The sequence below is a fragment of the Panthera onca genome, chromosome C1, assembly GCF_046562875.1.
Source record: "Panthera onca isolate mPanOnc1 chromosome C1, mPanOnc1 haplotype 2, whole genome shotgun sequence".
Lineage (NCBI taxonomy): Eukaryota > Metazoa > Chordata > Mammalia > Carnivora > Felidae > Panthera > Panthera onca.
In genome coordinates, this window is record NC_138346.1 from 103749894 (window position 1) to 103820598 (window position 70705).

The 70705-nt window shown below is 53.0% G+C and overlaps 2 long non-coding RNA genes across 2 annotated transcripts; both read left to right on the forward strand.

The window, feature by feature from the left end:
* Nucleotides 1–577: 577 nt before the first annotated feature.
* Nucleotides 578–6954, forward strand: LOC144617177 (uncharacterized). The gene is made up of 2 exons (XR_013557344.1): nucleotides 578–1155; nucleotides 6684–6954. It is a non-coding gene; the product is annotated as an uncharacterized LOC144617177 (long non-coding RNA).
* A 23096-nt stretch (nucleotides 6955–30050) lies between these two features.
* LOC132673619 (uncharacterized) lies at nucleotides 30051–32660 on the forward strand. Its single transcript, XR_009608132.3, has 3 exons — nucleotides 30051–30608; nucleotides 30695–30801; nucleotides 31789–32660. It is a non-coding gene; the product is annotated as an uncharacterized LOC132673619 (long non-coding RNA).
* Nucleotides 32661–70705: the final 38045 nt, after the last annotated feature.

The following is a 70705-nucleotide window of genomic DNA, read 5'->3' on the forward strand; positions in this document are numbered from 1 at the left end:
CTTAGTCCTTTTCTGCCTACTGCTTTTTCCCATTCTCTGCCCTTATCTTCCCAGTGGGCCTGGCCTGAGGGCCCCACCTCTCCCTGGCGATGCCCTTGGAACCCCACAGCGCAGGCCCAGAGAGCAAGCCTCCCACACCGCTCAGCAAGTCCAGCACCTGTGACCCTGAGCCCTCCTGCGCTGCTTTAAGGTTCCTCTTCCTTCCCCCGTGTCCCTCTCTTCCTTCTTCCGGCCACCAGGCTGTTAGCCTCTCATAGGACAAATGGGTCACACGGGGCCAGCCAGAGCCAGAGGCTGCTTCCCTACCTGCCTCAAATGTCTCCACCCCCTATCCGCTGTGATTCGTGAGCTCCCGCTATGTCAGATTCATCCTTGGCGGACCTTCAGACGTGCCCTGAGTGCTCAGTGACCCAGTGGAGCCAAGGCTGGGGGTGCGGGGATGGGGAGGGCGCCGGGGTGAGGAGATCCCCTGTGCAGATGGCGCCACGCCTACCAGCCCTCTGTTCTCCCCTATTTCCCAGATGGGCACACTGAGGGTCCACTCAGCAGAGGCTCCGGGGTGTCCTATGTTTGTTTTCTCTCTCCGCCCTCTCAGTTTGGTTCAGGGTGGGGCACACGGTGGGTCCCCTGCGGCCCGGTCCAGTGTGGAGGCAGCACTGAGGAGGGCCCATTATGTGTCAGAGCTTTTGTGCCTGTTCCAGCTACTGGGTGTGGCACCACTGCCACCCGGTGCAAAGGCCAAGGGTCCCCACTCAGTGCAGACAAGGGTCTGGGAAGGGGACTCGGCAGCTTTTGCTCTGTGACTGGGCCCCTGCCCCACCTGGAACCCAGGCCTGCCCAGCACATGACTAGCATGCCCCCTGCAGACCCTGGGGATTCTTGCTGGGGACCCCACAAGGAGCCTGGCAGATAATCCCTATACAGCAGCCTTGACCTCCTTCAGGGTCAGGGGTGGTGGGCATAGGCTGCCAGCAAGCCATGAAGACTGCTACGGGGAAAGAAAGCATGCCTGTGTGGGCAAAGAAGCAGAAAGCCAAGGCCCCTCCTTGCGGGCAGAGGCTCCAGGAGGAACCCAGCCCCTATTCAGCTTTCAACGGGATGTTTGACCAATTGATGTTACCCGTGGGCCTCGCACAAGGAGCTGAGCCTGTGTAGGTGAGGCATGGGCATGAGCTTGGGGTGTGTGGTTGGCTGTCTCTGAGGCTGTGTGGGCGAGCGTGTATGCGTGTGGTTGAGCGTGAGACCATGTGGGGTTTGAGACTGCGACTGTGGAGTGTGGGAGCATGGTTGGTTGTGTGTATTTCGTGCCATTTTCATGTTTTCCTCGTCATGAGGCAATGCACCGGGCTGGTTATATGCTTTGTGATTGGGGTAGCTCTGTTTGTAAATGTGGCCTGTTGCTGGCACCCCCCCTTACAGCTGGAGACTAGATCACCCCCATGTTGGGCAGGTGCTGGGCGGGTTGGGCCAGAGGGCAGAGGCATGATTTCTGTGGCTCCTGTGGTTGCCCACGGTGTGGTGTCACAGCCCCTTCTGCCCTGCCCTGGCCACTCAATGCCTGGGGTGGGGGTGGGGGGTCACCACTTTAAAAGTAGAATGGTACAATCTGGCCAGTCGTTTTCTGGGTGTCTGTTCTTATGTGCTGGGGAATCAGCACATAAGATCATCTCAGTTTGACAAAGACCTCGTGACAATCCGGGGTCAGAGTGGGAACAGGTATTATCCCCATTTTCCGGATGAGAAAATTAAGGCTGGGAAAGCCATTCACTGATGGCTCAGCTCATAAGTGGCAGAGCTGGGATTTGCCCCCCAGGAGCTGTTTCCAAAGTAACCTATAGCCACTGGGCTGTCTAGGAGGAGGGGTAAGGGAAGACAGAGCTGTTCTGGGGCCTACCTGGAAGACAGGAGAGGCTGGGGCTCAGGGTTTTCTCTGCTCCCGCTCCTGCCTGAAAGTCCTGCCCAAGCCTGGCATATTAATGGCATCTGTGCGTTGAGATGTTCTCTCTGCCCATGGGGACTGCCATCCATGGTCCATCCCCACTCCCTCCGTGGCTAGGTGGGTGAGATGGCTGCTGGGCCCAATTCTTGGAAAACAGATTATGAACAAAGCAGAGTTGGGGGGGTGTGGCCAGAAGCCGGCGGCCTTGCCTCTGGGTCCCGCAGTGGTGGAGAAGGCGGTTTGGACAATCTTCCATGAGCACAGTACCTCGGCCCCTGTGGATGGATGTGTATGTGCATGCATGTGTGTGTGTATGTGTGTGTATGTGTGTGTGTGTGAATCTGATAGACATCCCCACGGCCCAGGGAGCTCTGAGCCTCAAGGAAAGAGCCCTGGTTTTTAGGCTACTTGGGAGCCCTCATTTACCCACTAGGAGTCCCACCCTCAGCCTCAGGGGACATTCTGAAGGCAGTCTGGTTCTGTGTTGGGGCTTTGGGGCATCTTCTGGCTTCCCACAGGAACACAGTGAGGGAGGTAAGTCACTGCTGGTCACCCCCTCCACAGATGAGGTCACGGGGCCACTTCCCAGCTCCCTGGGTAGGTAAGCACCCCACACTGGCTCTGGGACAGCTTCCTAACTTCCCTGCTATGGGCCAGGCCCTGAGGACCCCCTGTGGCTCCTTCCAGGCCACCTCCCTTCCCTTCCTGAGAGCAGGTTCAGTGACTCTTCTTAGCTCTAATAGCATGAGTGGCCTTGGCAGATCCCGGCCCTGGAGCTGCTCCCTGTCCTTCAGGTGCATTGATCCCTGGGGGCTGTGACACATCAGATCCATCACAGGTAAGGCGTACCTTTCTTTGGGGGATGGCCAGCAGTGGGAACCAGGAAGGGGCTGGCCCAGAGGGCCGAAGGCTGTGTCCTTCACCTATTTGGTGGTGGCAGCCACAGGCCAGCACTGCAGTTGGGGACCACAGATCTTGTTTTTGAAACGTACCCGTGGCGTTCTCCTACCCTTCCTGGGTAACGTTTTAAGGAAAACTTGGTGGTGGACCCTGTCACTCTTCTGTATAGAATTCTTCCAGGACCCCACGGCCCTAGGAAGAAGTCTGGTGGCTAGTGGGCTCCCCAGGGCCCCGAGCCTGACGCTTACCACCTCCCCTCCCACCCTGGAGCCTGCAGTCCCCACCTTGCATTCCCCACCCAGGTTTCCTTCCTGTCTGCAGCTCCCCACCTTCACCTCTGTGCCTCCAAATGCCCTTTCTTGCCCCCTTTCTCCTCCTACTTGGGTAACTGTGCTTTACCCTTTGGGGCTCTGGAGTAGGAGTGCTGACTCCCAAGGCTTAGGAAGCTCCTCTCGCAGTCTTACCTGTATCGTCACTGATTTGAGGCAGCAAGCCTGGACTCTAGGGGAGCTGGGGTCTGCCTTGTTCACCACTCCACCGTCCTGAGGCTGGGAAGGATTAATGCTCAACACACAATTGTTAAATGAAGGAACACACGCTCAGGGCGAGGGCTGACGCTGCTCACCCATTTCCCTGATGAAGCAACTGAGGCTAAGGGGACCAGCAGGACCCGGGGAGAGGCTCATGCGGCTAAGACCAAAAGCTAATGCTTCTTCTAGCCGGACTGGCACTCCTGACCACGCCTTGGTTATTTTTCTCCCTTTTAAGAGCGCCCCGTGCCCCCGAGCGCACGGGTGACTCATGTGATAGCATTTCAAAAGCCTGCAATTTGCCCTGAGTGTTCAGGCCACATGAACTTCTGCTGTTGCTGTGGGCAAAGGCAATGTCCACCTGCCCGGGTGGCAACCAAGTGCCCAGGCTCCAGTAAAGTGTCCATGTTGGCTTCCTGGTTCCTCCCTGGGGCTCGTGGGACCCCGAAGAAGGCCCATCCCTCCCTGCCCTTGGACTTCCACTCCCGGGAAAGTGTGGTTTGCCACCCGAGGGTGTCTTATAAAAGCTCAGCTTTAATTAATCAATCACTGAGAGACGAATTGGTTAATGCGGGCCCCGCTCTCCCGTGGGTGACTGGCACGTGAATGAGTGTCAATTATTTCAGCATTAATAATTAATGCTCTCGGGGCGCCCGCGTGGCTCAGTCGGTTAAGCGTCCGACTTCGGCTCAGGTCATGATCTCGCAGTCCGTGAGTTCGAGCCCCACGTCGGGCTCTGTGCTGACAGCTCGGAGCCTGGAGCCTGTTTCAGATTCTGTGTCTCCCTCTCTCTGACCCTCCCCCGTTCATGCTCTGTCTCTCCCTGTCTCAAAAAATAAATAAAACGTTAAAAAAAATTAAAAAAAAATAATTAATGCTCCAAGCATGTTGAGAAGGCGTGGAAAGTGCACAGTCAGCTCCACGGGCCAGCCCATCACCCGCTGGGGTTCACCGTCTCCCCGCGGGGGTCTGAGCAAGGCCCTAGGGCAGAGTGTCCCCTTGGCTATTTCAGCGTGAGAAAAGTGCCTGGATGAGGGGTCAGGGGACTGGACTGTGGAGGCAGACCGTAAGCCTCACCAGGGCAGGGGCCCCGTCCGCTCGTGTACTGCTGAATCCGCAATGCCAGGACCACCACCCAGCACATAACAGGTGCTCAGTAAATCCCTGCTGGCTGACTGCCCTATCTGGGCACTGCCACTCAGTCATGCGATCTCAGGCAAGCTGTCTGCCCTCTCTAGCCTGCATTTTCCTCATTTGAAATTGGATTAGACGAGATGGTTCATTCATTCATTCATTCATTCATTCATTTCCTGTAATTCCTTGGTTATTCATAAGTGCCTCTTATATGCCAGCACTAATGCTTATTCTTGAGGACAGTTACCTACAGCACCCACAGGCGCCTGCCCTGGCCAGCAGCCGTTCCCTTGGGAGAGGCAAGGCCCCAGGGTTCTGGGATGGCATTCAGAGGGGCAGGTTATCCTCAACCAACTTCACATGAACTTCACGTGAACTTTAGCTCCCAAGCAGAGAGCAGGCATGCCCCTGACACCCACTTGTGGGATTATTCTATGGCCTTTGGTGGCTGGGGACACCATGGCTAAAGCCTGTCCTAAAGACAGGACAGAATATTGGCTTCACACAGTATTTTGCCTCTTTTGAGTACCAGGCTGAGATGGGGTCTTACCTAGTGCCCATCTAGAGTGGGCAGGGAGGGATGGCTGGTTGCGCCAGTCAAAACATGTGCTGGTTTGCTGTGGGAAAGTCTGGTGGTCTCCCCATGAGAGGGGGGGGAAAAAAGCTCTTGTTCTGTCTTCCGTGAGTCATGGGAAGGCAGGCCCCAAGATTTAGTGTTTTGGGAGATGGGGGGTGGGGCAGGTTGCTAAAAGCAGAAGATGTGTCAGAAGCTGATTAGATCATAGAACTGCAGAGAAGCCCATCCAACCTCTCCTTCTGCAGAGGGACAACTGAGGTGTAAAGAGGGTACAGACTTGCCTGAGGCCCCCAAGCTAATGGAGCTCCGCTTAGCACCCCAGACCCTTTCCCAGGGCTTGCTATGTGTGTGTGCACAGGGTGCAGGGTCTCTCCTAAGCAGATGTGATCCTCACCTGGCCTGTGATGTACAGGAATGTGCACATGGTTCCCAAAGGCAAGCGGTGAGGCTATGGGAGCACAAAGAGAGGCATTCCAGAGGAGGCAGGTCTTGGCCGCGTCACCTCCAGGCACCTTCCTGCAGGGTCCTCCCTGGACCCAGGGCTCTCAGCTCCTGTGGTTTCCCAAGAGGGCACATAGGCCAGGGGCTAAAAGCTTCATAGACTGTGGTGAGGCTTTCCACACTCCAGCCCCACCCAGTCCTAGCTGTGTGCCCTAGGGCTAGTTACTTAACCTCTCTGTGTCTCAGTTCCCCTCATCATACAAGGAGGCTAATAATAGTGTCTACCACATAGGCTTATTGTGTGGAATAATGAGATAATAATAATAATAATAATAGCTACCACTGACTGAGTGCTCATAATGTGCCTAGAACTCTTCTAAACCCTTGATATATTTTCTCCCGACTAATCCGCCATAGCTCTAGGGAGTATCATTATTTCTATTACACAGGTGGAGAAGCTGGAGTGTAGGGGGCCTAAGTGACTTGCCCAGGGTGGCATAGTCTGATCGGGAAGATCCGAAATGAAATCTCAGGTCCCAGGACACGGGGCTCTGGCCTATGGGGTCTGCACCCTGCCGGCCTTGTCTAGTTGGCTCATTCTGGGGAATGGGGCAAACTTCCCCTCTTCCCCTGCCTGCCTTAGGGCTTCGAGAGCCCAGGCCGGATGACCGTGACCCTCCTTCCAGGCCGAAGCTGAGATCGGTTCTGAGGTTGTTTTAGGAAATAGCAAGCAAGCACTCCCACACCATTTCCCCAGTAGTTTGTGGTATCTTATTCCCTATCTTTGGTCGCAAGGCTTCTTGAACTTCAGCAGATGCCTTCCGATTGCTGCGGCCATCAACAGGGGCGTGGAGCCAGGCATGGATTGGGACGCAATGCTAACAGATCCCGAGGGCCAACGCCTGCACAACTCACTATTGAAGCCGTGCATCAGGGAACCAGGTTCCCCGGGGCTGCCTGACCCTTGAGGAGAACTGGAGGAAGGTCCTGCCCTGTGGGTGGAACAGGGCCGCATGCCCTCACAATGCCACCTTAATTCCAGAACAGGGGTTGGTAGATTGCAGCCAGCCAGCCAAATCCATAAGCTCTGAATGGTTTTTACACTTTAATTTAATGTAATTTATTTTTTAAAAAGTTTTTTGTATGTTTATTTATTTTTGAGGGAGAAACGGAGCATGAGCAGGGGAGGTGCAGAGAGAAGGAGCCACAGAATCCAAAGCTGTCAGCACAGAGCCCGACGCGGGGCTCGAACTCCCGGACAGCGAGATCATGACCTGAGCTGAAAGTTGGATGCTTAACCGAGTGAGCCACCCAGGAACCCCTGGTGTTTACATTTTTAAATGGCTGAAAAGAAGTCAAAAGAAGAATAATGCATGACATGAAAATGGGAGATCCAAATTTAGTGCCTGTAAATAAAGTTTTATTGGAAGACAGCTACCTCGTTCATTTATATATTAGTTATGACAGAGACCCATATGGCCTGCAAAGCCTAAAATACTGAGCCTGACCCTTTACAGGAAAAGTTAGCCGACCACTGATAGAGACGCTTCTTTGGCTGGGCAGATGTCCGGAGGCCACTGTAGTGTCCCCTTCTCTCCTTCTTCTGGGAGCCCCTCCTGAGAGGCCACCACACCTCCAGGACCTTCCTAGTATTGATGCGGGCAGAAAAGGACACATGACTGTGGTCAAGACAGTCATAGTCAGCTGGATGCTGAAATTCACAGTGAGCGTGTCTGTCCTCAACATTTAGAATGAAGGGCGCTGGAGGGCTGAGGACTGTACTCTGATTTTTCAGAGCCCTCCTAATGACACGCACCACAACATGGGTGAGCCTGGAGGACGTTATGCGACGCGAAATGAGCCAGTCTCAGAAAGACAAATATCGTAGAACTCAACGACGAGGAGGTACCTAGAATAGTCAGATTCCTAGAGTCGAAGTCATGGAGGCAGAAAGAAGGGTGGGTGCCGGGGGCTGGGGGCTGAGGAATGGGGAGTTAGCGTTTTAATGGGTAGAGTTTCAGTGGGAAGATGAAAAAGCTCTGGGGACTGATGGTGGGGACGGTTGCACAGCAATGCGAATGCACTTAATGCCACTGAGCTGTACATTTACAAATGGTTAAGGTGGTAAATTTTATGTTACATGTATTTTACAATTACATTTTTTTTAAATTAAAAAAAAAAACCCAACAAATCCCTGTGGGCAGCCTCGTTTATGGCCTCCTTGGCAACAGACATCAGTGTATCCTGCCCACTGACCTCACCCCCTTTCCAGGGGCCGGATGCGCAAGGGCCCACATTGTCTCGGCCTTCTGCACCTATGGAGTTCTCTCCGTGAGTGAGTGGGTGGATACGACCTGCGCCTTCAGATGTCAGATCTCACCTGGAGCAGAATCCAGAAGCAGATGTCACAACCAGCCCAAGAAACCCTGGAAATGGTGCCAAGGGTGGCCCCTGAGGGTGTGGGTTGCCCAAGGATCCTCTCCAGAGAAGGCCGATGTTCCCACTGCGGATGCCACGTCTGCCTAAAGTGGGGCCGTCTCAAAGAATAGCCTGGCCCAGGCCAGCTGGTTGGGTACAGTCTTTAGGACTCAGAGCCTCACCTGCACCCCGTCTAGAATAGCCACTACCTTCCCCTTATGGGTCCGGAGGGAGATGAGAATCTGCAGTCTCTGAGCACGTTGTCTCTGCCCGGCACCGGAGGGGGACTTTCGCGTGTCACTTTATTCAACGATTACTCAATGAGACGTAGGCACCAGAGTTCCTGCCTGCCCGTCAGTTGCCTCAAGACCCCAGGCTTGAGGGGATCCGGAAAGGCTTGGAGCCTGGACGCTTGCCAAGTGGGGCTCTGAGACCCAGGGGCTGAGGAGGGGTTTGACCGGCACCAGGACCTGCCAGAAACGCTTGGCATCCGCCTCTAAATGCTTTCGTAAAGCTGCTCTGCCTCAGGTCTTACGTGAAGGCCTTTAGCAACTGGTACGCAGAACCCAAAGGAGGGGGCTGTGCCTAGGCCAGAGCAGATAGCTGGAAGATCAGTGGACACACACAGGGGAATCTGGGTGAGCTGGGAATAAGGAGGGGACCTGGGGCCTGCACGGCGGCTGTTTACCGAGGACTTTCTGGGTGCTGGTCTTGGTCAGGAATGGACGCATGAAACATCTTCCATCACGTCTTCACACGTCTTGGGTCTGGGACCCAAGAAGCTCCTGTAGGAGCCCATAGGAAAGCACCTAACCTTGCCCAGAGCCCTGGGGTTATCAGGGAAGTCTTCCTGGAGGAAGCGGTCCCTGAGCCAGGTCTTGTTGGCCAGGGAAGAGGGTTAAAAGGAAAGGGAAGTAAACGTAGGAGGCCACCTGGGTGGTTCAGTTGTTAAGCCTCTGACTCTTGGTTTTGGCTCAGGTCATGATCTCATGGTTTGTGGGTTCAAGCCCCGCATTGGGCTCCGTGCTGACGGTGTAGAGCCTGCTTGGGATTCTGTCTCCCTCTCTCTCTGCCCCTCCCCTGCTTGCGTACTCTCTCTCTCTCTCAAAATAAATAAATGAAAATTAAATAAAAAAAAAAAAAAAAAGAAAGAAAGAAAGTAGTTGTAGGAAGGGAAAAGGCTCCGGAGTGGGTGGCTTTGGCCTTTAGCACCACCCCCACCCCCTCCCCCAGGCTTCCCTCAGCCCTAGCTGGGCCCTTGGAAGGCCAACCTGCCCAGGGGAGGTGCCCATGACACCCTTGCCTCTCACACCCCCTTCACGACCTCCCCTCCTCCCACAGTCCCTCCTCAGGGCTTCGCCTCAGGCAATGTCCCAAAACATGCGTCAGGCCCTTCGGCAGAATAAATCGATGCAAGGTGCTTCTTGAAAGGAATCATCACATTTTCTTGTTTAAAAAAGAGTGTCATTTCCTGGTGGTTTCGCTATCATTGTCGTAAAGCATGTTCACTGGGACCACTAGGAAAACATGTAAAAGTAAAAGGAAACATAAAAAAAAAACACCGCAATCTCAATAATCACACACGTACACACTATGCTGTATATGTCTGTATGCTGGTCTAAGCCGGCTTTTCTTTTTTAAAAAAAATATTTATTGATCTTTGAGAGAGAGAGAGAGAGAGAGAGAGGGAGCGCTCGTGTGCACGCACAAACGGGGGAGGGGCAGAGAGAGAGGGAATGAATCCCAGGCAGGCTCTAAGTTGCTCCCAGGTGAAAGGCATACTTTGAGCATCGAGGCCTCTTTGAGGTGTTCCTACGAGGCCACCACCAGCCAGGGACGGGCTCCGGGGAGGGACTTTAGCTAATCGGGACTTCTCCTCTGTCCTGGGCACTTTGGGAAGCCCAGGCCCTATGGGGGGGGGGGGGTCCCCTGTGGGTCCCAGGTAGGTTTGCAGTCATGGTCTCTACCTTGCACCTTTGCAGTGGCTCTTCCAGAGGTGCCCGGAGGTCTGTGACACTCAGTCACCCTTGGGGGTCCCCAAAGCTCTCATGTGGCCAGCCAACACTGGGCTGGGTCACTCCTCTTCAGCCCCTTGGGCCCACAGAGGTCCCTCATTTCCCCCTCAGTGGAGTGGGCAGTTGGGGGACTGAGATCAGGGGCACAGGTGGAGCCGTCTCCGTTCTGACTTTCCCTGTTGTTTCACCCCTCCAGTGTCCTCGGGCCCATCTGTGAAGCCCTCTCTTCATTTTACAGCTTCTTACGAGCATCCACAAGTGTTGGAGCTGCGGCAGGGGCCGCAACAGGTGGACGTGGTGCCCGTCCTCCCAGAGCCCGCTGTCCAGTGAGGGTGACAGATGTGCGTGCATAAATAGTGACAAATACATGTAAATGATAACAAACGCCCCTCATAGGCTGGCACCGGGGAGGCCTGCTTCCCATAAGGTGAACACACTTCAGAGGAGACAGTTCAGCTGAGTGCCCGGGAAGGAGCTGATCAGGGAAGCGGTGTGTCGGGGGGTGGGTGGGAGGAGCAGTCCAGACGGGGAGACAGCATGTGCAAAGGCCCTGAAGCAGCAAAGGGTTTGGCATGTTGGAGAAACAGAAAGAAGCCTAGAAGAGACAAAGTGAGGTGAGCAGGAAGAAGTTACCAGCGGAAGTCAGGGGCAGGGGCCTGGCCATGCTGGCCAGTGTGCAGGGGAGCGCCAGGGTGGGGGGTGGGCTGGGGGTCTTTGGCAAGGGCGTGGGGTGGCCCGACTTAGGTTTTCAAAAGGTCGTCCCAGCTGCTGTGTGGAGAATGGACCTTCACAGGGCAAGGAAATGAAGGGAGCCCAGCCGGGAGGCTCCCATGGGAGCTGGGACCAGGTGGTGGTGAGAAAGTCTGCAGAAAAGGCAGTGCTCAGGAGGGACTCTGAAGGCAGGACAGGCAGGGCTCGGTGATGGGCAGGGAGGGACCAGGATCACGAAGTGCGGGGTGTCGGTGTGGAGAGGGCAGGAGGGCAGGTACGAGGCTGTGGTTGCTGCCCTCCAGGACGCCAGGTGGGACCTGCCCTCGCGGTCCTGACTTCGCCCTCTGCCGAAGCCGCCCCGCAGCCTTGCCGCAGAATAAGCTGAGGTGTTCTATCTTTGCGGTGGTGGTCCTCTGTCCTGCGGGCTGGGAGATGGGGGACAGTCCCCCATCTCTCACCAAGTGGACTCAGCAGGCTACATTTCCGTTCCAACCTCCCACAACCTTGTTTCTTGTGAAGGAGGAGAGAACCTTCGCTCGGCCAGAATTCCAGGGCAGCGGTGGGGCTGAGAGATGGGGTTGGTGTGTGCGTGCGTGTGTCTGCGTGCGTGCGTGCATGCACACGTGTGGATGGTGGCTTTGGGGGCTCTGCGTGGGAGGGGGCAGCCATATACTGGGACTGTTGGAAGGAGGGGCAGGAGGCGGGTGGAAGGTTTGGCAGGGCTTTTGAGATTCTTTCCCAGATGAGCCCCCCCCCCCCCCCCCTCCTGCCCAGGCCTCAGGACAGTTTCCATACTCGTAGAATGATGAGTGGTTCCTGTGCCCAGGCCATGGTCAAGGGGCCGAAGTCTACCCTCCAGTAGCTTGGGGCTCAGTGGGAATGCAGTGACAGGGAGTCACACGTCATTGGGGGCGGGGGGCGGAAACAGGGGAGGTCATCTGGATGTAAACTGGTTAGGAAACAGACAGTTCCAGCCTTGTTTCCCCACATGTCCCAGGGCCCGAGGGGTGTGTGTGCTCCAAGCCATTCTCCCAGAGGGGCTCACTTCTGTCTCTAGCCAGCGCTGCCGACCTGCTTGATTCACTTCGTGTAGCACATGCCAGGCAGCCCGGCTGCCAAGCAAGGCCCCAGGTAGGTGCTGACAGGTGAGGGAAGGAGATGGGCTGTGGAGACAAGACCCACCCAAGCCAGCCCCTAGCACTGGGGAGGTCTGGCAAAGGCCCCATGCCTGGGATCACATCACAGCAGCTTGGCAGGTAGGTAGTGGCCTAATCTATTACCTCCTCTCTGACTACTGGTGGAAGGAGGCCCAGAGATACCCTGTGACTTCCCCAAGGTCACACAGTGACTGGAAGACCAGCAAGAGGCAAGAGTAAACCCGGTAGGCAAATTCAAGGACACTCCGTGAACCAGGGGTGCCCAGAATCTCTCTTCCCTCCCTCCCGTCCTCCCTTTCTCTCATCTCCCTTTCTTGTCACTCAAGAAAAAAATTATTTGAATATCACTACAAGGCTGGCTGTGCCCTCAGAAATTCCTAATCTGTGAGTGTCTCCTCCTGGGGGTGCGGGGCCCTCTGCCCTCCGAAGGGCTTGTGGGTAAACTTGCGATGAGCTATTTCTAAGGTAGGAAAAAGAAAACTAGATCACAGAGCCCTGGGGAAGGGCTGTGCTTGGCACAGAAAAGAAGTGATCCTGTCAGCAGGCAGGTAGGCCGGGGGCTCCTCTCCGCAGCTGGGATTGGGGGGGGCCAGCCCTGGGGGTATTTCAGGGGCCCCAGGGGGCAGGCCTGCCAGGAGCAGGCCCTGTCCTCTGAACCCAATTCCTGAGTGTGTGAGCTCAGGCAGGTCCTACAGAGGGCCCGAGGCGCCTACGGACTAGAGGCCACGCACACCAACTGCAATGTTCTGTCTGTCTGTCTGTCTGTCTGTCTGTTGGGCTGAATATCTGCCTTACTCATCTGGGCCCTGAGTCACTTCGTTTAAAATGCTGTTCCTGGAACAGAGCTGGGCATCAGTGGGTGGGCCTGAGTCATTTCTGCCATCAGGAGCCCGCTCCATGAGCCCAGGGAGCACGGAGGGCCTGAACTGGCCAGCCTCATGGGCACGCGAAGCCCCGGGGGTGGGGGAGGGGGGATTCAGGGCTTCGGTGCAGCCACGGTGCTTAGTGCACAATAATGGCCCCGTAAGTGTTACAGCTATTACCATTGCTGTGGTGATTGTCGCTGTCATTCTAATCAGGAGAGAGGGACATGGGTTCAGCACCCAGCAGCTCAGACGACAGCTCCTGAACAGAGCGAGGGGGCCAAGAGCACGCCTCACATCAAGGGCACCTGGATGCGAGAGGTGCAAGGAGAAGGTGAGGTCACCTGGGGTGACTGAAGGAGAAGGGTGGGGGGAGGGGCGCAGGAAGGAATGCTCGCGTAAGAGTCAGGTCCATTGGCAGGAGCCAGGACGGAGAGTGTACAAGTGAGGAGGGTTTGTGCCCACGACCCCCAACCCCGGTGCCAGGCCTTTATGAGTCCATAGCTGCTTTTTTTTTTTTTTTTTTTAATTGTAGGAGTATTACTGGGATAGAATTCACATATCATACAATTCACCTCTTTAAGGTATGCGATTCAGTGGTTTTCAGTACAGTCACGGAGTTGGGCAATCATTAACACCACCGATTTTAGAACATTTTCGTCACCCCCCCAAGCCCCACCCCACACCCATTAGCAGTCACTCCCCTTTTTCCTCTGCCCCCACCCCGAGCCCTAGGCAATCACTCACCTCCTCTCTGCCTCTGTAGGTCTACCTATTACGGACAGTTCACATAAATGAAATCATGCAGTACAGAAGAAGCCTTTTGTGTGCGGCTTCTTTGGCTCAGCATAATGTTTTCAAGGCTCACCCACGTCATAGCACACATCAGTATCTCAGTCCTTTTTATGGCCGAGTAACATTCCATTGCATGGATAGACCACGTTCTGCTTATCCGTTCATCAGTTGATAGACATTTGGGCTGTTTCCACTTCTTGGCTCTTGTGGAGAAGGCTGCTGCGAGCATGTGTGTGTGTGTGTGTGTGTGTGTGTGTGTGTGTTTATGTGGACACAGATTTTCAGTTCTCGAGTATATGCTAATGCATGGACTGCTGGCTCATGTGGTGACCCTATGTTTAACCTTTTGAAGAACTTCCTAAGTGTTTTCCAAAGTGGCTGCACCATTTCACACTCCTACCGGCAATGTATGAGGGTTCCGAGTTCTCTGCATTCTTGCCACTACTTGTTATTATTATAGTTATCTCAATGGGTATGAAGAGCTATCTCGCTGTGGCTTTGGTTTGCATTCCCCTGATGGCTAGGGACGATGAGCATCTTTTCATCGCTTTACGTATCTTCCTTGGAGAAATGTCTGTTCAGATCTTTTGCCCATTTTTAGATTGGATCATCTGTCTTTTTATTATCGAGGTGTAAGTGTTCTTTATATATTGTGATACAGTTTCTTTATAAGATATGTGATTGGCAAATAAATATTTTCTCCCATGCTGTGTTCCCCTCCCCCCCGCCGCCCACGCCACTTTCTTGATGGTGTTTAAAAAAAATTTTTTTTAATGTTTATTTATTTTTGAGAGAGAGAGAGAGAGAGCAGGGGAGGGGAAGAGAGAGAGGGAGACACAGAATCTGAAGCAGGCTCCAGGTTCTGAGCTGTCAGCGCAGAGTCCGATGCGGGGCTCCAACCCATGAACCGTGAGATCATGAACCTGGAAGGAACTACCCAGGGCCCCTCTCCTCAGCGTATCATCTGGTGTGATGTAAATATCCTGAAGGCTTCCATGGTTTCCCAAACTTGGGTCATCCTTGGTTAAGAAAAGTCAGTAAGCTTCTTGGTTGCAGGACTTCTCAGGACCACTATTGTTATGCTCCCGGGAGTTTTCAAGAGAGGGCTAACATACTACGTTTCCCCCCAGTCAACTCGACTAGGAGATTGTGTTTTCCTTACGGCATCTCCTCGGTCTGGTGATACCCGTATCTCACCTCGGGAAATGCTGCCCTCATGGCAGGACCCTGGGCTCAACTCATGTCCCAGGAGGGGAGAAACCACCAGAAGGCAGGGATCAGGTGGGCTGTCAGGAGAAGAGCCCATGGCTGGGGAAAGAGCAAGGACTCAAAAAGATTTCTAACCAGGTGTCAAGACAGGGAGAGGTCAAAGTTGGATTCTTGGGGAAGAAAAGCAAGGGGTGGAGTGGTGCCATTTGTGTGAGTTTGCGGCATACGTGTGTGTTCAACGTGTTCGATGTGCTTCCTGTGGACACATATCCATGTATATGACGGAACAAAAGGCATCAGAATGGCTCCTGTGGTTCTACCTGGGGAAGGCAAGCAGAAGGTCCTCAAGTAGGCTTTACTTCTAAGGGGATTTTCATCACATCTTGCTTAGGTTTTTGTTGTGTTGGTTTTCTTTTTTCTTTTCTTTTCTTTTCTTTTCTTTTCTTTTCTTTTCTTTTTTCTTTTCTTTTCTTTTTTCTCCTTCCTTCTTTCCTTCCTTCCTTTCCTTCCTTTCCTTCTTTCCTTCCTTCCTTTCCTTCCTTCCTTCCTTCCTTCCTTCCTTCCTTTCCTTCCTTCCTTCCTTCCTTCCTTTCCTTCCCTTCCTTCCTTCCCTTCCTTCCTTCCTTCCTTCCTTCCTTCTTTCCTTCCTTCTTTCCTTCCTTCCTTCCTTCCTTCCTTTCCTTCCTTCCCTCCCTCCCTTCCTTCCTTCCTTCCTTCCTTCCTTTCTATTTTTACAAGAATAAGGTTTACCTGAATTTACTTGCAACAAAATTAATTACAGTGCCAAAAGGAACAATTTTTTTTTTAAAGAAAAAGGAACGATTTCCAGAGTGTGGCAAACGGAACTACTACAATGAACTTAGAACATGCGAACGTTTCCCGGGCCCCAGCCCCTGCTAAGCCTGTGTGAGGGCGGGCCCCAGAGTGAGAGGAACCCCCGGCCTGGATGCTCATGGAAACAGAGTCCGCATGGCAACGGAGACTTTTCCTTTTCCCTAAAGAAAAAAACTGGCTACCCAGAGGGTGGGGGAGGGCACGGCCAAGGTGGGTTGGGTAGGGGCGGGACGCTAAGGATGGACTTAGGGCTATGGCTGTACCTCAGGCAGAAGCTTTCTTTTTGGCTGCCGAGCTCTTCCTCTGCCTAAGACACCTGCCCCTCCAGCTGTTGAGGAGCTTTGGGGGAGCGAGCCCAGAATTTGGACAGTGTGAGTTTCCGGGATAATGTGTCCCCGGTGCAACTTTCGGGAGGCATCTCCTTCCAAAGGGGACGTCCCTAGATTGCTTCCTCCCTGACTCGGCCGCCCGAAGGAGAGGTGCTCCCCTGACTACCCCAGCCCCTTGGGGAGCTGGTAAGGTGGGGCTGCCCGGAGCTGGAGAAGATGGTAGGCAGGCCGCCCTCCTGTGCCCCACCCGCCAACCAGATAGCCCCTTATCGCTGTTGTGTCTTGCTGGCTGGGGGCTGTTCAGGGCAGGCTGGAGCTCTCCTTTGCCCCAGCTCTTGGCATCGGCTCCCCTGCCCTCTTGCCATCCTGCCAGACCCCGAGGGGCTGGAGGACCAGCTCTTGAATCTGTCTGAACAGGCAGAGCCCCAGGAGCTGCCAAAGAGCCTGGCTGACTGGCTACGGACCCGCACCCCAGACCGACTTCGTTGCCTCCTTCTGGGCCGAAACACTGCATGTCCCCTAAGCATCTGCTTTCTCATTTGAAATGTGGGCCCTTGAGCTCTTCCTGGCAGTGCCTGGGTTGTATGGAATGGCGGGATGGAATGAGAAGCAGCTGGCCCTGGCCTTCCGCCCAGGGACCCCAAAGCCCGGCTCCTCTTGTTCCCGCGTGGCTCTGGACAGCCTCTGGGCTGGTTCTCGCCCCTGCCCTACCGACACAGTGCACCCCAGATCCTTCCTGAGGCCCACAGGGAAGGGCTGGAACAGCTCGGCGTGACCACAGACCAGGCACCCAGGGGTCCCACTTACCTTTCTGTGTCTAGTCCCGACTGGGTGATGTCTCAGGCAGGACTCCCCCCCACTCCAGGCTGACCCCACCTCGGTTGGCTTCAGTTTGCCATATCTGGGAAATTGGGACTTTGGAGCAGGTGGGTTTTGGAGCCTTTCCTGTAAGGTCCTTGCCTGTGCAATGACCCTCCCCCCACCCCAGCCCACCCTCCAGCCAGCCACAGCTCCCTCCACACCCTACCCTGCACTCCCCCTTGGCACGACAAGTTGGTCTGAGCTGCAGTCTCCCACCAGGGGTGATAGGCCAGAATCACTCAGCCCAGGGACTTTCTTAAAGGTGCACATTTAAGGCAGGAGGGCTCCGGCTGGTGGGGGTGCCAGAGCCGTGGCTGAGCCCTGGGCGCTGGGGGCAGATGTGAGTTTGGAGCCGGGCTCCATTGCTGACTGGCTTCAGCACTAATGGTGGAAGTGAGGCACTGTGACACAGTGAGGACCACAGAGGAGAAGCTCTCGTGAGGGGTGAGGGGTGAGGGGTGAGGGACTTTCTGGGGCCCCTCCTCCCAGTCGCACCACATAGGTGACTTAGCCCAGAAGGTCAGGCCATGATACGGGGCTCAGGCGGTCTTAGTGGCCCCAGTGGGCCCTGTCCCGGCGACCTTGGCATTCCTTCTTTCTCTGGCCTCTAATCTCCCCTCTGCCTGCTGTGGCCGCCCCTGTCCCTCTGATCTATCACCAGGCTGGGGGCTCCCTCCCTTTCTCCTGTCTCCTCCAGGGCCTGTGGCCTCTGCCTTTCTCCCTCCCTGCCGTCCACTGACTTCAACAGAAACCAGCACAAAGAAATGGCGTCTTGGAAAGACTCTTATAGGTAGATGCACCTTTCAGCCCAGAAGGAGGACAGGGTGTGGCCTTCAGGCTGGGTGCCTCTGGGGCCCCCTCCGGCATCTTGGTTTTCACCATGGCCCCCCTTGTAAGCCCTCCCTGGGTGCCCGGTAGCACTGGGCTCAGAGGGCTTCCTGTGATCCACATGGCGACCTGAGCAGGGAGGAAGTGTTATTTTTACTTTACAGGGAAGGAAGTTGAGGCACAGCTGGTTAAGTCACTCGCCCCAAGCCACAGCTGGTTAGGGCCAGAGTTTAAACCCAAGTCCACTGGCCCCAGAGCCCGAGCTTTGAACCACAATGCTGATGTAGCCTCCTTGAGCCTCAGTTCGTTTGTCTGTGAAATGGGGGCATAGGATGTCCCTCAAAAGGGGATTTGATGCTGTCCTACCTGGGCAGGGTCTGACGTTGTACCTGGTGTGCATGTTTCTTCTCTTTCCTGTTCTCTTCTCCCTGGGATTGAATTCCCCAGTGTCACCTGTACATGGCACGACAAAGTCTGGCCCTACCCCTGCTTGGAGCAGAGGTGTGAGAGGGAGGGCAGGTCCCAGAGGGTGTATCACCCACCCCTGGTTCCCGCACGAGGGCCCACACCCTCGGCAGCGGGCCCCCTAGGGTGTGGGGTGCCAGACCCTCCCCTCTCTTGTCCCGTGTGGCCTCATCCCTACCCAGCCCTGTCCCCAGGAGTGGGGGGCCCTTGCAGGAGCCCAGAAGTTGGGCTTCTGTTCTAGCTACTCCTGAGGCTGCACGGTGGGCGGGGAGGGGGTGCTGCCCATGCCCTGGGAGCCCCTTGCTGTGCCTTAGCACCCCGTCGGGGCATTCCTCGTGTCCCCTCTGCCTCCGGTGACCCCTTACCCCCATGTGATGTCCTCACCACACCTCATGCTGGGCAAACAGGAGCCGTTGCACAGCGGTCTCCCCGTCTGTCTCCTCAGACCCCAACTCACACACTTCCATCTCTTCATCTCCTGCTGCAAGTGGGGGAAGGGTCCCTCGTCTCCGAGGCCACACTTCCTCTTGGACCCTGAGCCCCAGCCGTCCTGACTTCTTGAGGACTTTGGGCTATAGGGCCCCTCTCTGCTGGCCCACCATCCTGGGACAAGATCTAGCAACCTCCAGCCGCATCTCCTCCTCCTCACTCCATCCAGCCTAAGCTGCTCCAAACGGACCCGCGCCCTCTCCAGCCCAAGGCTGCCGGGCCCGGTGGCCGCTTCTTCGTCCCCATCTTGCTTCATCAGACTCCTTTGCGGCCCACTCGTCACCCTTCCCGCCCTCTGGCAGGGCGTGGTCCTCGGCCCTGTCCTCTCTGTGGGGACACCCTGAGGTGAGGCGAGCCCTCCAGGCCCGGTGGGTGCACCCTAGTCCCTCCCCAGCTGCCAACCTGACATCTCCACCTGGGGGCCTCCCAGGCTCCCCAAGCTCATCAGGGCCAACCCGAGTTTTTGGTTGTCCCTTGTTCCCCATCTTCTCAATAAATATCAACTGCCCCCCCACCCCATCCCTCAGCCACTTCTGTCAGAAAGCTGGGTCTCATCTTGACTCCCTTTGCCACCTGCCCCACACCCAGTCCACCAGCCAGGACCATTAATTCTACTTCTGGAACCATCTTGTCTGTGCTTGTCTGCTTCTCCCTGTCCCCAGGCCGGTGCCTTACCATATAGGCCCCGGTCACTTCCCCGCCACACCTCCTAGCGGGACTCCCTCGTTCCCTGGCCCTCCACACTGTGAACAGACGGAACTTATAAACTGAAGAGTGAGGCCCTAAGGTGCAGCCTCCAGAGGCTCCCAGCCAGGCCGCCACCATCGGGCCCGCCTGTGCCCCCCGCTCCACGTCTAGTCCTCCCCCCCACCCCGCCCCAGTCCCACCGCTGTTCTGACGCTCCTGCGGCTGCTACACTCACACACTTCCTTTCGGCCCCACCACGTGTCCTGTGGTCTCCAGCCTCAGCACCTCTGTGCTCTCGCCTGGCTTAGTGGGTCTGGCCTCACTCCATTTACAGGCAGAACAGCGGAGGCTTTGTGGCAAGATTCCTAAGTCTGGGAGAACCTCAGTCTAGCCAGAAGCCCATTCCTTTGTCCTTTTTGGGGACCCCAGACGGTGGGGATCATCCTGCCAGGACGTGCTATAGGGCGCTGTTCTGGGCATTGCCCGCCGTGCAGTGGACACATCGGAACCTGACAGGCCTGAGTCTGCCTGCCACCCTGCTGTATCCTTGCTGGGGACTCTGGCCTCTTACCCAAGCTCTCTGAGCCTTAGCTTCCTTGTCCGTAAAATGGGCTAATAAGTACTTACATGCAGAGCCGTGAGGATTAAGCAAGTCAGTATTTGTACAAGTGCCTGACTCATGGTGGGCTGGTGACAAATGATCGTTTTCATTATGATAATGGGGCCCTTGGTCTGGGAGGGCGTCTGGACGTGGGTGGTGGTTGGGGATCAGGTATGTCAGGCCAGCAAATGTGCCCGCTGAGTGTACAGCCCAGGGCTTCTGTGGGAGAAGCAGAAAATGCCCCCCGGCTCCCAGCAGCCAGCACTCCAAGAGGGGTCCAGGAGAAAACATGGCGGACTCCCGCGTGCCAGTCTGACCAACGGCTACGCTGGCGTGTGACTCTCTGGGCGGTGGGGACCAGAGAGGGATGGTTGATCAGGACTGGGGGTGGTGGGGGTGGTTTCCAGAGTCACTCCCAGGGTGCTGAGAGGCCTGACACGATGCGTGGGGTGTGGGTAACTGGAGGGACAGGAGAAGGGCTCCCCGTGGGCCAAGGCCAGGGGGTGGGTGTGATTTGGTACAAGCGGGGGCAGAGTCAGGAAATTGGGCTAGCATGAGCCAAGGCTCCACATTGGGAAGAAGGTAGACGTGCAGCTGGGAGGTGATGCTGGCCTTCAATAACCAGCCGAGGAGAAGGAGAGGGAAGAGCAGGAAAGATATTGGCCCTTCAACACGTGGGGTGTCATGTGTCCCTTACCACCACTTACATGTGACAGAAACGAGACTCAGGTTAAGTGACTTGCCCACGGTCACACAGCTGTCGACTCCAGATTTAATCTGGAAAGCAACAGAAAATCACCGCAGGCAGGTTTGCAGCCTGGGGCAGGACAGAGAGAAAGCAGCCTCGGGTGGGCAGAGGTAAGTAGCTTGTGCTGCAGAAGGTCAGGGAGGAGGGTGGGTTGGAGAGTCTATGTGGGCTGGTGGGGGAGGGATGGTGGGAGAGGGTGTCAGTCGGGGAGAGCACGGGCCTCTGCACCCCCCAAGGGGGCAGGTGACTCAGACTTCGAAACTTCTAGCCCTTCTGGCTCTATTTCTGTGACCTGGGCCTACTCCCCTACTCTGAGTCTCTCCCACTCAAGAGTCTCTGGGCTCTTGGGCTCTGGGCTCAAGAGTCTCTTGGCCCTTGCGGCCCAAGACTGCCTTCTGGTCCAGACCCAGAGAACAAGGCCCAGGGCTCCACACCGGCCACTGAGCCTCCCGTTTCTTAGTCTGGCTGGTGTATACGTGCACCCCAGGCTGGGAGCGTGGCTGTGGGCCCTACCGCAGGCTGCTTGTAGGCAGATTCACTTCAAGATGTTCCAGAAGGTGTGCACGCTTTGGGAAGCCACCCCCCCACCCCGCAAAGTTCACCGCCAACCCCAGGACCCACTGAGCCTATCCAGGGATGGCTTCATCTCTAGAGACTGTGCTGGGCTGTGCCTAATCCAGACACAACGCTAATCCAAAAAGTAAGTTAGCAGCAAGATCGGGGGGCGGGGCTGGGGTGTTGTGTACCCCCGGAGGAAGGTCAGCAATTCAGAGCAACGGCCAGAGTCCTGGGTGGGCAGGGAGGGTGGGGGCGCATGGGTCTGAGGGGGCTAGAGCAAGAAGCTGGCTGGGGGGCAGGCACCCTCGAGTCCCTGGTGCCGTCAACCCATCAGCGGGTCTATCCACCTTCCAGTAGGTGTTGTGCCCGACCACAGGGTCTCCCAGAGAAGCTGCTGGGGATGCACGTGGGCATGGAGACATCCGTGCCTGGAAAACCAGATCCCTGAGGAGTTGTCCACGGGAAAGCACCCGTTTCGTGGGGCGTTCGTTTTTGCTACAGTCGCTCACGGGAGGAAACAGTTCACTCATTCATTCCAGAGACCTTCACTGAACGCCTCCTGTATGCTGATGCTCGCCTGGCACTGGGGTTTCAGAAATAAAAAGGTGGAAGGAAAGAAACCCACGTTCATTGTTGTTCCCTCTCTGTGTCACAGGTGAAAGATGTGCTTTTGCCGGTTGGGGCAAAACCTGCGTGCCAGCCATGGTCCTCTGGCGTCTCCGTGCTAACTTTCTAGCCCGTGACCTCCGCCTTGTTACCTCACCTCTGCACAGCCTCCTTGCCTGGTTGCACTGAGGAATAAGTGACGTCCTTCACATACGGTGCCCAGCCCAATGCCTGGCACGTGGAAGGCTGTTCAGGAAAGACGAGATGAGGGAGCAGGTTCAGAGAGGTTAAGCCACTTGCCCAGGGACACGGATTGTGTTTGAACCCAGGCCTGAGGAAGGCCAGAGTCCCAAGAAACCTGAGCCTCTCGGCTGCCCCGGTCCCCTGGCCTGACCGTTTGGCCACACTGGCTGGCTAGGCTTCTGGAGAGCCATGCCCTACAGGATCCCTGGGTTGGCCCATCTGAAGACCTTGCAGGGTTCCCAGAGTGTACTGATCCCCAGCCGGGCGTAGGTCCCTTCTGGCAGGGTGCTCGGCGCCTCCCCCAAGTCCTCCGAGCAGAGCGAACAATCTCTCCCACCAGCCTCTTGCACAGTGGTTGCGCCATGGCTGGCAGCTGGGTTTAACGGTAATGTTTGTTTTGAACTTGATGATGTTTGTTGGAGGAAAATGCTTCGAAGGGAGGGGCAGGTGAGGCAGGGAGTCGGGCAGAGGGGGCTGCCCCCCCAGCCCCCCAGGCTGCTGAAACTCCCTCTGGGGGGTTCTCTCTACCTGGCGAGCTCCCCACTCCCCCAACCGTGTGCAGACCCTTGGCCAGAGCCACGGAGAATGGGTGCCAGGGGCACCTGGCAGGTGAGCGGACCCAGGAGGCAGGGACGATGATTGGTGTCTTTGCCAAGGTCAGCTGACTTGCTGGGCCATCTTACGGGCGAATCCCTTAACCTCTCCTCCGCAGCCTGAGAGCCAAAATACGTGTCAAGTGCTTGTCAAACTTCTCATGAGCAACCGTTCCTTTCGGCCTGGGACTGCTTCACTTAGCACTGAGAGTCCTGCGCCTTGAGAAACACCTCGGGCTCGGACAAACCAGGACAACTGCTCACCCTGTAAGCCTTTTCCCATTTCACAGGTGTGGAAAAGTAAGATTGGCAAAACTTCAATTATATTTTATTTTTAAAAAAAATTTTTTATGAATACAATTTATTGTCAAATTGGCTTCCATACAACACCCAGTGCTCGTCCCAGCAGGTGCCCTCCTCAGTGCCCATCTCCCACTTTCCCCTCTCCCCCTGCCTCCCATCAACCCTTCTCTGTATTTAAGAGTCTCTTACGGATTGCTTCCCTCCCTCTCTGTTTGTATCTATTTTTCCCCCTTCCCTTCTCCCATGGCTTTCTGTCAAGTTTCTCAAACTTCAGTTTTAGATGGTGAAGAATCCTGCTGTCATTGGTGTAAGACGAGTGCTTTGAAAAGCCCAGAGGTCCACGCCAGAGGCCAGGGCAGGCACTGTGTCGGCCCCATGCAGATCTTTCCATCCCCTGAGGCTACCTGAGGTAGAAACAGGGACCCAGGAATGAGTTGGCCCCTAATGGGCTATGGGCTATGGGGCTGTGCCCAAGTGCTTTGGGGCTGGCCGGATCAAGAAGTCTTTGAGAACGAGAGACATCTCCCCTGGGCTCCTGGGCCCCACCGGGAAAGGGGCCCGCGGGGGGAGGCAGGAGCTCCGAGTCCCTACCTGCAGAGGGCCTGCCCCCTGAGCTGGCTGTCCCGGGCAGCTCTGTGGCACCATCCGGGTCAGCAATCGTTCACGAAATAATGCTGAGGGAGCGCTCACCTTGTGCGGTGCTGGGGGCGGGGGTGGGGGGGGGGTGGTGGTGGTGCCAAGCTCTGGGGGCTTGGCGAGGAACGAGAGACACAGCCCCTGTCTTCACGGTGCTGGCGCTCCCAGTAGGAGAGAGGCATGAGCTCCCAACCAGAAGCAGACCGATTTCATTGCGGCTGTGGTCAGTGCCATGAAGGACAAAAGGGGCTCAGGCGGGTGGCCTCAGACCTAGTCTGGGAGGGCCCTGCGAAATGTGAGCTGCTATTCTGAGGATGACGGGGGAGCAGCTGGAAAAGCGCTGTGGGATTGTGACCAGGCTGGCCCCTTTAGGGCTGTGTGACCTTGGGCAAGTGGCTTGGTGTCTCTGAGCCTTGGTGCTTCCTCTGTGCCATGGAGATGGTCCGTATCTATTCCCCATTGGTGGGAGGCTTCAGTGGGTGCTGGGGGTGGTGGGGGTGGGGGGCAGCTGCCAGAGGCCAGTACTTCATTTGAGAAACTGCTGCATTTGATTGGCTGTGCCTGGGGAGGGGAGAGGGAAGAGCACTGACTGTGACCTGCCACCCAAGGTTCTGGCCTGAGAGCAAATACCATCCAAAAGAGCCGCCTGGAAACTGGGGATAGGGGACAATCACAGTCCGGAGAGATAAGGCTAGTAAACGCTCAACAATTAGGGCACAATTATGGACTTAATTGTGCCCTCCTGCTTCTGGGCCTCTAGGGATCCACCCCAAGCTGTCTCCCTGAGCCCAGCAGTCAGATTTTTCACCCCGTCAGTGGGGCTTTCTGTGGATTTTTTTTTTTTACATTTATTTATTTTTGAGAGACAGAGTGAGACAAAGCACGAGCAGGGGAGGGGCAGAGAGAGAAGGAGACACAGAATCCGAAGCAGGCTCCAGGCTCTGAGCTGTCAGCATGGAGCCTGACACGGGGCTCAAACTCATGAAGCGTGAGATCATGACCTGAGCCGAAGTCAGACGCTCAACGGACTGAGCCACCCAGGTGCCCCTCTGTGGATTTTTACAACGTCAAGATCTACGCTGTGTCCCCATAGAGGACCCGGACCAGCAGCCTCAGCCTCACCTGGAATTTCTACAAATGCAGATCCTTGGGCCCCCATCCCCCACACCTGCTGTGTCGGAGACTGGGGGCTGGGTAGCGCTCCAGGTGATGCTGATGTTCTAAAGTTCGAGAACCACCAAGCTGTAAGGTTTTAGACATTCCAAGCTCTGTTCCATCCCTTTTACCAGCGATAGAGCTAGTGACGGCTGGAACTGATGGGTATTGGGCATTTTCTGGGTCCCACCCTGGGCACCTGCCATGCATTGTCCCAGGACAGCCTGTGAGGCAGTCGTGGTCATGACCCTGTGTCACAGAGAGGCAAACTAGAATGTGGCCAGGTCACACTGCTAGGGGTTATCACCCAGGCACCCGGCTCTAGTCGCACAGCATGAACTGCCAGACCACCCCGAGGCTCAGCAGTTGGTGACAACATGGTCAGAGTCCCACAGCTCGGGAGCTAGCTGGGGCCTGGATGTCCAGTTCTACCAATCGTTCATCTAGCATTTCGACCATGGGCAAATAACTTCACTGGCCTCGGTTTTCCCACCTAGAGAAACGGGATGATAGCACCCACCACAGGGATGATTTTGAGGACTCCACGAGGTAATGAAGGGAACAGCGGGTAATCAGGAGACATGGGACATGTGCCGGGGGCTCCCTTTTTTCTTGGGACTTGTAAAGAGATGTAATTGATCTGTGCCTCATTTTACCCATGAACACCAAGGGAAGGAAGTCCTCTGGACCAAGGTCAAGTTGGGTGAAACGAGTGCTCTCAAAGGCCATCTCTAGAAAGGGCACTGGGCTCCCAGGGCCCCTTGGGCAAGCCTCCAGGCTCCTGCTCACCTCCTGTGGCTCCCCAAGGCTGGAGATGCCTGCCAGCGAGTTCATCTGGGACTCCTCAGCTCTGGCATAAAGATGGCAAGATGGCCAGTTGAGTCTACCCACCTCTGGGAGACACAACAGAGGGGCCCAGGAGGGCAGGGCTAAGGTGAAGGGTGAGGAGCTGCACACTGACCTCGTCATGGCTACTGACCGATAAGGCCCGATAAGGGTAAGCGAACTATCTCTTCCCTCCTGCGCTCACTGCTGAGTGCCCGGGTCCGGACGGAGCCTGGCCTTGGTGCGGGGCTGGCGGGAGGGGCTCTCCTCTGCTAGGAACGTGCTCCACCCCTCTCCCTTGCCCCGAGGTCCTGGGGTGCGGCAGAGGGCCCGGCTGTCCTTCCCCAGTGTGTGACTTTGGATGGACCACATCACCTCCCTGTTTTTTTTCCACATGCCAATAGGGTTGGGCATTGAGGACTGTGGCTGTGCAGGATGCCTGGCATGTAGCAGACACCCATCACGGAAGCATTTGGTAAGGCCGAGCACCTACTGTGGCCGAGCACCTGTTGTGCGGATGGACACATCGGACTGACAAGGCTCTCACCCACAGAGGCCCCTACCCCCACGGGGGAATCTGGCCATCCCCACAACCTGCCACACCAGGACCCTCGTTTGAGGTGGCCATGCCCTTGTGGGCCTTACAGGCCTCCTTGATGTCCCAGAGGGTGCCACCATGTCCTGATGTCTGTCCATTCTGGGGGCCCCATCTAGGAGGGCCTTGGGCCTGGTTCCCTGGGAGGGGGGTGGAATCTGGATGGGGGAGTCTGGCCGGCCTTGCAGGTCTCTGCACTGGGCCTATGTCTCTCATCAGGCAGTCCTGGGGTGTTCCTCCCTCCCCACCCCCTGCCCCGTGACTATACCCCTTTCCCTCAGTCCCATCCTGGCCACAGAGTCAAAGCCTCATCCTCCCCTAGGCCTCAGCCAACTCTTCTGCAGAGGCCTGGGGGCCCCAAGTCCTGGCCACAGAAGGAGCATGGAGTTTGGGCTCAACCAGACTCACCTTCTCATCTAAGGGCAAGCTCTGACAAGGGCTGGGCACAGGGGGAGGTCAGTGAACCTGACTTGAGCACCCTGGGGGGCAGGCCCAAATGGAATGCGTGTGCCTGGCTGCAGGGGGAAGACGAGAAGACCCCCCCAGCATGGCCTTGTTTGAAATGCTGTGTTCATACTCTCCTCCGGCCCCACCTGCCCAACACAGGTTCCAGAAGGAGGCCTGTCTCATGATCCCCAAGGGCAGGCCCCTGAATTGCTCTGACAAGGTCCACGGGAGAAGGAACCGCCTTGTGATTCACGAAGCATTTCCAGCTCTGGGATGGGGCTTCCAGACCACTGCTGCTAGAAAAATGTCACTGGGAACGCAGATGCTAGATCTGGGAGGAGCGGCTGGGCTGGGCTGGGGGCGGTGGGGGAGGAGGCTGAAGGCCTGGTGGAGGGAATGCAAATTGGCATCATGAATTATGCATCAGCCCAAGCTTCTCACACGTTTGGGGCTGAATGAAATCATGTTAGCCTGAAGAAGGGGGAGGGGAAGATGGGACAAAGATGAGCAGGGCCTGGCCCTGGGCAGTCAGAAGGGATGTCTTGCTAGGTTTCTGGGGGGCCCCGGGAAGGTGCCTGGGCAGGAGCTGGAGGCGTCTTCCTGAGGTCAGCCTTTTTGCTGTGTGACCGCAGGCCAGTCTCTTACCCTTTCTGATCAGTGCATTTCCTTATGGACATAATCTGAATGAGAACCTCTGCCCTGTCTCACCATGATTATGAGGGCCAATTAATTTGCATAATTTTGAATGATCTACCTAAAGTGAATTGTCATTATTTGAGAAAATAAAAATGACTATCACCATCTTACCATTTATTAAAGTCTCCCTGTCTGGGTGCAGAGCCAAATGCTTTACACTTATTTTTCATGTGAGCCTCCCAACCATCCTTGCACCCATGGGTTAGTATTGTCTCCATTTTACAGATGAGAGGAATGGGGCTCTGAGAGGTTAAGTCATTGGCCTGAGGTCACACAGCCGTTAAGAGGAGAGCCAGCAGTGGATTCAGTGGCTGCAGGGATGATGTGCCATGGGCCTGGGGGAGGAGGCAGCTCTCCTGGGGCCTGCAGCAAGGCAGTCTGGCTTCAGAGGAGGAGTGACCTGTCTTCTCCTGAGGAGTGAGAATCTGAGGCCTTGCTGGGGGCCTAGGCGAAGCTGGTGCTGTCACGGAGGTTCAGTGTTGTTCCCAGAACGCCTGTCAAGATGCTGGTCCTGGGAAAACCACCTGGTCAGGACTCCCTGAAATGGGTGATGAGTTTGACTCAAAAGAAAAATAAGAACCAGCATTTATTGAGCAACTACTGGATGCTGGGCCCTGTCCCAGGTGCTCCTCCGGGGCTAATAGACCATTGGGATAGCTATTGTCACACCTGTCCTACAGATGCAAAGTAATGTCTTTACATTCTGCGGGCTCTAAATCCGACCAACCGGGTGCAGACACTTAGCATAGGAGACAACTTTATTTTGTTATTTCAAGTCAGGAGCCTGCAAGTCATACAATGAAAATGGTCTCATTCCCAGAGTGCAATTGGAAGCAACGCTCGAGTTTTGTAACCAAAATAGTGATGGTCATATTAGAGGAAAAGGCTGGATGGTTTTAACTGACTTTCTTTATTCATGGGAAAACATACTGTGTCTCTGGTTTGTTTCCAAATGTATCCGCGATCTGGGTGGTCAGTTGCCAATGCACCCAACCGGTATACCCCAATAGTGTTTCATCCATCCAGTTATCCATCCACTCGTCTATCCACCCACCCATCCACTCATCCACTCATCCATCCATGCATCCAAATAACCCAGTGGGAGGGGTGGGGCTGGAGAGGGAGCATTTGCTTTTATGTGTTTCCATGCACTCACCATCAGCAGGAAGTCTGCTTTTCAGTAGTCACTAAATCGCTGCTAGCTAGGTTTAGATCTTGAAATAGTGCAATTTTCATGTATCATTAGGACTCCATCCATCCACCCGTGCACGCATCCATATGGGATGTCTGCCCACATCTATCTTCCCAAGTGTCTACAGTAACTTACAACATCAACGTTGGAGCAGGATCTGCCCCACATCCTGGGAGACTGTGCTTCGAGGCGATTCCCTGGTGACTTGAAATGTAAAACCACACCTTCCTGTGTGTCCTTGGAAGTCCCTGTCCCGCCTTTGCGGAGTTTGGGTTGTCCTCACTGGGGTGGGGGTGGGGCTCGGCTACCCCCTCCCAGCCGGTGAGCCTGAGAACTTGGTGGCCCACGCAGCCTGCCGCCTTATCGCTACTGTTTGGTGTTACTACTTATCTTCTCTCGTGGGAGGGCTTTTCCTGCCTTGCCAGCTTCCACTCCCTCCTCGCCTGCCTCCTGTCCTCCCACTGCCCCCACAGCCTCTGCCAACCAAGGTCACTGATGACCTCCTAATTGCCAGATCTGACAGGCACTTGGGGGTTCTTATCGCAGTTGTCTTCTCTGTGGCATCTGAGGAGGCTGACCCTGCCCGCCTGCTCTCCGGCTTCCTTGGCTGGTCCGGGCTCTGGACAGCTGCTATTTGGTGACCTCCCGGGTTCCTATTCCCGTGTGCCTCTGTGGGCTCTGCTCCCTCAGCTCTTTGTGGAGTTCCCAGGGCTCTAGCTGTGAGCTCTCCTGGGGTGCAGGCATGCTCCCATGGTTTCCTCTGCCACCTCTGAAAGCCCCCGGGACAGAGTCTGTGTTCCTAGATGCCTCGCCCTCCCCACCCTGCGGCTGGCCAGGCGCGCCGAACAGACACCTGGTCAGTCACCCAATGACGCAGGTTCCATTTGCTCCGTTGGTCCCATTCTACAGGTGAGTAAACTGAGATTTCTGTGAGGCCAGATACTTGCCCAAAGCTGCTTAGGAAGAAACTGGTCAAAGGGGGTTGTAGACTCAGGCCTGTGGCCCTGGGTATCCACCCTTTTCCTGAGACTGCCTCCCTCAAGGTGAAAGGATAGGGGGCCCCAGTGAAACACAAACAAAAGATACAAAACCCTGTTGTTCAGGTCTGTGGTCCGTCATTAGGGCTTCCTCTCCCCAGTTCGCAGTTGAGAAGACAGAGGCTGGGTGAGTTAAATGACTTGCCCAAGGTGACACGACAGTCAGGCTTCAGAGTCTGAACGCTGGAGGCAGGCGCTTGACTGGATATCCCAGCTCTAACATCAGCTGTGTGACCTTGAGTATATCACTTAGCCTCTCTGTGCCTCAGTCTCCTCATGTGGATAAAGCTGATTATCATCTTCAAGTGGGGAACAAATTTGTATGCTGGTAGGTCACCATGAGGATTGAATGAACTTAATTATTTAGAAGAGTCCCAAGTGTCATTCTGTCCCTCCAAAGCCCATTCCTTTCCCACACCCTGAGGAAGTTATGTTTTTTAAAATTTTCATGTTCTTCCTCATGCCATTCCCTTTGCCTGAAATGTTCTTCCTTCCTTATCCTTCTGGCCAGTTGAAGCTCGCGCTTTTAACACTCTGCCCAAATGTCCCCTCCCCCAGGCAGAAAAGCGTTCCTTCTGTCATAGCCCCTATGGGGCCAGGTCACAGGGATGCCTTCAGCTGCAAGATGCGGAAACCCCAAACGAGCAGGCTTAAGCGGTGGGGTGATCTGGGTCTCACAGAACTGTAGGCCCAGGGGCGGGGCCTTTGGGGAAGGCTCAGCACCTGTTCTCCACAGCAATCTTGGCTCTGCTTCCTCTGTGGGCAGACAGCCTCTCTGGGCAGGGAACGAGACGGCTCTGGGCTCACGCCCCTCCAGGACGGCAGCCGGAAGAGGAGGCAGAGGGTCGATCCTGGACGCTCTCTGGACGAGAGAGAAACTGTGGTCCCGGAGCCCCCAGAAACCTCTATTCCAGCTTTGGCGACCCACATCCGATCACCAGCCAGGAGCGGGTGCCACCACGACGGGGGCGGCAGTCGGGGCTACCCCTGGGGGAGGAACACCGGGCAGCTGGTGGGGTGGTGGGTCGTGGGTCCCGGATCAGGGCGCTGGTAGGAGGGAGGACGTGACCAGGCTGGGCAGACGGGCGATGAACAGGGGCAGGGTCATTGAACTGTCTTGCGCAGGAACGGTGGGCACGGCCCGTCTTTTCCTCCCTGTACCCCTGGCCCGGCACACCTACTACTCACTTGGTAAGTGCGTGTGGAGTAGACCCACGATGCTCTCGCGGTGCACGGCTGTCAACCATTCACTCACCCACTCGTTCGTGCCTTCATAGCTGGGAGCCCTTTCTTCAAATGGAATACTTGGCAGGAGCCAAAGATGAGGAACATACTTGATGGACCAGCTTTGAGGTCTCCGCACAGCACGCCCTTCCTTCCCCAGGTGCGCCCGGGGGTCCTGAAACAGGGTATTCATTCCACGGGGGCAAGGTTATGCCATAGAATTCTTGGTGGCCCTCGCTGGCTCCGATCCCTTCTGCTTGACGTCAGCCGAGAGCACTGAGCCCGGAGGTGGCCACATGACTGCGGCAGAGGACGCGGGTGCCAGCGGGTGTCCGGTCAATACCCCGTTGGATGACAAATGGAACGGGCTTTGCTCTTCCTTGGGCTGGGGGAGGAACAGCCTCCAGGGAGCTGCAGCTCGGCCGTGACTCTGCACTGCTTGCCCAGAGGCTGACACTGAGGCTGTGGCTCCCAGGCTGTTCTGTCCTCTGCCCCGGGCCCAGCCTCTCGCGCAAGGTGTTGTGGCTACGCAGATGTCTGAGGAAATGGCTCTTGGGCGGGAAGTCACGGTCGGGGCCCGTGCGTCTGGGCCAGACTTGAGAAGCTCTGTCTGCTTCTTATGTTTTATCACCTCCTTCTGACGTCAGGCTCTCCTGACGTTTATTGTCCCCTTTAGGGCCCTTGGAGGGCTCATCTGGAGTCAGCAAGTCTTGTGAGAGAAGGGGATGCAGTTGAAGCCGGCAGGTCTGGGGGGCCGAGGGTGGAGGGGAGCTGTCCCCCACCCAAGGCATGGCAGTGCCCCCAGGTTTTCCCTGCAGACACGATCCGGATAGGATTTGGGCCCTGCCTGGGGCCGGGGTCCCTCCCAGGCTTCTCAGCTGGAGGGAGCAGGTTGCTGTGGGGAGACTTACTATGTTGGGGTGTCGCCTTTCCAGGACGGATGATTTGAGGACGGGTCCTGAGTCTGTAGGCCCTGTTGATGGGGTAGTGACTGATCATTCTTTCCTACCTGTTAGGCACACGGATGTTTATTTTCTTTATAATCTCACAAATCAGATAATTAGAAAAGAGTTCTTTATTGCTCTCGAGAGAGTTAAAACGCCAAGAGGCTCTAACTCTTCCCCTCTACCTCTCTTCCCTTTGGCAGATGCTGCTAGTTTCATACCTCGTATTTATTCTCCATATCTTTTTTTTTCCTCACGGAAACCTGATTTTACTCAGATGGCAAAGTCCCCAACTCAAGGACCGCGTCCCTTGCCCCCATCTAGAGCCAGTATTGACCAAGGGGACCTGGACAAAAGTTGTTGAGTGGGAAGGCACGCTCTTTAGTGCATTGTCTCTCCTTTCCACCGCAATTCTTTCTGCTTCCTGCCCACAATGAAGACTTGATGGCTGGAGCTCCAGTGGCTATTTTGGAACATGTGGCCCACTTAAGGGTAGATGGTGCACCAAAGTGGCAGAGCAGAAAGATGGAAGTCTGAGTTGCTGAGGACTTTAAGGAGCTTCCCAATCATTGCTGGACTTCTTTATATGAGAGAAAAGTAAAAGTCTATCTTGTTTAAGCCACTTGTGTGTGTTTTCTCTTTGTGGTAGATCAATGACAAAAATATGTAGATCATACATTTCTTCCTATACAGACACTCTTTGCGGTGTGACTTTGTAGTTCCCCTATCAGAGATGGAGCTGGTTTCCTCACCATCTGAATCTGGCCTGGCCTTGTGACTTGCTCTGGCCAACAGAACATGGCAGAAGTGACTGTGAAACGGCGGGTCCTGACGTCGGTCCCAGGAAGTTTCGCATGCTCCCGCTCACTTTCTTGGAACCCTGCGCAGCTGGTCTGCTGGACGATGAGAGACACACGGCTCAGTCCCCATCACCATCCTAGCTGACCACCAGCCGACCTCAGACACGTGAGAGGTGTCATCCTAGACCTGCCAGCCCCCTGCTGACCCATCTCTGATGCATGAACCACCCAGCCAAGATCAGCCTCCAGCCTGCTGAGGCCGGAAGAACCTTCCAGCTAAGCCAGACTTAAATTGCTGACCTGCATGATGTCGAGCTGAGTAAATGGCTGTTGTTTGAAGCCTCTAAGTTTCGGGCTGGTTTGTTACACATCATTAGCTAAACGATGCACTCGTATCCACCAAATGGAGCCATCACAGAGACTTTGAAATATTAAAAAGGCAGCCATATTTGCCACCTTATTCTTACCACCAGGCCTCCAGGTTACATTTCCCCTTTATGTCTATTTTCCTCCTTTTCCGCTTCCAATCTATTCCTTGCATCCCAGAATCTTAGTGTTGGGATGGGCCTTCTCCTTGAGTTTGATTTTCTGCTTACCCACCGGAGGGCAAGTTACTCGCACACACTGTCGTGTCACGTTGTATGTCTCCGACACCTAGGGGCTTCCCTACAGGTTCCGGCACATTGAGGAGGTGTTGGAAATAGGTCCGCTTGCCTGAGAACCTGGCGTCTAAGTTCTAGAAGGCCCCCCATCCAGTCAAGGTCTAGCAAAATTGAAGACCCACAGGGACTGGCAGGATGGACACAGAAGCCTGGGGTGGGCCCTAGGGAGGGGTGGGGACTGCAGGGAGCTGTGCAAGCCCCTCTACAGTGGACAGCTGCTACTCACCTGCAGATTGGTGCCTGCTTGTTAGATTTCCAACAACCTCCTGATTTTTAAATGTTGGCAACTAATTTGATTAAAAAATATATATATTTTTTTATTTTCGAGAGAGTGAGTGAGCATGAGAGCGGGGTAGAGGGAGAGAGAGAGAGAGAGAGAGAGAGAGAGAGAGACTCCCAAGCAGGCTTCACACTCAGAGCTGAGCCCAATGCGAGGCTTGATCCCACAACCCTGGGATTGTGACCTGAGCTGAAATCAAGAGCTGGATGCTCAAAGGACTGAGCCCCCCAGGCGCCCCAAGATTTTTAAAATGTCACTTGTGGACCGGTATTGTAGGGACCAAGCACAACATACCTGAGGGCCAAATTCTGCCTTTAGGTCCCCAGTGGGTGACCTTGGATCTGGTGTCACCCCCACCACCAACACAGGTGTCCCAGCCTTTGTTGCTCGGTGGTCCTGGTTGCTGGCATCCGTCCTCCCCAGATGACAGGTCCTGGGCTGAAAGGACACCCGCCCCTTTCGAGGGCCCACCGTGGGCCTCGAACTTCTCTGAGCCTCCTCTTGGCTAGAAAATTCTTTCTGAAGAGGTGTCCCTGGCAGTCCGCGGCCTTCATCTCCTTTGAGACTTCCCTCTTGGAACGAACCTTGGGCTCCAGAGTACGTCTTACCTCTCCCTTCCATTCCCCAAACTGCCCCACCTCACGTACCCAAAGCTGTAGAGTCTGACACACCCAGGTTCAGAGTCCAGCTCTGTGTCCTCTTGGGATGTTGCTTAACCATGTCTGAGACAGTCGGGACAGTGAGCCGACACAGGCCATGTGCCAGCACAGGGTTCAGCTCGAAGTAGGGGCCCCTTGGGGGTTTGCTAGACAGGCAGCAACTGTCTGGGGAGGCTGAAGAATGGGGTGCAGGGGGCGTTCTCAGGTATCGATCTCTGTCCTCGGGCATCAGGGTACCAGAACCCTCTCCCCGTCCCCAGCCCGCAGACGTTTCCTTCTTCTCAGGGTCATTCTTGCCACGGATGCTCGTGTGGATGTGTATATGCTCGTGCATGTGTGTGTGTGTGTGTGTGTGTGTGTGTGTGTGCGCACGCACATCTGGTGACAGCACGGCCCTGGCCACTTTTAGGTCTTATTACTTTAAAGAGCTGTGGACGACTGTGGCTGAATTGCAAATCCAGAAAATTCTTTCAGGGTGGCCTGTGCCATCCCATCTTGGGCTTCTCTCTCTCCTGAGACTCCTCTATTCTGAGCCAGGCCGGAGTCACCAAAGGACCTGGTCCCTTGGCCTCTTTTCTTAGTCTGATGGGGACCCCAGGGCACCTGGGTTTCAGTGCTGGGTCTGCCCCTTTCTGTTTGGGACCTGAACAACTCTGTCCACCTCCCCGAGCCTGCCTTTTCTCAGGTCTACCAAAAGGGTGGTGAACCATGAAATAAATAATGGTCTTCTCGCAGGGTTGTTGCGGGGATACAGAGGAAGGGTGTGCGTAAATCACTTAGCACAGCACCTGGCCCGCCGTGAGACCGCTGCTGGGGTCCCCTCCCATCCTGCATCTCAGCGGGGCCTTGGGAAGGTCCGTGGCAGGCTTGGGGGAGGGGAAGGGTGTTTCTGGGAGCCTTCAAATCATTCTCCAGAGGCGGCTGCCCGTGCATAAGGTTGCAGCTGACGCAGAGCCACACGCAGGGGGGGCTCTGAGCGAGCTCTGGAGACGCCGGCACCCACCCACTCTCTCACGCACACACGCGGGGCACTTGGGGAGTGCTGGTGGAGGGCGGGGCTGTGTCCGCACGCTCGGATGCGTGCACGTGTGTGCTCAAGAGTGTAGACTAAACTTGCAGAAGTTTGCTGTGCCGGTTGCTGCCCAGGCCAACACCCAAACCAGTCTCATCGGAGGCAGGGCAGACCACCCCTTCCCTGATCTTCCTTGTAGCCATCTCTGAGAGGCCTTGCCACCCATGGGGGCACCAAGGAGGACAGGGGCTCACAACCCAGCTATGGATCGTCCCATCCAGCTGCCACTTTTTCTTTCTCAGGGAGTCAGTGACGGATGGGGGACGGTTGCCATGGCGGGGGTGGGGGGGCAGAAAGGGCAGGGGAGTGTTCTGGAGCTCTGAAGGCTGCTTTCAGCTCTGACACCGGCCTTGTGGTGGCCTTAGCCTCAGTTTTCCCAATTGTCAAGTGGGGTTGATGGCCCAGGCTGCTGACCTCTCAGGGCTGTTGTCGGGAGTGGGTCGTGCACAGGGAGCTCTCTGTAAAGGATACTTCTTAGGATATGGAGATGGAAAGAATTCTCCTCTGCCTTCCCCTGCCCTGGCTGGGCCAGGAGTGATGTAGGGAAGCTGGGGAGGAAGGACCTCCTCCTCTCCTGGTCCTGAGGCTGGCAGGGTGCAGCTGTTGGTGAAGGCCCTGGTCGCACAGAGGGTTGGGGCTGACCCCTTGCTGGCTGGAAGCGATCCCAGTGCTCGGGAACTATTCACGGAAGCTTAGGTGACCCTAAGGGAGGGCCAAGGGGCTATGGGAGGGCCACAGCCAGCCTCTGCTGCCCCATGTCAAGAGGGGCATCGGAGTCTTGGAGCCGTTAGGAAGCTCCCATAGCCTCGTGAGGATTAGGGTGCAGGGGGTGGCAGCGTGTAAGATGACAGTGCTTGCTCTAAACCCTGCTGACCCCGGGGGTGCCATTTTCAGGCACAGAGCCTGGGCAGCCCTTGCATTGATTTATTCTGTATACTTGCCTTGGCCCACAGAGGGATCTGAGGAAGGTCACCTGGGCACAGACTCACAAATGCTAGGCAATTCAATATGTCCTCCCGGCAGGCTCTCTCCATGGTTCCCAGCCTGTGAGGGACACAATAGTTACTAACCCGCACGGCAGCTGAGTCATCATCCACAAGTTCATTTAGCCACCAAGGTGGTTCTGATCACTGCCTGGCGAGGTGGTCTTACTCTCCGGAGCCCCCGGGGGGCTCTCTGGGGCAGTGGCCCCCAGGACACTCCTGTGGGTTGCTCTAGGGCCCCTCCTCTCCTCAGTCCCAGTGCCCTGCTCAGAGCCTGGCGTAGGCTGGAACTTGGCGAGGGGCGGGGACGTCATGTTAAATGGATGGCGGACATGAGGGGAGACAAGCGGCTGCAGAGAAGCCCCACCTGCCTCCCCGACGCTGGCCACCTGGCTTGAGAGCTGCTCGCAACTGACTCAAGCTCAAATGTGCGCGACTTACTCTTTCCTTCGGTCCAGTGGGATTGGATGGAGTATGCAGGGCAAAACTTCACTGGACAGGAGGAGCCTGGGACGGGGGAGCAGTAGACACCCTGAGTGCTGGTTATAAAACGTTTAGGGTGGTGAGACATCCCTCAAAACAGCAGGTGAGGTTTCCTGAGCAGGAGAACTCCAGAGGTGAGATCAAGGCCTAGCTTGAGTGACCTTGGGCAAACCATGTAACCTGTTGGAGCCTCAGTTTCCCATCTGTAAAATGGGCACTATAGCAGTGCTTTACCCTTAGCTGGCTGTGAAGATTAACTGAAATAATATAGAAAAGCAGCCCAAACAGGGCCCAGTGTATAGCAAGTGAATATTAGCTATTTCTATCATTCATTCATTCATTCATTCACTGCCACAAGTATTTGTCAAGTACAGATTCCGTGGTAGACTCTGGGATGTAGCTCGAAACAAGGTCTTCAGTGCCATGGGGCCAAAAGACCCTACTAGCACAAAGTACCTATGGCATTAAGCTGCTCTGCAGGTGATGGAAGTCCGGGGCATAAATCTGATTTTTAAAGTGCCATGTGATAATGATGAAAATCACAAAACCCGGGGTCCCACAGGGAAGTGGGCTTCCTTCCCCCGCCAGTGCCTCCCAGAAGCTGGCTGAGAGACAGATTCCGCGTGGGAAGCAGGAGTCAGGAGCCCCATCTGTGGGGGCCACAGGTCCCCTGAACGCAGAGTAAACCAATACGACGAGGGATGGGGGGGATGCATGCTGGCAGGGCCACTTTGATTTTGAGGATAGAGATGCTGCCATTTGCTGGAAGAAAAGAGAGTAATTGTACACATGGACGGCCTGGACCAGAAACCTCCAGAACCAAGACTGCTGAGGGTGTTGTGTTCACTTCCACTCCTCTCCCTTGTACTCTCCCTCCTGGGCCAGGGACAATCCCCGTCTCTGTTTCCTTTTCTTCTGTGTGGTTCCTGTCCCCTCCCTCTGCCTACAGGAGTCTTAGTAGCACCTTGTGACTTTCTCTACTTTCTCTGGCTTTCCCTGTGAACCGGCCCAGCCCTCGGTTCAGATTGGCCCAGCCTTTGTTCTACAGGTTCTAGACCCTGAACCTGAGAGCCACCTGTCTTCGACTGCCATTAAGGCCATTGCCAGCCAAGCAGACCCCCAATAGCCCAGCCTTCAGGGAGGTTAGGGGGCAAACCCAGGAGGGCCAGCCGTTGTTTAAGCCTGGCACTCACCAAGTTCTTCCCCCAGGAGCAGGAGACTGTGAGGTCTCTCTCTCTCCCTCTCTCAGCTAGGGCGGGACACTGAGGGCACACAGTGATACCCACCCTGCTTTAGGGAGCTTGGAGTCTCCCAGGAGAGGCCCAGATTTCCCTGAATGATGTCAGGCTGGGCACTAAGAAGCCAGCAGGTCTAGGCAGGGCTGGACTGTGTGACCTGGGAGGCCAGGGCGGTCCAGGGCCCCAGATTTCACGGAGTCCCTGCTCTCTACTGCTTCTGGTCAGCCGGCCCAGGAACAAGGATCTGGGAAGCACGGTTCGGCCTGATGTTTTTCAAGAAGAAACAATGGGATGCCTTAGCGAGTGCTTACACCCTGCCACCCGCCCGCCCACCAGGGGAATGCCAGGAGCTCTTGGCTTTCAAACTTAGCTTTTATGTCCCGTCCCCGGAGCAGCCTTTCACCGCCGCCCTTAGGTGAGGTCAGACCTCCCCACAACCTGTCCCCAACGACACACCCTGAGGATCAGAGGTTCCTCGAGGCAGCGCAAAGCAGGATGGGGCCTCAGAATGTCCCGCTTCCCCTCCTGGGCTGGCAGTGACTTTCGAAGTTGTCCCCACTTGTAAGACAGGCATGTGATTTACATCCTAACTAAAAGAGTTGCTGTCAGCTCAGGGAAGCCCACAGGAAGGCATTGCACCAATGCATGGTGACATTTTTGTGGGTGACCATTTTTGGGGTCACTATGATCATGGAGAGTATGCAGGCAATTGTTACTACCTGGCAGTCAAGGCATCTCTACACACCAGGAAAAGCGAGCCACTCAGAGTGACAGTCCTTTGTTCATTCAAGAATATTGGTTGACCACCTACCATGCGTTGGGCACTGTGCCGTGTTCCAGAGACCGCAGCCCCAAGGCTAGGGACAGGCCCTCATTCTCTGGCCTTGTTGCAAGGTCAGACAGTGTCCAGAGGCAGGTGGGTAGGTCGGTGGGTCTGTGGGTGGTCTCCTTTAAAGTCTGACCATCCCAGAAGAAGACAGGACCACCAGAGGACAGACATCCCCACCTTCCCTGGTCTATCCAGGGGGAGGTAAAAAGGTATCACCCCTTTCTCACCCCACAGGCTTATCAGGCAACTGCCAAGACGGAGGAAATTCAACCAGGGGTCAGCCGTGTGTGGGGGGCGGGGGAGCGGGGGACGACTCCTGTGTCTCTTGTCTTCTCACCCACCATCCCCGCTGCCTCTTGGGTAGTCAAAGGTGTGTGAGCTCCACACCCGCCCTTCCGGCTCTTGCTAGAGAACAGGGACTCAGAGGAAGAAAAAGAAAGTCCAACTGATTTGCTAACAAACACCCCCCAGGTCAGCATCGATTACCTGCGGAGTGTGGGGGAAAGGGTAGCAGGGGAGGGAGGGGAGCTGTTTTTCTTTTTCCACGGACAGATTTCCTTTTCTACCTTCCCAAGTACAAATTCGGCGAATTCATTGAATCATTCACTCGTTCGTCATATTTTCGTTGGAACGCGGCGTGGGGCCAGGCACTGGGGCTTCAGCAGGGGACAGAACGGACAGAGTTCCCGCCTTCGTGGAATTCACATTGTGGATTGTGGGTGGTGGTGGGGTGAGGAGAGATGACAGCCAGACAAATCCATGCACAGCAAGTCGGGTGGCATGGAGGGGTAAGAAGAGGAGAGCGAGGGTGCCGAGTCCCCGTGTTCCAGACACCTCAGAGCGCCTCTGACCTCCTCCGTGGGCCTTGAAACACCCAGCTGGCAAATTCTAGCAAGTGGGTCCCCGTTCCTCATGAGGTCCTGCTGCCTTGGTCTGGACTTCACCCCCCCGCCCTCGCTCCATCCTGTCTTCCTAAGACACCTACTGTTCGTGCCAATCTTGGTATAAATCCCCTGCGACCTGGGGGTGCCTGGGTGGCTCAGTCGGTTAAGCGTCCGACTTCGGCTCAGGTCATGATCTCACGGTTCGTGGGTTCACACCCCGCGTCAGGCTCTGCACTGACAGCTCAGAGCCTGGAGCCTGCTTCCGATTCTGTGTCTCCCTCTCTCTCTGCCCTTCCCCTCCGCTTGCACGCCACGCCGTCTCTCTCAAAAATAAATAAATTAACTTAAAAAGAAAAAAGTTCCTGCAGCCTGCTTCCCTGGAAGTCAGAGGCCAGCTCCCTGGGCCTCCTCGCTTGCTTCTAGTCACACCCAACCTTTCCCTGACTCACAAAACACCCTCATGCCCTTGTGCCATTTTGTACATGATTCTCTCCACATGGACTGTCTTTCTTCCGCTCTGTCCTTCAAGAACTGGCTTCACCTCTCTGAGCCTCAGTTTCCTCATCTGGCAGGTTATCATGAAGATTAAGTGAGGTGCTGTGTGTAAACCCCCACCCAGTTTACAGCTCATGGAAGGAGCTCCATAAATGCCAGTCTCCTCACACTTTGCTCTGTGAGCGATAGGGAGCCATGGTGGGCTGAAGAGGGAGTAGCATCCTCTGAACTGTGCAGGAAGGGTCTTGAAGGCAGAGGTGCTCAAAGGCCAGAGTGTCGGTTCAGGGAGGCAATGAGCAGAATCTGATTCAAGGAGCAATGGCAGGGGGGGAGGTGCCCCCTCAGGCCTCGTGACCCTGGCTGCGGGAGGACCCTAAGGGAGGACAGACAGATGACACCACAGCTTTCCACTGGGGACACTGAGGCAGGGCTGGAGCTGAGTAGTGGTGCTGGTGTAGTCTGGGGAAGAGGGAGGTAGGTGGTGGGTTTGGAGGAATGGAGGTGAGGGCACATCCCAGTGGAGGGTCTGGCAGGCAGGGGGGAAACTGAATCCCGCCTCAGGAGAGAGGTCAGCGCTTCTCAGAAAGAGATAAGGTTAGATTTGGGCAACACTGCGCCTCTGGACTGGAGGCTGATCCATCAGACGGGGCTGGACCCAAAGACGGCGTAAATGTGCAAGGGCATGAACAGGATGGCCAGACTGGGCAGAGCCCGGGACCTGGGTGCTAATGCATTCACTCCACAAAACCCAGCACCGACCTGGCTGAGCCGCAGCCCTGGGCCCAGGGTGGCTCATCTGGGATATAGGTCGCTTAGGGTCTGCAGGGGCGGCAGACATAAAAACACATGGTTACCATAGCAACTGTGGGGCACCCCAAACAGGGGAGGGTCAGAAAGGACCTTTTGTTGGAGGTGATCCTTGAGTCAGTCAGATCTTGCCCACCTGTGCCGTTTTCTGGAACTTCCTACACCATTACCTATGTAATATTTTTCTTTAGATTAATGCACTAAACACACACACACACACACACACACACACACACACACCAGAAAAAACAACCCTTCAGTCTGAAAGGAAACCATGCCACTACCGTAAACAGAAAACCTTACATCTGCCATTTACAGGAAGCAACAGAAACAAAAATGGTTATTTAATTCCAGCTAGGTGTGGTTGTCCGTGGGATGGTTCTGAGTTTGGGGTCTGTTCCCTGTTAAAAAGAGAGATTAATGAATGTTAGAAGGACGTTCAGGCTTGCAAGCCCCAAACCCCTGGATATAATTAGCAGCTGTTGAAAAAGAATCGATTTAAAAGAGAATACCTTTCTTCTGGTGGAGTTGGCATAATTTAACAGGTACCGGCCCCATGCTGTGGGCAAGAGCGTCTGACGGGGTGTGCTGAGACTTGCTGGGCTTTGTGCGAGCGTCTGTGTGAGTGTGCATACATGCGTCCTGGTGTGTAAATGTGCGTGCATGCGACAGCGTGTGCCTGTGGGAGTATGTTAATGAGTGTGTGTGCGGAGGGTGTAGGGGTGCGGGGCCCCAGGGAGGACTTTTCTGGCAGGGACCGAGAGTTGAGAAGTCACTTGTTGAGGGCATGTGTCTGCTCTTACGGGCGCCACAATGATAGGTGCTGTGGGTTGTGGCTGAGGGGGAGGTGGGGTGCAGGCCTAGCCCCGAAACCCACCGTCCCAGGGACACTTTGCATTTTGCTGGTGGCCAGAGGAGCTAAGCCTCTTTGGCCAATGTGTTGACCCAAGGTGGCTTCAGGGGCTGGAGGCTTAGGCGGCCTTGGAAGGAAGGGGACATGTGGGAAGGACACCCTCCTGCCTCCTTTTGCTCCAGAGGCTTTGCTCGGCTCTGTGACCGGGCACACAAGTGTGCATGAGTCCAAGTGTGTGTGCCTGCCCGCATGCCTTACAACTTGCACCAGCTTCGACAGCCGCCCCCCAGGCGCAGGGCGACTTCCCTGCTGGGAAGCTTTCCCACCCCACCTGCCTCTCGTGGTCCATACTCACAGAGGGTGTGTGACCTGCCCAAGGTCACATGGTACAGACACAAGAGGTTTATTTGACAGTTTCTGGAATTTTAGGAATTTGGGGGGTTGTCTTCTGCTTTGAGGCAGAAAAAAAAAAAGACAGGAAAACTAACTTGGGACAGGGCCACTCTATCTGACTGACAACTTCCCAGGGCACAGGAGGGTAGGGATGGGAGATGATGGGGAGGGCAAAGTGTCTCCCAGGGGCTGGCTCCTTCTCTCGCCAGGCCTAGAAGCACAGAGTCAGGGTTGGGAGACCTACGGATACTGAGCAACTCGGGCCCCGGATGTGGGTGGTTTCGGGTGATTACAACTTTTTTTTTTAATTTTTAAAATATTTATTTATTTTTGAGAGAGAGAAAGAGGAAACAGAGTGTGTTTATTAATTTATTAATTTTTAATTTATTTATTAATATATTAATAAATTTATAAATTTATTATTTTATTTATTAATTTTTATTAATTTTTATTTAATACTTTATTAATTTTTTAATGTTTATTTATTTTTGAGACAGAGAGAGACACAGCATGAATGGGGGACGGACAGAGAGAGAGGGAGACACAGAATCTGAAACAGGCTCCAGGCTCTGAGCAGTCAGCACAGAGCCCGACACGGGGCTCGAACTCACGGACCGCGAGATCATGACCTGAGCTGAAGTCAGATGCTTAACCGACCGAGCCACCCAGGCGTCCCAGTCTCTCCATTTATTAAACGAGGCCAAGTGAAAGTGCCTGCCCTGGAAATTTGTGCTGATTGGATGAAATTAAGCAGAAGGTCACTTAGCACAGTATGCGGCTTGAAGAAACAGGCGAGAGACCAGGCCAGGGTCTCATTTGTCTCCAGGTGAGAGCTAGCTTTCAATGGCAGCTTAGCTCGACTCCAAGCCCCCCACCCCCTCCCCTGGCCTTGCTGCTGGGGACAGGGATTCACTTCCAAAAGCACCCTGCACAGTGCATCCTGGACTGCCCCATGGGTCCCTTGGCTCTAGAGCCCTGAGACGCCAAAGGAGGACTCACGGCTTCAGAGTCCCAGGAACAGAATCCCCGGGGCTCTGACAGAGGCCATGTGCCACTCTGGGCCTTAGGAGAGTGTGACCCCACAAAGGTCAGTGCGCAGAGAGCTTCTGTGGCGAAACCTTGCACTCAACCAAGCTTTCTCGGTGTCAGGGTCTGCCTTCTGGGGAAAAAGGGCTCTTGGCAGAGTTCAGACACCCTGAGCATCGGGGGTGACTGGTCAGCCCGCCCCCGTCCCCGGCACCTGTTCACCGAGTCCTGCCGGCTCTGTCTCCAGCAGACTTCACAGCTTCCGGTCTGCATCACGGGGCTTGCCCCTCTCCTCCCTTGCCCAGGTGGCTTCTCTAAGTGGTCCCCACGGTCTGCGGGATGAAGTTCAGGCTCCACAGCATTCCCCAGGGTCCCCATTCCCTTGAACTATAAGCCCCCATCCAAGAGCCAGCGGGCATTTGCTAATACTGCGGGATCTTCTCACTCTGTGCCTTTGCCAAGCTCTTCCCGCTGCCCTGAGTGCCCTTCTCCCTATCACTTTGGCAAACACTTCCTTACCTCTCAAGACACAGCCTACCTGCTGTCCCTGCTCTGTGTTCTTTCCTGAAGCCCCTCCCGGCCCCCAGACCCCCTCCACCCTCAGACACTTCAGTGGGTGCCCAGCGAACGTGCGCCGCTCACAGACTGGCACAGGGGTGGGGGGCAGGGTGCGGCATGCCAGCCTGGCGGGGCCCCTGGCACAGGGAGCCTCGTCATACCTGTTCTCACCTCTGCGGCCCTGAGCCAGAACAACCTGGGAGCCCCTCTCCTGTCGGCTCTGGCACAAAGTCTTCCAATAGTTCCCCACCCCCTCAGAAAACAGAAAATTCTACTGAACACAAAAGACAAAACAACCCAGTGGGGTACACGCCCACCGGAGCCGGGCCATCCGAAGGAGAGGGCACGCCCCTCTTTGAACCTCCCGTCCACCTGTCTCCCGAGCTGGTCTGGCTCACAGCGAAAGAGGGGGCTGTCCTCCAGCAGGGATGTGCCGGGTCTGTGGAGGGGGCACCTGGAAGCTGTGGGCCTGCCCCGCCCATCACCACCCCCAAAGCCAGGGCTCCGTCTCCACCAAACGGGCCTCAGTCTTGTCCTGGCCTTGTGTACCTAAATCCGGCTTCCCCTGGTGCCAGCCCAGGCGTGGCAAAGGGGCCCTGGTTTCTCCTCCCCCTTTACCATTCCTGTGGAGGGGGCCAGGTCTGGGGTGGAGGCAGATGAGGGGGCCCCACGCGTGGGAGGTCCTTTTTGTACAACCTGAGGTGGAGGCAGACGCAGGCGCCCAGGGAGGCTTGTCAGGCCTTCCCTGCTCCTGGCTGGCAAGGTGGGTGCCGCCCAGAACCACCGAGGTGAGGTTATTATTTGATCTCCTGTCCCTCTTCCGGGAACAGTCTCCCCAGATCCTCTCTACTCTTTCCTCTTGCTCATCACCCAGCACCTGCTCAAGTGGCCTCTCCCCTGGGAACCTCCTTTCTGGCTGGATTAGATGCCCTCTCACCATGCCTTCAGACCAGAGGCTGAAGCCTGGGCAGCCACAGGCCACAGGCTTCTTCCGTTTGCTCAGTACTGTTTCCAGAAACAGTTGAGTTGGTTAGCAACATCTTCAAGTTTATGGCTTTTCTCAAAACGTTGGGCAACGGGGTCACGTGGGGCCCACATTTTCAAACACTGGCAGCGGTGGTGACCGAGGCATAGCTGTGCCCTTCACACGGGACGGGGTCTCGCCATAGCCATCCGGCTGTGGATGGGTTTATGGTACCTCCCTGGAGCCCGTTGGCGTTTGAGTTGGGCCACTCCAGGCTCCAGAGTAGAAATTCCTCCAGGGAGGCGCCTGGAGTCTCATTTATCCCTTTACTCAGTGTCAACCACAAGCGTAGCACATGGGGGTAGGGAGGTGGGAGAATGGGGGGGGGGGTGCGAGGGGAGGGACACCCAATAAATGTTTGCAAGATGTGGCTGAAGGAAACATGTGCAACAGGGGGAGGAATTTTTTTTAAGAGAAAGGGAGGCCAGGCTAAGGTCACGAAGACGTGGCAGACATAGAAGCATCTGGAGAAGTGCCTCCCCAGGAGGAGCGGCCACCTGGGCAGAGGCTCAGAGGTAGGAGAGGGTATGGCACCCGAGGGGAGTTGGAGGTGGCAAGGCCTGGCTGCAGCCCAGGTGTCTGCGGGGCCACGGTGGTGGGAAAACTGAGCTGAATCTTGAAGGGCAAGTGAGTATTTATAAGGAGCCAGATAGGCCTCAGGAGAAAATTCCAGGAGGAAGAGTCACAGTGCGCAGGCACAGGGTGTGAAAGGAGGGCGTCCCTCTTGTTTGTGCACAGCAAGGGTTTCCCTGGGGTGGGAACGTGAGGCGTGTGTCGGGAGGGGGCTGTTGATGGAGCAGCGGTGAACTGATGAAGGAGGTGAGCCGGGTCTGGGTAAGAGGGGCATGAGCGTGGCATGAACCCAAGCCCCGCCAAGAATTTCTTCCTTTTTCTTTCTTTTTTCTTCGAAAGCAATGGGACTGATGTAGTTGGATTTTGGCGTTAGAAAGACAGTTTTGGTAAACCAACGATTGCGATCATCAGTTTCGCTACATCTTAGCGAGTCATAGAGCAGGCAGACCAAAAATGATGTAAAAAACCTGATAGACACGATGAATAAACTGAAGTTGACATAGGCACATAACATGTTGCACAGAGAGTGCAAGTTTTATCGAAGCATGAACGGAGGATTTCCAAAAATCATCCTTGTTCTGGGCCTCAGAGGAAGTTTCCGTGCAGGCTTTAGAATCAACTCCATACAAACTATGTTCTCTGATGACCACGCAATAAAATAATAAATCAGGGGCTGAAGAATGGCCGCAAACATTCTGTATGTCTGGAAGCTATATAACATCCTAGTAAATTACACCCGGATTAAAGAGGAGATCACCAGGGGGAATTATATAATACTTAGACTTGAATGACCATAAAAATTCTGTATGGCCACATTTTGAGACACAGTTTAAAAAAAAAAAAGACTCGCAGGAAAATATATAGCTTTAGATCCATTTATCAGAGAACAAGAAAAAAGGAAACAAACATGCTAAGCATTCAGCTTGAGAAGGTAGAAATTTGAGGAAACGAATTTTAGGTAAAAAAAAAAAAAAAAAAAAAAAGACAAGGCGTGAATGCCGAAAGTTGCTCCTTCGAATAAAGCAATATGACTGATAAAAAAAAAATAGAATAAATATGCAAATACAAGATATAATAAAACATGAAAATTACTACAAATAAATGATAGTCTAAGAATATAATAATAGTAAGAATAGCTACATGATCATAAACTGATTCCCCTGAGCAAAATGATTAAATTCCTGGAAAACACAGAGCAACGGAATTCCTTCAAGAAGGAATAAAAATGTTGAACAGGTCAATAGTTATTTAAAAAATTGAAATGAAAACACGGTTCTTTTTACCAAAAGTCTAAGTCCAGACTGTCTTACAAGTGAGTTTTATTAAATTTGCTCTTTGACAAAATTCGTTCCAGAGTTAGACAAAGCAGGAAAGATAACAATTAATTTAATAATGCTGGTTATAAGCTAGATTCTGACACATGATGAGGACAGTACAGGAAATTGTAGACTTATTTAACTTATGAGCATAGTGGACATGGGGTGTGTTCTAGGAATTCGAGGATAGTTTAGCATCAGAAAAATCTATCATGCAGTTCTTCCTATTAATGAAAGAACAAAATCGTATGATTATTTCAATTCCGCTTGAGAAATTCTAGTAGCTATTTCTGTTTTGAAACCTCTCAGAAAACCAAGAATAGAAAGGGGTTTCCTTGATAAAGTTTATATCCCCAAAAACTGCAAAATCTTAATTATTGGAGAAACTTTAGGTTCATTTTCATTAAGATTTAGAGCAAGGCAGTTATACTTATACTGTCACTACTGAGTTGTTTTTTTTTTAAATAGTATTACAGTGAATGGCCAATGCTATAAGACAAAGAAAAGGCAACGAAACATAAGGATTGAAAGGGAAGAGAGAAGATGATCACTTGTTGAAGACACTATAAACTGTGTGGAAGGCCCAAGTAAATCAACAGAAAAACAATGAGAACTGGTAAGAAACTCATGAGGTGGCAAGATGAATGTCCAACTTAAAGGGGCTCCTGGGTGGCTCAGTCAGTTAAATGTCTGACTTTGGCTCAGGTCATGAACTCGCGGTTCATGAGTTCGAGCCCCACGTCAGGCTCTGAGCTGTCAGCACAGAGTCTGCTTCAGATTCTGTGTCTCCCTCTCTCTCTGTTCCTCCCCTGCTCACACTCTGTCTGTCTCTCAAAAATAAAGGTTAAAAAAAAATTTTTTTTTTAAATATCAGCATTCCTGGGGTGCCTGAGTAGCTCAGTCAGTTAAGTGTCCAACTCTTGACTTCAGCTCAGGTCATGATCTTGTAGTTTGTGAGTTTGGGCCCCAAGTTGGGCTCTGCACTAGGTGTGTGGAGTCTGCTTGGGACTCTCTCTTTCTCTACCCCTCCCCTGCTCCCTCTTTCTTTCTCTCTCAAAATAATAAACTTAAAAAAATATACCAGCATTCCTTCACACCAGACATTGACAAACTATCTATAAATAGCCAAATAGTAATGATTTTAGGCTTTCCGGGGCACAGATGGTTCCTATCCTACATTCCTTTTCCTTTTCGTTCTTTTCTTAACAACCCTTTCAAAGCATGAAAATAATTATTATCTCCATGGGTCATACAGAAGCAGGTCATAGGCTGGATTTGAGCTGCAGGCCATAGTTTGCCACTCCCTGGTCTGTCACTGCAATAGTGGCCAGAACATATAATCAAAACGGAGACACCTATTCACATCATAGGACCTAAGAACTATCTAGGAATTAATCTAACAGAAAACAAACAAGACTTTCTTAGAGAGAACAGACTGTTTTCTGAAGGAAATTTTAAAAGATTTGAAAAGATAGAGATATTCTATATCCACAAATGAGATGAGTTAACATAGGAAAGATATTAACAAAATCCATAGTCATCTGTAAATTAAAAAGCAAAAACAAAATTTTGCTGGATTTCTCAAAGAAGTCAACAAATTCATTCCAAAGTTTATGTGGAAAAATAAAGGTCCATGATTTTTCAAATCAACTTTGAAAAAAAATAGCAAGACATTTTTCCCCCCTCCATATTCTTTCTACATTTCTTTCTACATTTTCTTAGTATAAAACTCCACAGTTTTAGCCCAAGCACATGGCTGCCCAGTCAGCCACCATATTTCCCAGAATCCTCTGCGGCTAGATGTGGCTTGTAACCAAGTTTAGGTCAATGAAATGTGACTAGACATGTGAGCAACTTTGGGGCCATGTCCTTAAAAGGACATCTCTCTCCTTTTCACATGCTTGAACAATCAGCCACTCTCCCCCCATGGATGAGGATCGTCTTCAAGGGAACAGAGGAGCAACGGAGTTGATAGAACCTGGAAATTTGAGTGCCCATGTGCAGAACTGCCTACCAGCTCAGAAATTTATGTAGAACATAATTAACTTTTATTTTGCTGAAACTCTTGCTTTATGATCTTTGTGAAAACAGCCAAAACGATATCCCATTTGATGGGGTATTATTTCCTCCAGACAATAAGAATACTACAAGCTATAGTAATAAGATGGGAGCAGGAATACACACACAGACAATAGACCAGAACAGGGAGCCCAGAAATAGTCTCATGAGTATACAGGGACAAGATAGAGTGATACAGATGGCAACACAGAACACCAGGAAAGAATAGACTTTGGTAGATCATCCTGGAACAACTGACTATATGGAAAAGGATAAAGTTGTATCCATACCCTAAATTATATATGAAAGTAGACTAGACAAATTGAAGATCTAAATGAGAATGACAGATTTATAAGGTTAATAGTAGAAGGTGTAGAAGAATTTTTGTGTGTGTGACCTGGAATGGGAAAAGACCTTTTTATTTTATTTTTTACATTTTTATATCCACACAAAAAATGATGACAGCCCCTCTGTTCAATATTATTATCTCATATTCAGCTTGAGTTCAAATGGCAAAGACTCTTTAAACAAGAGCTAAAAAGTACAAACCATAAGACAAAAAAATCAAAATTAAAGATTTCTATTCAGTAAAGGACACCAAAGTGACATTGAAAAAGAAATGGGAGATTAGAAAACTCAACAAGGAATTCTATCTAGAAATGCAGTATGCAAAAGTTCTGGTCTGCAAGGAGATGTCAATAGACCATGGTCACTAAGCACTCTGTTTAGTTTAGCTGAGATTTTTGCTTTTAATAGCAAGAATTTCTTGATGAAGGAAGCAGTGTCTTGATTTAACAAACATTTCTTAGACAGGCAACTGGTCCCCTCTTTGAGCAGCACTGATTAAGACTATTCAAAGAACGCCAAATCAACAAGATAAAAACAGGAAGCCCAATACAAAAATGGGTGATGAATATGAACGGGCAATACTCAGAAGAGGAATACCAAATGACTGAAATATGTGAAGAGATGCCTCAACAACCAGTGAAACATACATCAAAAGCAGGAGTTACCATTTGTACCCATCATAATGGCAAATTAGAAGGGTGGATGATAGATACCAGGTGTGGATAGGTGTGTGGGGAGCTGAGGACTTTGGGCACACTGAGTGTAGGAGTGTGAACAGGTATAGCCAGTCTGGAAAAAATTCTTATAATTAAATATGTGTGTGCTCTTTGGCTCAGAGATCCTGCTCCTGGGTATATGTCCCAGCAAAATTCTTCAAATGGGGGCATGGATGAGGTTGTTCACAATGATATTGGATGTGGCAGCCAGAAGTCACCAGGAGCCTGGCTGTGCATTCAGAGGGAGTAGATCCATGAATGCAATGGGCCACCATGGAAGCAGAAGCAGCCTTAGGAGCAATGAATGACACAGCCCAGGGAGGAGTCTTGAGTCCTGTGCCAAGTGCAAAATCATGGAAAGAGGCGACTGATTACATTATACCAGCAATCCTCAAACTTCGGTTTCAGAACCAAATACTTAAAAATTATTGAAGACTCCAAAGAGATTATATTTGTATGGGTTATATCTCTGTATTTATCAAAATCAGAAACTGAACATTTAAAACCATTTATGAATTCATTAAAAAGACAAATCCATTGCATGTTAACATTTTATTAAAAAAAAAAGTTTTGTTTTCCAAAAGAAAAAATACAGTGAGAAGTGCCATTGCTTAACAGTTTGTAAATCTCTTAAATATCTGGCTTTATAAAAAATAGCTGGTAAATAAATTAAAAAAAATGAAAAAAAAATAGCTGGATTCTTACATCTGCTTATGGATTGATTCACTGTTGTGATATAATACATCCTGTACACTCTGGAAAACTCCACTGTACATTCATGAGAGAATGAAATGAAATAGGCAAACAACATCCTCATATTATGAAAATAGTTTTAACCTTGTGGATCTCTAGACCACACTTTGAGAACTGCTGCATTGTTTATTGACAATACATAAATACACACAAAGTTTCACTACAGATTTTATCCTTCAGGCATATCAAGGCTGTAGATCAAATATATTGGGTCAGTGCCTGTGGCATTCAAGAGGGACATGGGAGGGGGATGGGATAAAAGGGAAAATAAAACACATGAAACGAAACAAGAAAAAAAATCTGTGTGTGCTTTACTGAGGATTATGATTACCTCGGGTCTCTGCACCTGAGGTACAAAAATGCTATAAAATAAAGTGGTATATGGAGCACCCGGGTGGTTCAGTCAGTTAAGCATCCAACTCTTGGTTTCAGCTCAGGTCATGATCTCACAGTTCTGTTGAGCCTGCTTGGGATTCTCTCTCGGCTCCCTGCCCCCCTCTGCCCCTACCCTGCTCTCTCTTTCTTAAAATAAATAAACTTAAAAAAAAAAATAAAGTGGTATAAGAAGATGGTCCAGTGTGGCTGCTAAGTGGAGCATGACTGGCCAGGACTTTTCAGGAGGCAAGAAGGCCAGTGTGTGTGTGTGTGTGTGTGTGTGTGTGTGTGTGCAGGCAGGTAAGAAGTGATGAGGCTTAACCCGGGCAGAGCTATGAATTCATCTAGGCTCAAATCCTGGATGGTGGGCCAAGGGTGCAGAGATTCAGCCCTCACCACATCCCTTCCTGCTTTCCTGGACTGCTTTCAACTCCTGGACAGGAGCCGGATACTCTCAGACAGACCCAGGTTTCCTGGGCTGAAGCTGATCAGAGTGGAGGATCCACACTCCCACCCGTACCCCACTACTGCAGCATGATGGACCCTACTGCCGGGATGAGAGAAGATGTTCTGGGTGGCCCTCCAAGTGGTGGGCCCAGCTCTGGGTTGCACACCCTTGGGCTTCTCCCGCCCGGCCTCCGCCCTGCCAGGTAAGGCTCAAGCAGGCCGCGGATACCTCATATCTCTGCGGGCCAGCTGTGAGCAGTGCCCTGCCTGAGTTGACACCCCAGATGCCTCAAAACGGGGCCTGCAGCTCTGCCCAGGCCCCTCAGAGATGGCTAGAGTCTTCCTGGGCTCCCAGGTGCCGGCAGAATTGAATGGAAGGTCCCTGGCGGATGCCTGCTCCAAGGCTCACCCAACCGCTGATCCCGCTGCTGGCAGGCTAGTTCACTGGTGGCCCTGCCCTGCCCTGCCTGCTGATCGTCTTTAAGAAGGCAGGTGTCTTGGAGAGCCCTCCCATACCTCACCCCTTTGTGTTCTACACCCTATCACACTGCTCAGCCTTTCCCCCTCTTGACGCAATTCACCCCTACAGGCCCCTTATCACCCCTTACCCAGCCGCCCCTCTTCCCTGGTCTAGGGCTCCACCTCCTGTGGCCGACACCCTGTCACCCCCTTGTCCACAGCACACAGGCACGTTCCCTGGCTGAGCTATAAGAGATTCAGGGCAGGAGCATACTTCCTGCCATGTCTCCTGTTCTGCCACGGCCAGGCGGCTCTGCGTCCCTGTCTTCTACTCCTGTGATGGTCAGTACCCTTTCTGCCTACACTCTTTGAAAAAAGCACGAAGCATTTCAAACAGGCAGAAGAGTTAAGAATAATGTAATTAACTCATGTAATGAATACTCATGATCCCAAGCTCGATTCAGCTGGGATGTCCGGGTTGTTAAAACACTGAGCTACATTCATACAGGCTGGTACTTAGCTGTCACCCTGAGCCCTTGGGTTACCCTGCTTTCCAAAATGAGGGCCTCCTGGACCTCTCTTCCACCTGGCAACTAAAGGGTTAATGCCTGGCCCAGCCCAGGGGTGGGATGTGGGGCACACCTGGGTGCCACTATCCTAGGAGTTGTTACAAGTTTCAACTATCCTCCTGTAGGACCCATTCTCAGCTTTGTCAGAGAAGAACATATTTTTGTGTTTATTCCAGATTTGCTTTATTTCTATAAAACAATTGGGAACATTGAAGCTCCCTATGGACCCCCTTCCTACTCCATCTCCACCATAATGAATTCGTTGTTCTTCCTTCCCTTGCATGTGGTTATATTTTTACTACATAGGTAAGTATCTGTAAACAAGGCATTGCACTGTTTTGCATAATTTGAAACTTTATATAAATGCTACCAAGCTGCACATACCCTTCTGCAACTTGCTGTTATGCCCAATATTGTTTTGAGATGGTCTATGTTGACACATGTAGCTTCAATTCGTTCATTCTCACTGCTGAAATGCATTCCATTGTATGAATATATCATGATTTTTTAAATCTACTTTTGATGGAGATTCAGGTCATTTCCAATTGTTTTTTTTTTTTTTTGTTTTTTGGGTTTTTTTTGCAAGTAGTGATACAATAGACATTCTTATGCATATCTTTTGGTGCACGTGTGCATGGATTTCTGTTGGATGTGGTTCCGTTTTCTGTGGCTGCATAACAAACTATCCCCAAACTTAGTGGCGTAAAACAACCACCATTTTATATGTCACAACGTTGTGTGTCAGGAATTTGGGGCAGGGTTCAGCTGGGAGATGCTTCTGTTCCACATGGCATTGACTGGGGTCACTCAATGGAGTCACTCTGAGTTGGTCTGGAAGGTGGTTTGGTAGGAATGGTTGGAAGACTAAGCTCAGCAGGACTGTTGACCAGAGAACCTATCTTTGGTCTCTCCTGCATAGTGGTCTTTGGGTAGTCAGACTTCTTATATGGTGGCTCAGGGCCCCAGGGGTAAAGCAAGCAAGGCAGAAGCCATGTGACTTTTAATGTCACCTAACATCACTTCCACTGAACTCATTGACTGAAGTACTCATAGGCCCATCCAGATTTCAAGGGAAGGAACACAGAGCCCACCTCTGGATAACAAGAGTGGCAAGTAATTTGGATTCTTAGAAACTGCCTCACTTGTATACTCAGGAGCACAGCAGCTACACTGTAGGGCATGGGCATCTTCGACTGTACCAGGTATTGTCAAATTGTTCTTCCAAGTGGAAGGACTGGCATGATGTGAGGGTTTCTGGTTGTCCATATCCTCACTGACACTTACTACTGTTAGACTTTTCCCTTTTTTAATTTTTTTTTATTTTTTGAGAAATAGTACTTTACTCTGGTTTTAATTTATTTCATTTTATTCGTAATACATCACGATTAATAATGAAATTGAATGTCTTCTCACATGTTTATTGGCCACTTAGGTTTCCTTTTCTCCAAATTGCCTGTTCATATCTCTTGCACATTTTTCAATTGGGTTGTCTGCTTTCTTCCAATTTATTTGTAAGAGTTTATTATATTACTAGATACCAATCCTTTGTCAGATATATGCATCATAAATATCTTCTCTTTGTGGCTTATCTGTTCACTTTAAAAGTATCTTTGATTTTAACGTTCTTAAATTTACCATTCTTTTTTCTTGTGCTTTTTGTGTTTTAAGTGCTTTCCTGCTTTTTTAGTTAACCCAGTATCACCTGCTATTATACCTCCATGTGTTTGATTTCCCCAGACTGGCTGGATTCTGACTGTTCCTCCCCTGAGCCTAGTCTGACTTCCACATCCACATCTTCACTCTTATATCATCTCCACTTAGAATGCCCCCCTCCAAGCTGGATATGCAGTCCCACCACCCATCACAGCGTGTGCTGATCCCTGTTCTTCCAAGCATGGTCCCAGAGATTTCTTCTCTCCCTCCTCCCTTCCCTCCTTCCCTTCTCTCTTCCTTTTCCCAACTCCCAGGTCCACTGGTCCTGTTTTAGCTTCTCTTTATTCTCTACAGCTCAGTGCAGGTCTGGATTTGCAGGGCTGGGTTTTCTAGGGTTGGGGTTTCCTTCTCAGCACTCTGCCTGTACCCAGGAAAAGCTAGTTCTTGAGTTTGGCTGCAGAGGCCCAGAGGTTATATAGCCCCTGAGTGTCATCAACAGAAACATCAAACTTTTAACTACAATCACAAATATTAAAACAATTAAACCTTTCTGTAACACAGTATTAAAATAATAGCATAATTTTTTTTACCTCAACACCCTAAGCCACACAAACAAAAAAGGAACACAATTTAAAGCAAGAATTAAAGAAGTAAAAACTCCTAATTACAAGCAGTCTCTTTTGTCACTTAACTCTGTTGTGAGCGAGAAGCTTGGCTTTTCTTCTGATCTGGAGGAAAGTTATCCTCCTTTGAGTTTCTAAGGCCAGTGTATGCTCACTTCTTCACAGCTTCCCATGGTGGGGGCAGCTCTGTACATCTCTGGCCACGCCAGGAGCCCAAAGCTTCCAGCAGATACACTTTTGTGCTCCTACAAGAGCCTCACTCTTGGGTTCCTTGGGTGCTTAGCCTCACATGGGGTTCCCCCTCTTTCCTAAAAGTGGTACAAAGCCCCTGTCATCTCTAAGAGGAGATGGTACCAGCATGCTGGCCCCAGCATGCTGGCCCCCTCTCTGAGGATAAGTGCTGGAGTGTGGCATAGGATAGCCTCTGCTGGGGAGGAACACAGAGGGCTGGAAGCAGAGGGATTTGTAAGGGGTCAATGGAATTGCCAGGGTCAGGGAGATGCAGACTTTTGTGCGGGGCAGGATGGGCAAGGGGAGAAAAGTGAGAATAAAGGGGGCTCAGCTGGCTCAAGGGAAGGACTTGAGGAGCGGTGGGTGGGCTTTTGGTGTAAAGAATGGCTGTCCTCCCCATGACCAGCCCAGGGGTGCAGCAGGCTGAGGATGAGGAGGATGGGAACCTCTGGGTGTGAGGGGGTGGGAGTCAGGCAGGGACAAGCATGGTGCTGGCTTGGGTTCAGGGTGGAGCTGGTCTAGCAAGGCATTAGGAACACAAAGTCTGTGGCCAGACCACCTGGGCTTGACGGTCTTGCCCTTTTGTGCCTTAACTGCCTCACCCATAAAATGGAGGGTGGCTCAGGTAGTTAAGCGTCTTACTTTGGCTCAGGTCATGATCTCACGGTTCTTGAGTTTGAGCCCTACATCAGGATCTGTGCTGACAGCTCAGAGCCTGGAGCTTGCTTTGGATTCTGTGTCTCCCTCTCTCTCTGCCCCTCCCCCACTCACGCTCTTTCTCTCTCTCAAAAATAAATAAACATAAAAAAATAAAATGGGGGAAGCATGACATGCTTTCTACGATTTTATGAACATTAAACTCATTTTATTTGTAGAATGATTAGAATGATGACCAACACAGAGCAGGTGCAATTTAATTGACTCCTCCCCCTTGCTTTAAAACAAGTACCAATTGGGGCGCCTGGGTGGCGCAGTCGGTTAAGCGTCCGACTTCAGCCAGGTCACGATCTCGCGGTCTGTGAGTTCGAGCCCCGCGTCGGGCTCTGGGCTGATGGCTCGGAGCCTGGAGCCTGTTTCCGATTCTGTGTCTCCCTCTCTCTCTGCCCCTCCCCCGTTCATGCTCTGTCTCTCTCTGTCCCAAAAATAAATAAAAAACGTTGAAAACAAGTACCAATTACTCCTGAGAGGTAGATGGCAATGTTCCTTATTTGAAAAATGGGGAAACTGAGGCCCACAGATTGGAGGTGTACTTCAGGGAGAGCTGGAAGCCCTGTTCAGGGTTTTCCCATGAGGCATTCTTGCCCAAAGTGGACCCCAAGCAGGGGTATGCTTCCTTGTGACTCCTGCTGTGATAATAGTGTGCCATCCAGTCTTCTGCCAGTGGAAAACCTGAGACTAGAGGGAAGGGCTGCAATCCAGTTTGCTCATGCAAGACTGGCTCCACCGGGAGTGTGGGGACTCTGCACCTTGGGAGGGAGTGGTGTGGCTGGCCTACTGAGGGCAACATTCCCTGGAGCCCAGGAATACTCCCACGTCCTCCCAGCTCATGGCTGCCTTCAACATCCCTTTCCCAGCACTGCTCAGACCGCAGGGTGTCAGACTGTAGAGAGGCCCCTCCCGTGGGATTTGAGGTTTAAATGTGCGTTGGCGGAAGGCAATGCTTATCCTGAAGGAATGAACTGGGTATTGTGGGATTTCACCAACAGCAGGAAGCCTGAAGAGTGGGGAGGGGGTTGTTGAGCATTGGTTTCCAGGCGCTGATTAAAATCACTCTAATTCTTGACTCCTTCCCTTTGGGCAGATGCAGGGAACAAATAAATGATTAACCTTAGGCATCAGCCCATGTCCTGCAGTCCTCTAGGCTCACCCATTTATTTTTTCTTCATTCTTTGTCCATGCATTCATGAATCCATCCACCCATCCACCCATCCACCCATCCACCCATCCACCCATCCACTCATCCATCCATCCATCCATCCACCAATCATCCATCCATCTATCCATCCATCCACCCATCCATCTATTCACTCTGCAGTCATCAAGGGGCAGCAAGGTCCACGTTTTAGGAGCCTGCAGCCTGGATTCACAGTCCAGGACCTAGCATTTACAGGCTGGCTGCCCTTGTGCAGATCACTTCACCTCTCTGTGCCTCAATTTCTCCAATTGTACAATCAGAAGGACAATAGTACTTACTTTGTGGGACCTTTTGTGAAGCTTAATGAAACACACACTGTTTGGAGTACTCAGCATGCACACAGTGTTGTATGTGTTAGCTATTATTTCTTTATTCTTCAACTCACTCTTTCATTCCATTTCTCCTTTCATCCTGTTCACTCATTCATTTATTTACAATCACTGCCCTAGTCCAAGGAAATGAACGTGATTTTTTTTTCTTGGTTCTTTTTGTACCTTTCTATCTCTAGCATTTGGTCTGAGGACTGGGGCTTTTCTTAAAAAAGCAATGCTCCAAGTTGACCCCGGAGGTAAGATTTTAAGAAGGACCGGAGGAGGGGAGGATCTTCAGCAAATTCCCAAATCCTGTCCACCAGTCTTGGTTGCTGACCAACTTGAGGCTGCTCTTGGGTTCCTGGGTCCGATTTACCCATCTTTGTCCAGTTCTTTCCAATGGGTAGAGATCCAAAGGCAAGAAGGACAAGAGAGACAGTATCAGCCCCTTTTCTGTGCTAGGGTTTTTACAGACCTTCTCTGATATAATCTTCCTTAGAGCCTTTTGAGGTATGGGGTTGGCCCCATTTCCAATAAAACAATTGAGATTCAGAGAGGTTAAGTGACTTGCCCCTGGTCCCATAGCAGGTAGGTAGCAGAGTTGGGATTCATTCCTGGGTCTACTAGGTCCTAAATCTCAATGCCCTTCTTCCAACTCCAACAGCCCTCAATGCTGTCACTGGTCAGGAGACCTTCTTGCCTGTGGCTCCCCTACCCTTACCCCGTCAACCACCTCAGCTCTCCTTTTGAGCTCACTCTGTGCACCCCTGACACGCCCACTGAAGTTCTAGGAGCTGGTGGAGATCTGCAACAGTTTCAAATGAGGCGGGGTGATGTGGGGTGGTGGGACGGTGTGTGACTCTGGGTTCTCCTGGGAGAGCAAGGCCACTGTGGTTCTCACCGTGGTGGCAAGGGTGGCCAGCCAGCCTGGGGAACCAATGGGAATGGGTCTGGAGAAGCTGTTCCCCTGCTTTCCTTCCTTGCTCTCAGCCTTCTAATAGGCCAGCTTGAGAGGGCCTGGTCCAAGGGAACTGAGATACAGTCTTCTGCTGACTATTGCAAAAACAGGTGCAGAGTCCGTCCTTGTCCTTGCCAGGCTGAGCCTGGCCTGAGGCCCAGGCAGATGCAGGCCTCTGAGAGCTTGCAAGTCACATCCCTCACATCGTCTTCCAGCCTGGGGTGGCATCCCTGTGTCAACTCTACTCCATTCTGTCCTGTCCACACATAATTCTGGAGCCACATCCATGTGCCAATCAGTCCCGGGCCAACACCTGCCCTCAGGGGGGTAACTTCATCCTTGTACCCATATGAGACCCTGATGTATCCACTGGGTGCTCAAGAGCAGTGCTGTCCAAGGAGGCAGCCATCAGGGCAGGACGCAGGGAGCACTGTGCTAGGAGTCCAGGATGAGATTGGATTTGCCTCATTCATCTCACGCACACTCTAGCACCCATGTGTGAGATGCGGTGCTGGCGGCCACGGTGGCTCCAGGCCAGAAGATGAACACGACATCATCAAGAACCTCATAGCAACAACTAAATGACCAGAGTCTTCACACTTGCCTCAGTGTGTGTCTGCCTTCTCAAACCATCTGGTCCCGTTTGACAAAAATATATGGTGCCACCATCCCAACAATCCATTGTCAGGACACCGCGTAAATAAACAGCAGTGTAGTCACACAATGAGCTACTACACAGCAGCAAAGAAGAACAAAGAACCAACAATTGCTGTATGTAATGACATGATGACGAACCGTGGCAGCCAGGCGCACACTGTCTGATTCTGTCTATACAATGTCTGAGGATGGACAAACTTGAATCTGGGGATGGAGGTAAGAGGAGTAGGTACCTTTGGGAGTATCTAGAATGGGAAAGGCAGAGGGCTGGCTGTCTACATCTTGACCTGGGTGCTGGCAGCCCAAGTGTATTCGTATGAAGAAAACTGAAATGTGTGCTTTAGGTATGTCTGTTATCATCATGAAAAGGTAAAAGCAAACAAAGAAAAACCCAATCGACCTGGTGAAGAGTGGTAGCAGACATGTGTTGTGCCTTTGCTTTATCAACGTCCCTATTCTGATTGCAATGCCCCAAATTCCTTCAGGAAATACCTGCCCCCCCATCAGTGGACACCACCTTGGGGTGGGTACTTTGGCTACATGTGACCAACTAGACACCCCCTCCTAGAATGTGCATTTTGGTCAGAGTAAGGAGAAAGACCTGGAATGGTAGGAATTCTTTGACTCCAGAGGCTGTCTGTTGGCTGGCCTTACTCTTGGCCCTGCTGGTCTGTTGGACAACTAGCTTTCCTCCATCCCAAGGAGCCCACTGCCTTCCAACCAATTCCACTTGGCTTGGGTCAACCATTCAGCTTCAGAGAACCAGCCCCAGTGGCACCTGCACCAGCTTTGCAAAAGCACCAGGCCTTGGGGGGGCCTGGGGTAGGGATGCAGGAGCCCAGACTTGATTACTTAGCCTTTGGGACACTATTCTTTGAAGAAGGAAATCAGGACCCTTCTGAGATGCCCATGTAGGATCCCACCTAACCTTCAATGGACCACAGCATGAGTGAGGAAGAAACCTTTGTTCTTCCAAGTGTCTTAGATTTGAGGCGTGTTTGTTACTGAGGTGTAACCTTCCCTGACTCTGCCGACAGCCACCATTTGGGATCTTAACCCGGACCTCTTTTCTGGACTCCAGGTAGACATATCCCATGCCAACAGGCCCGCCCACTTTGAGGCCCTACTGCTCATACCTTCCTGTCCCTGCCCCCAGCACTGCTCACTGACTATTTTGTCCCTCTAGATGGAGGACGACATACCCATCCAAACTTTCAGGCCAGGAACCTCTCATTGCCCTTGGCACCTCCCCATCTTCTTCCTCCAACTGCCCTCTCCCCCCCCCCCCCACCTCTTGCCCAGTCTCTTCCTACTGCCGGTGACGGTGCTCCCAGACACTAGTAAGCTCACTGTCCACATTGTGCATCCTCACCCTTCTGCCTCCTTCACACACATCTCTCTCCACCCAGCAATCTGCTCTCTGTACTCTCTTCCCGTTGGCCGGAGCGGGCTTTGCAAAGTCAAACACGACTTGAGTCTCCTACCTGAATCCCTTCGGTTGGCACCCTTTGTTCTTAGCTTCCAAGACTTCACGGGGTCATGCAGGCATCTCCAGCCGCGCTTGGCCACCTGGGTCCTCTTTCGGTGCCATCCCCTGGCCCAGGGACTCCTGTATTAGCTGTGTCTTTTATTTTGTGTATTCTGTTGCTTTAACATCTGGGACCTTGCTGACCCGGGAGGGACTGCCCCTCTAATTCCTAGAGAAAGGAGAAAGCTCGCCTGTGAGTGGCCTTTTCAAATACAGGCCAACCAATCCGGAGTCCACACCGCACCTGCTCTCCTGTGAGCTCTCACATTCCGGGCCCCTATCTTTCTGTCCTGATCCCCCAGGGCCAGGTACCGAGCAATCAGGGGCAGGCCCTGTGCCCCAGAAGCCGCTGCGGTTATGCAAACTAGCTACTCCTAAACCTGTCAGCTGCATCCCCTTCCTGTGGGAATCGCAATAAAGGCTCTGGCCCTTTTCCCCTTGTTCCCTCTGCCTCCTGACCAGCCGCAGTGCTCCCCCATGCGGCCCCCATGACACGGGTACCCCCTTCTCTTGGGATCTCAAGTATAACCAGTTCTGTCTTCAGTGACCGCCGTTCTGCTCACCTTCACCTGGACCATACCTACATAATAATAAAATGGGTGTAAGGCAGCATCCTTCCCCTCTGTGCCTAGCTAGCTCCTTCCCTCCCTCCAATCTCCTATTAAGTGTCCTGACTGTGGAGCCCTTCCCTCACCCAGCACCTCTTCCCTGTGCTTTGACACCTCCTGAGCATTCCAGGTCACCATTTCCTCTGACTGATGGCCTCCAAGCTCTCTCTCCTCTGAAAGGGTCAGGTCTCTTGTGGAATAACTACTGCTTTCTTGCTCACTGATTGTATTTCCCAGCCCACAGTGCATGCCCAATAAATGTTAGTCGCTGAATGACTGAATGTATGGACAGGTGTGGACCATAGCCACCCCACAGATCCTGGCCAAGAAGAGGCAAGAAGAATGAATTAAAGATGGCGGCAACGTCACGCTACTCTCCTGGTCGAAAGGTTGGATCTATTTCCCCTCCCCTTGGATATGAGCTACCTTTTGACCAACAGAACGCACTAGAAGTGACGCGGCACCTTCCAAGCCCAGACCCAGTCCTTAAGAGATCTGCAATGTCTTCTTTTGCACCGTGGAACATTCCTCTTGGGAACCCAGCAGCCACAGGGAGCACCCCACTCGCGGGAGAGCCGAAGCCCCCCGACTCACAATCCTACCTGACTCCCCAGCCGGTAGGCAGCGTGGACTTGCCCGTCATGGGACGGAGGCCTCTCTGGACCTTCCAGCTCAGCCACCGGCCAGCTGAAGCAGCCGAACGAGCCTCCACTGATGCCGTGTGGAGCAGATCTTCTCAAACCCTGCCAAATTCCTGACCCACGAGAATTGTGACCAAATGGAATGGCTGCTGTTTGAATTGCTCAGCTCTGGGGGGGAGGGCATTAGGCAGTGAAAGACAAGGAGAAGAGACATCCTGCTGCATGCAAGGCCATGGTCTTGCATTATTTATGAAGCTCGCAACAACCCTGCAACGAAGATATGATCACCGTGTTACAGATGATGAAGGCTGGGGACCAGGGATTAAATAATCTTCATATCACCAACTAGGAGAAAGGGACAGAGCGGGCTTTTGTGCGCCTCCAAACCCGCCCTCCTTACATCCATCCCCCTGCCCTCTCCATCTGGGAGAGAAGTGACTTGAGACCCAGTGGATGGGCCTAGGGGTGGGGTTGGGGCTGGGACCCAAGAGCCACCATGGTGGGAAGACGAGGGGGAGAGGGTGTTTGGGGGAGACACCCCGTGACCGGCCAGCCCAAAGTGGCCCCAACCCTGGATGGGCATGAATGCTTGGCTGTGGGCCTGGGGGTGAAATCACATTTCCCCCACCAGGCCATTGCTTGGTCGCAGCGTGCCCCTGGCCTCACACCGCCTCGCTCCCCTTGGCTTTGCCTGGGAACAGACGCTGTCAGCGGCAAGAGAACACCCTGAGGCTAGGCCACGCTTGTCGGGAGGCATTAGCGTGGGGCTTTGAAGTAGGGACCTCCCGGCCTTGCTCAGATGCTCTTTGCAGGGCTTTCTAAGGGCCCGTGGGGGTGGGGGCCGTCCGGGGCCAGCGTGGGCACTCACAGCTAGGCTGGTCTCCTCCCTGGCACTTGGCTGCCCCAGCCCCCTTCATCCCGGCAGGGGCTTGGAGGGCTCTGTGCCGCATCGGCCAGCACAGGCTGCTAGCCAGGCTTCTCGGGCGTCCCGCGCTCTGATTAAAGCAGCAGCGGTAGGTGTGGACGGCGGGACTCAGCCACCCAGAGGACCAGTACCTGTGATCTCGTCCCCTAGGGATTACTACCCGCAGGAACTTCTCCTGTCTTGTGTCTGTTTTGTCCTGCCTTCCTCTTCCTTCCTTTTCCTGGCTTTTCTCTGTCTTCTCTTCTTTCTCTCCCTCCCTCCCTTCCTCCCTCCCTCCTTCCCTCCCTTCAGACCCCTCTGTTGCTGCTTCAACGTTTTCAAATCAACTTCACCCCAATGCATAGTTTAGAACCAACTAGTTTTACGAGGCTTGTTCTAAAAAGCAGCAACCCTAGACCCTTGTTCTCTCATTTCTCTTTCCCCAGGGGGTCTACTTCAACTATTTTCAAAAAGGTTTTTTTTTTTTTTTTTTAATTTTGGAGAGAGAGAACACATGAGCGGAGGAGAGGGGCAGAGGGAGAGATGGAGAGAATCACAAGCAGGCTCCATGTTCAGCCTGACGTGGGGCTCGATCCCACAACCCTGGGATCATGACATGAGCTGAAATTAAGAGTTGGGCATTCAACTGACTGAGCCACCTAGGTGCCCCTACTATTTAACTACTATTTAAACTCCTGATTTTGCTGCTTACCTCTCTTGTCTCTAACATGTGTTTACGGCTAGTTCTTGGTTTATCAGTGTGACCATCGCTTATTAACAGCCTGCCCGTCAAGGTAAGAGTTTAATTCTTTTTTTTTTCCCCATGCCAAGCACGCGCATGTGTGCACTCCCTCACTCACACTTCCCAACCCCGTCCTCAAAATATAAGTATTGCGTCATTTTGCTTAGATATCAGTTTTCTAAATTAAATTATAACCTTGAACACGAGTTAGATGTGAGCTGTGCAGAACGTTATGAATATTTTCCCTTTACCCAACGATTTGTTGTTTTAATAAATCTCTTTCTGTGTCTCTCTCTGTCTCTCTCTTTCTCAGTGTTTGCTTAGTTTTCAGAGTACCTATCACCAGTCGTGTCCCCAACTCTTCCAGTCATCTGAATCTTGTGCTAAGACGTTCATTTATGTGGGACATTTCTGTGGTTGTTCATCAGTGTGAAGTCCCTCCCGGAGCCTGGGCTATTCTATTCCATGCTGGCCTGGCTGCCTTTCCAGGGACATGGTTGCCATCCCTTTGCTTCCCTTCGTCCTAGGGAGTCTCTCAGTCCCTTTCCTTCTGATTCCTGAATCCTATCTCTCCCTCTTCCTCAGTTTACTCCTCTTTGTAATGGAGCACAGCTTCTAGGAGCTTTCCCAAGAAAGCCTGTGTGGCTGCTGTTTGAAACCCTGGCTGGCTGAAAATGCCATAGCCCCAGATGGCTGGTTTGCTCGGATATGACATCCTAGGTTGCAAATAATTTTCCTTCAGACTTTTGAAGACTTGACGCTTACATATTTTGGTTTCCAAAACAGTAGAGAGGACTTGAGCCATCCCTATTCTTGCCCTTTGTATGAGATTATTTTTTCCTTTCTCTGAAGAGGAGAGGATCTTTACTCTGTCCCAGAGAATATCCAATTAATGCACCTAGGGGTGGCCCTGTTTTCACTTATTTTGCTGGGCCTTTTGTCTTTCTTTCTTTCTTTCTTTCTTTCTTTCTTTCTTTCTTCCTTTCTTTCTAGAGCTCATGTTCTTTAGCTCTGTGGCATTTTCTTGAATGATTTCGGTGGCAATTTTCTCCCCTCCTCTCTTTCTGAAATGCCTATTATAAGAAGGTCTTGTGGCTTAGGTTTCAAGTTTTCTTATTTTTTCTTTCATATGTTCTATCATTTCTGCCCCTGTGCTGTATTTAGTTCCTCCACTTAGTTTTGTGACTTCTGCCCTCATGTCCTCATGTTTTTAATTTCCAAAAGCTCTTTTTTGTTGTTGTTGTTCTCTGAATGTTCTTTTTGATGGCATCCTCTTCTTGTTTCTGGAATGTAATGGCATCTCTTATCTCCTGAGGGTGTTAATGATAGTTCCTTGGTGTTTCCTTGCCTTGCCAGCTTGCTTCTTTCCTCCTTGTTTGTGTTGGTAACTTGTCCATTAGAGGCCGTTGGCAGGTGTCTGGAATTCTTGGTTTTCTGTGCACATTTCATATGGAAGATTCAAGGGGTGGGGGGGAGGGGGCTCAGCCAGTTAAGCGTCCAACTTAGCCTCAGGACACGATCTCACGGTCTGTGAGTTTGAGCCCCATGTCGGGCTCTGTGCTGACAGCTCAGAGCCTGGATCCTGCTTCGGATTCTGTGTCTCCCTCTCTGTCTGCCCCTCCCCCACTCGTGCTCGGTCTCTCTCTTTCAAAAATAAAAAATAAACGTTAAAAAAAAAAAGATGGAAGCCTGCAAAGCTGAGCAGAGGCTTAGCACTCACAGGTATGATTCGCGGGCTGTGAGTATCTCCATTAGGGTGAGCAGTTACACCGTTTGGCAGATTTCTGGGTCTTTCTTCAGATTCCATAGAGAAGATTCTTCTGATTTCTTTCCTAGAGGGTAAAGGCCTGGCTGCCAGTATTCAGGAGAAAAGCTATACAGCACAGCACAGCGGTTCATCATTCAGCTGTGTAAGCAGTGGGGCAAGGATTTGAACCCTGATAGACTGCACCGTCTCAGGTTGCATGCCAGAGGGGTCAATACCGCACTAAACTGCCGTGCTTTACTAAAGAACACAGACAAGGTTGGCTACTTTCAAGTTAATGTCCATGGCGCTATAAATTATACTCACATATCTCACATCTTTACTTCAGTCTTGCCACCACTAAGTGTTCTTATTTAAACATACCAAACTTTGGGGCGCCTGGGTGGCTCAGTCGGTTAAGCATCCGACTTTGGCTCAGGTCGTGATCTCGCAGTCCATGAATTCAAGCCCCGCGTCAGGCTCTGTGCTGACAGCTCAGAGCCTGGAGCCTGTTTCGGATTCTGTGTCTCCCTCTCTCTCTGACCCTCCCTCATTCATGCTCTGTCTCTCTCTGTCTCAAAAATAAATAAACGTTAAAAAAAAATTTTTAAACATACCAAAGTTTGTTTTTAATTCTTTCTTATTTTTTAAAGTTTTATTTATGTATTTTGAGAGAGAGAACAGGAGCAGGGGCGGGCAGAGAGACGAGAAAGAGAGAATCCCACGCAGGCTCCACATTTTCAGAACGGAGCTCGATGCGGGGCTCAAACTCACAAATCATGAGATCCTGACCTGAGCAGAAATCAGGAGTTGGATGCTTAACTGACTGAGCCACCCACCCTAGGCACCCCTAAACAAACCAAACCTTGATAAGCACGCCTAAAACTATTAGAGGAACACAGCATGTGTGAGGGAAACATACTCATTTCATAGATTGTTTTCAAGACTTCAGAGAGGTTAATTAAGCTGCCCGGGATCACACAGCATAAGCAGCAGGACTGGGGGTTTGATTCCTATGCTCGTCACCACTCCCTTATCCCCTCATGAAGCACTTTGCCCTGGCTCACCTCCTTTCCTGTACAGTTCTCAGTTGCCTCACATGCCCTTTATTCTCCCTCCTGGGGTGTGTCGGACTTATCTTTTGACTCACAGAGCTCCACGTGGTGCCCGGCACATAGTAGGCTCTCAGTACATACGTCTTGAAATGAATGAAGCCCAGAGATGGGAAACAGAGGCTGAGAGAGGCCGGTGACCTCTTCCAGGTGGCCATACCACGGGGACCAGGTCGCCTGACTTCTGGAGGCCAGATCAACATGCTTAAACCTTGGATAAAACCCAGCAGGGGTCAATGGTTTGGCCAACAAAAGGCCTTGTGTGTTTGGAGAGCACCTGCTTGGGCGGGGTTCTGGCAACGAGAGGGGCCAGGGAAGCTGGTGCCAGCTCCCTGGAAGTGGTGGGCTTAGCCAGAGCCTGGAAGGAGTGCCACACTGCGTGTGGGGTGGCCCTGTTTTGTTCTTCTGAGTTTTCACCTTGGCCCTGGTGCTACGGTCGCCAGATAAAATACAGGATGCCCAGCTAAATACGCATTTCGAGGAAGCCACAAATAATTTTCAGGATGTGTATATCCCAACTCTTGCATGGGATATATGTATACAAAAAAAAATATTTGTTATTTCCCTGCAATTGAAATCTAACTGGGTGTCTTATATTTTTATTTGCTAAACCTGGCACCTCGTCTGGTAGTGGCTGCCCCGGCTGGCGGATGGGACACCGGGAAGGACAGAGGCCTCCGTTTATGGGCTCATGCTAACTTACTTGGCTGTGTAGCCTCAGGCGGGGTCTTGCCCTGAGTCCCCAACGCACATGAGGAGGCTGTCCACGCGCTGCAGGCCCAGGAGGTGAGGTGGACCCCGAACAGGGCCCGGGGTGTGACCTCTGCTGCTCATAGTCACCTCAGGCCGGGGACGTGGCCTTACTTCCAGGATAGAGACTCATCTTCCAGTTGGATCTGACTCCAGTCATTTCTCAGGCCCCCACCCCTCTCTGGCACTCTGGGCCCAGCCTCGTCCTCCCATCACCCCCTGCTCACTGCCCACCTCTCACAGCAGCTCCATAGGGTAGACCAGGTCTTCCAGCCATGGAAGTCAGGCACCCCGCTTTCCTGAGTAAGGGGCTCCCGCCTCATGTGGTGCCAATCCAGGTCCTTCCAAGCCGTTCACCATCCCCTCCCCTCTCTGCCCCCAGCACTGTCCGCTCCCATCCTCCCCCTCCAGCCCTGTCCCCTCCCACCCTCTCCCCCCAGGCCTGTCCCCTCCCACCCTCCCCCTCCAGCCCTGTCCCCTCCCACCCTCTCCTCCCAGCCCTGTCCCCTCCAACCCTCCCCCTCCAACCTTGTCCACTCCCACCCGGGTTCTTTGTGGTTCTTCAGACACCTCAAGTGCTCCTGCCTCTCCTGTTTCCCGACACTCACCCTGCTCCTCTTTTTTACCCTGTGGGAAGCATCTCTCCTTGCAGTGCATTTGTATTTGCTGCTCTGCTTTCTGTCTACCCCCTAGATGGAAAGCACAAGGCTTTTGCTTTCCATCTGTGTATCCGTCTATCATTTATCTATGCACATTTGTGCCCTCACACCCAGGACGCATCGTAGAACTCATTGTATGGGAGGCATGAGGAAGCTGAAGATCAGAGAGGCCTGCCAGTCTGTTTAAGGCCACACATCCAGCAAATGCCACAGCTGGGGTGCACTTGGTCAGTTGGAGCCCCTGGCACACGAGCTGACAGATCTAAACTGCCCTTGAAGACAGACTTCCAAATCCGAGGCCAGAGAAGACAGCCTCCCTCCAAGACCTCAGTCTACCCACTGAGCTCTTTGCCACCTCTGTAGCTGATTGGCTGATGGCTGAAACCCCATCCCGGAGGTGGGCCGGAGGCGGGGGCGGTAACGCAGAGGGGAGCTGGGGGGCTCTGGCCTGCACAGCCTCAGCCGTAGCAGTGGAAAGGCTTGGCGGCTCTGGAAGGCAAGTCAGGATTTTCCCAAAGCCTGGTCTCCCTCCCTCCCAGGAGGTCTCCTGTCCTCCCCAGGGACACCTAGCAGCCCAGAGGGGGATTTACTGCATCTAGAGCCTGGGCAGAGGGGCTTGCCTGATGCAGGCCCTTCATGCAGAATTCCCCACGGCTAGGGTGCCTGCGGGGAGGGCCCCCGGCCTGCGCTATGGGTGTGCTCACGGGCCGTGTCAGACCAGCTGCTGGAAGAGTGACACCTTTCCACCGGTGGGTGCAAAGTCTTTGCATATCCATCTGACCAGGCACTGAAGGGCATTGCCAGCAGCCGCTGTGATGGGTAAGAGACCTGGAGGGGCCTGTGGCTACGGAGTGGGCTGAGAGCAGCCTGCCTTCCCGGGGCATGCGGTTCTCCCAGGGGACCTGGGGTGGGGGTGGGGGGCCAGGCACGCTCCCTCATGGTGGTTGCTGGTGGGGCCCACAGCAGACTGTCTGGGTCAAGGCCACGTGGGCAGCTCTGAGTCCAGGTGTGCTGGCCATCTGGGCCCTGAAGACTCTCAGCCTGGTGGTGATAGAAGCATTGGATGAGTGTCCCTACATCAGGTCAGGGCTCAGCTCAGACAAAGAGCATTTTAAGATCTGGAAACAGCCACTTCCAATGAAAGATCTCTTATTGTCTGGGGAATAAATGAAGGGAAATTCAGGTTGATTTGGGGAGCGATCTGTGTTACACCTTGCGTCACTTGGTAAACAGTAGTGGTGAAAGGTATAGCATATTTGGCAAACAAAAGACAATATTTTCAAACTTTCGGTGGATATTTTAATTTACATAAGTGTTCCAGGTGTTAGACATTTTGAACATCACACCTGCTGCGACTTTACCCGCTCCTGCGGGAGGGGTGCCCAGTGAGGGTGGACAGCCTGGGGTCCCTGCTCTGGCATGTCCCTGAGGCTCAATGTGCCTCAGGAGGCCTCTGAGGGCTGGGGTGGAACCATGAACACCAATTCCCGGCCCTGGGATCTGGCAGAGAAGAGCTGGCAGGGCCCAGACACTCTTGATCCCCATCCTTCTGGGTACAAATGATCAAGCTGGGGGCCCGCTCCTTGGCCCATCTCTGGGCCCCATGTGTGGGAGGGAGTGGGGCCAGTCAGCTTCCGGGCTGGCCAACAGCCCCCTCCCCAGACTGCTTTCTTGGCGGCTTCCTTATGGTGGCAGCCCAGACCACCCCCCACCTCCAACTCCCAGCCTGGTAAGAGGCTGCTCTGAGGTCACACGGTCTTGGGGTGGAATCCCAAGACTCATGAGCTTAGGAAAGTGACACAACTTTTTGGAGCCCCGGTTTCCTCATCCGCAAATGAGATGAGTCACAGAATCACGGTACCAACTTCTTGGGTGGTTTTGGGCATGAGAACTAAACATCACCCCCCCCCCCACACACACACACACACACACACACTGTTCACACCTCTGCACCGGTGTGAGTGAGACCCCTTCTGGTGACTTCTACCTTACTTGTGATACAGCCTCAAGTGCTGGTGTGGTCACACAGCCCCACCCTGTCTGCCTGTCATCCCCCCACTCCCTTCCCTGCATAGGCTCCCCCTCCCTCGCTCTGCAACAGCCACACAGGCCTCCTCCTTGCTGGTTCTCAAACCCACCAGGCATGTCTATCTCAGAGCCTTTGCACTTGCTGTGGCCTCCGCCAGGGAGCTCCCAGATTGCCCCATCCCCTCACCTCTGCTCATGCGTCCTCCTCAGAGAGACTTTCTCTCTGCTTTATGATGCCCCCTTATCATGTCCTCACCCTTTACCCATGATACAGTTTTCTCCCGGGGAGTTCTACGTGTCCATGTCCTTGCCTGGAATGTGTGCTGGGGCACAGGCAATAACCTGCTCCCTTACGCTGCCTCGCAGGGTGTGGAAGGATGGGGTGAGGCATGAGCAAGCGGTGAGGGAGAGAGAGGCTCACCCAGCACAGGAGGCTGAGGCCAACAGGGCAGTCCCGGGGCCTGGTAGGGCCGCGCAGTCCTGCAGCCCCGTGCAAAGCCTGGTGAGGAAGCTGGTGCTTTGGCTGAGGACTCTGGAAGGGACAGAGAGAAGCTAAGTCCCTGTGGAAGATGGCGGAGGAGGCTGTGGGTCTAGACACATCAAATGCAACAGACCAAAGATGGGCCCTTTGAATGTCACCATGGCCCCAGAGTGAAGCTGAGAGCCTGGAGAGCATTGATGGCCCCTGCCTGCCTCTCCTCCACTCATGTGAGACACAGGACTGGCACACAGCGGCTCCATGGCAGCCTCTGCCCTGGAAGCCAAGGGCCTGTGGGGCCCCGTGCATGGGGGAGGAGGGGCCTGTATTGGGGGAGGTGAGGCTTGGCAGAACATGGGGCCAGGGCTCCCATTCACCCCGCAGGCGGCCCTGTGAATCCCTGCTGACTGTCCCTCGATGCCCAGCCTTTGGTACCACCACCTTCAGGCACAGCTGAGTGCAGGACCAAAAGCCCAGGCACCACTGGCCAAGGGCACTGCCTTCTCTGGTCACAGAATCCTGGACTCTGTGACCCAACTTTCCCATAAAACCCAGATCCCTTTCTCCAGCCTCTCACCGGCTCAAGGACTAAATACAATGGGAGGAGACAGGTTACAAGATTTCATGGAGACACGAGGGCCCCTCAGAAAACGTGAGCCTGAGGAGAGTCAGGCGCTCACTGTGGTCCAGAACACGCAGGCCTTGGAGAAGGGGGCCCAAGATGGCACCCTTGCTCGTGCTCCCAGGAGGGGGACCCGTTCTTTGGGCCTGAGGGTGGAGAAAGCCTGCAGGAGGCCTCCTCGTGTAATACCCAGTGGGCTGGGGCAGGAAGGCCCTGTGCCTCGGGATGGAGGGGCTGGAAGAGGCTTCCTCATCTAGATGTCATCCTTGGTCAAGACTCTGGGCCATACGCTTTCT